Consider the following 72,089-nt stretch of genomic DNA (forward strand, 5'->3'; position numbering starts at 1 on the left):
AACAAATACAAGCTATCTGCCTCAACTGTAGGTTGTTGAGTACATGTGCTCTGCCATCGAGGCAAACTGATGAAGATTTTTCTTTGTTTGGCTATGATTTGCAGATTAAATGGCTATTACCTTTAATTTGTAATATTAGATTAAATTAGATTAGATTACATTACAGTGTGGAAACAGGCCCTTTGGCCCAACAAGTCCACACCGACCTGCCAAAGTGCAACCCACCCATACCCCTACATTTACCCATTACCTAACACTACGGACAATTTAACATGGTCAATTCACCTGACCTGCACATCTTTGGATTGTGGGAGGAAACCGGAGCACCCGAAGGAAACCCACGCAGACACGGGGAGAATGTGCAAACTCCACACAGTCAGTCGCCTGAGGCGGGAATTGAACCCAGGTGTCAGGCGCTGTGCCACCGTGCCGCGCACAAATATTCTGGTAAGAAATCATGCAGATATATTCTGTACTCTGAAGGATCTCTAATACATATTATTACTGAAGAGCAGAGACGACGAAAGAGCTCAATTTCTGGCTAAAAATCATTGGTAACTATTTCCAATCTTTAATATGTGGATTCCCTCTTCCTAAAATCATTCATTGATACAAAGAAACTGTTCAATTTATAGTCTCTCCTTACCCACTCCTCCCTCTGCCTGCGCAAGACAAACCAAGCTCTGGGTCTTTGAGAAAATCAATGCTGTTTCTTGTTGGGCTTCTGGAGGGGGAGGGTCGTTGAAAACTGAATGGGGAGGGTGACAGGGCAGTAACATCACTCACTGGGATGAGGTGTAGCAAATGGATTTAACTTAGATAAAGGTATTCCATTTTGGTGAAAAAATAAGGCTTATACAATGAATGCTGGGGCTTTGGTAGTGTTATAGAAAAGGGGGACCCAGGGGCACAGGCATAATTCTTTGAAGTTTGCAGCAGTGAATGTTTAAGGTTACTTTGCTGCTCAGACCACTGAGTTTAGAAGTTGGGAAGTCATGCCGAGGTTGTGCAGGACATTGCTGAAGCCTCTTCTGTCTTACTGTGTGGAGTCTGGTCGCCTTGTTAAAGGAAGTATATTAGTAAACTGGAGTGGGTTCAGAAGAGATTTCCCAGGGTGTTACCAATAACACCTTCCATCTCTGGAGTCTACCAACTTTTAATTCTCTCCTTTCCAAACCTCCACTCACCCAGCCACATCCCAGATTCAATCCTCCAATCATATGCGCCCTCTGGGGGGGACCTTCCTGTCCATCTTCCTTCCGACCTATCCGTTCCACATGCCTCGCTGACCTATCACTATCACCTGCTACCTCTGCACACTTGTGGCCTACCTTTCCCCCTGTCTCACCCCCACGCCACCCCCTCCAGTTATCGCTCATCCCCCTTTCCCCCCTCAGTCCTGAAGACGCGTCCTGCCTGAAAAGTTGACACTCTTGCTTCTCGGGTGCTGCGTGACCTGCTGTGCCTTTTCCACTGCCACGCATTATCTACACTGAATTCCCCAGTATCTGCAGTCCCCATTGTCTCTTCTGGTACAATTCTCTGTTGAAATACCCATGCCGTTTGTCTATTATAACACCACGTTATCTTAGGCACATTTTCTTCTCAGATCAAGGACTGTAGGTGCACTCTCAATTATTTACTCATATCGTAATGCCTGAGCAGAAGGTACAGAATAAATATTTCCTTTTATAAACAGGGAAGCATGTTGATGTTCCAATAAACTTCTGATATTATTCACAAATCCAAGGCAGATTGAATGGCTACACACAATTGATCTACTAACCCCAACATTCTTTCCCTCAGTCATGCTCACATATCTCATCCAGAATGTGTAAATTTTAATCATTGTTTTGAATTTTAATAAAACTGTGTTGAATTGAAAGGAGTTAAGTGGAGTTATTTGTTCAGCAAATGTGATTAATGTGAGTCTCAGTGTATCCTAAACGTGTGCTTGGAAGGTTTGTAATTTCTATTAATTACGAAATTGGTTCAATGTGTTATCCCATATGATCCGGAGCATCACCTGCAACACTAACAGGGATAAAGAGCTCCAGAGAGAGGGCGAAAAGAGATGTGAATCTGAGTGCATTAGACTGAAATGTTTCAACAATGGATCAGTATTTGAGAGCAATAAACTGGAATGTTCTACACGGATCAGAATCTGAGAACATTAGATTGGAATGTTCAAACAATGGATCAGAATCTGAGAGCAACAGACTGGAATGTTCCAGCAATGGATCAGAAATTGAGAGTATTAAACTGGAATGTTGCAGCAATAGATAGGAGTTTATTCGATAGTCTTTACTGGATTTTTCAGTCTTGGATATCACTAACATGGCGGATCCTCAGTTTGCTGATGGTTATTCAAGGTAGCTACTGTGCCATTCTCACTATTATTGGTACACCTGGTAAGCCATTCTATCTGTCTATTAAACCGGGTTTAATCTGAATTGTTGCACATATTTCTTAAAACTTGGAAAGGTGGAAGTCAACGTTTTCAGTTCCAATCAAATATTCCATTCCTTACATTTATAACGAGCAAATTACTATTTAAAAACTACTCTCTGATATGGAAGGGGGAACGGGTATTTTATAAAACTCTATAACCTCTTTTAGTCCTGAACAGATTTACACGTATCTTCCTCATTCACTAATCCTATCCATTACCACCATAATAGTATCGCAGTCTCCTCCACAACCCCAGTGCAACTTCTGAATAAACCATCAAATGTGCCTGTGTTAAATCTTGATTCACCTATTTCAATCCCTTCTAACCAACCTTCCATAACAAAATACCTGAGATGTTTAATTTGTTCACTCCACAGAATCTGTCAGATCGGCAGACATTGTATGGTGGTGATGTCATTCACTCATAATCTAGAGATACAGAACAATAATTTGTTGATATTTCATGAACAAAATTGGTGGTATTGAAATGAGACCATCATTATTTGTGAGACAAAATCTAATCTGCTTACCTCATATCCTTTAGAGGAAGTAATGGGTCATCCTTCCCTGGCCAGGTCTTCGAATGAATAAAAAGTGCATGAATGTGTTTGAATATTCACTGTCCTGGAGAACAGCTGAACCAGTCACTCAGTTTAAGTTGGTCTAATTTGTTGGCCTGATTAGGGCTGAACACATCCGCGTGAGAAGAACGAAAGGAAAGATCATTCCCTTCCTCTGCCTGTCCCCATATTCTTACAGCTTGTTTCCGGTCAGGCACCTGACCATCCCCTGTTTGTAAAGTCTTCTTTCTTGCTGAGTCTCTTTCGGGAGTGATGTTCATCTCAATAGACATCTCTGGTGTTGGCTTCATCGATGCTGACATGCAGATGCGACAAACTTTTAATTTCCACATCAGTACTAATTCACAGAAAAAGAATGGCGTTTTATGCCACTGGAAAGAAATGGAGTTTGCAAAGTGAGCAAAAAGAATTATTGATATCAACCCTGCGAGTGTTGTTGAGACAGTATTTTGGACAAATTTTCTCTCCCTTTTAAGGAATGGTCTCCTTGCAAGGGCGTTTCACCAGACTAATCTCTCGGATGATGCTACAATGAGGAATGTATGAAGATTAATCTGTACTGCTGTGAGAAAAGAAGAAATGATTGCATTGAACCTTTGGAGGATGGACAATCACTCATTATATTGGAAATAAGCACTGATATGGTGATAAATTCCATGGTGTTTTTTTCATTCGGGTTACATAATTCTGGACAGTTTAAGTGACTCCGAGAAAGTTCCCATCACTCCACCCGCACGCACCATGTCGATTCAGAAGGGTGGGGACCATTCTTTGAAAACACCCACCCCATAGGCAGGAAGATTGAATGGACTGCCCTTCTTCTTCTTCCATAGTTTAGATGGGCTCCACATTTCCAAGTGTAACCAGCATGTGATACTAAATGCACTCCTCTTTAAACTGTGGAAATGTGCAGTAATTGGAAGAGCTATTACATAAATGTTTATGAATCTTTAACAGGCACAAACGTAAATGCTGTCCAGGTCTTGCTGCACATTGACGCAGACTACTTCAGGAGCTGAAGGGGGACAAAATGTCCTGAATATTGTGTGATTTTCAGTGACTATCCACACTTCCAAACTTACGTTGGGTGGGGAGCAGTGGGAAGAGGGTAGACATTGATGAAGTAGCTGAAAGTATTTGTGCCGAGAAGGCTAACCTGAAGATCTCCAGCAGAGATGTTTTGGGACTGAGATGATTGTCGGCCACCAACTGCAAACATCTTCCTTTGTGCTCTGAAAAACCCTAACCAGTGGGGAGGTTACACCTGTTTCCATTAAACTTAAGTAAGATAGCACGTCCGATTCCATCCTCAGTCAAATACTGACTGCAATTTTCCTGGACGTTCTGTTACTGAATGTCGCAGTCAAAGACTGCAAGATATTCTCTGAACCATCTCTGGGTGAGGTATGGAGGCTGTATTCACAGTGAATCTGGGTCTACACCAAGAAAAACAACTAAAGCACAAGTTGCAGAAAGTAGACGCTCTGTAAAAAGACGAGAAGTGTCTTACGAACCCAGCCTGGATTTTCCAACCCACACCAAACCATTTTTGATGGACTGAATGAGATCCTGTGTTACTGTGGATCACGTTGTTGGAACAAGTAGCCTCCATCTGCTCCTGCGCAGGAGGTTGGAGGGGTTGGATAGAACATAGGAACACAGGATTGAGGAGCAGGCATGCCACTTTTCCACTGCTCCATTAGGCACTAATATCATAGCTGATCTGATAGTGGTCTCAGCAGTACCTTCCAGTACGTGCACTATTTTCCAACATTCCCTTGTCCCTCAAATGTTTAATAAGCACAACTTTGAATAAATGCAAACACTCAGGCACAACAAAGGTCAGGGGAAGGGAATTCCCACTTAAACAGCCTTTTCAGAATCTCCTGTTCGTACTAAGACCAATTTTGGAGGGTCATCGATGCCTTTTCCAGAGACACTCCTCCACTGGCTACAAAAAAAATAAATGTAACCAGTTTAGTGATGTGGCCAATGATAGTGGCACTAGACTGTGACATTTTCCAGAAAAAAATGTGAGACACATGAAGTTGAACTCATGAAAAAAGGATATATTGCCCCCAAGTGTTATTTTTCCTTTGAAACTATTCTGCTTACGCAAACTGCTGGCGATGGGATTTCTTGCCGGATCAATTGGATTTAGCTCTATACCTTTTGCTTCGGAAATGGAGATAATCCAATGGATTCTCATCAGGAATCTTTCCCGAGTGGTAAAGATAACTCAGGGATTTTCTGCTCTCAGACTTTATTGTCAGAAGAAACAAAGTAAGAGAGAAAGAGCAATAGGCTGCTTCTTCCCAGGTAGGTAAGATTTTTCTCCTTCCCTATGTTAATCCATACAATAATGAAGTCAATACCAAACTGGACCATATGCGATCTCCTTGAACATTCTGTCGAAAGGAAGATAACAGATAGGTGCATTACGACTGCTGTACGCAGTGCACACAGTGCCTTTCATTAGCAAAAAAATGTCAGTCCTCGGCAATTTGATGATATTTCTATTTGTTTCTGCTTAATTTTTAAAATTGGTTGATGTCTCCATAATATGTGTTAATGTCAATACACGTTATACAAAAATGGATTCTCTAGATTTAGTCTCCTTAACAAGAAAAAAAGTATGTATCCAGCTGATGCACTTTTCTGAAAATCATGTGTGGATCATTAAGATTTCTCGTTTCAAACCGAAAAAGGTATTCCCCCATAACAAAAGGCCTTCATTCTAGGCATGAGTAACGGGAGACATCTTCAAAAATCTTCTAAAAGTCTTTTTTTTTGTTTAGGGAATAAAAGTAGAACACTGTGAATCAGATGTTGTCTGAGCAATGCTCTGCACCGATGTTGTGAAGCATTCCACATTAAACCTGATATCGTTCGCCAGAAACAGCATCATTCCATTTACCTTCCTAATCACTTACTACATCTGCACACTAGCTTTATATGATTCATGCACTAGGAAGACGGAAACCGTCTGTATGACAGAGTTCTGCAAACTCCCTCCATTTAAATTGTTTCCTGCTGCTTTATCTTTCATACCCAAACAGGCAACTCACGTTATACTATTTCTGCTGAAGGTTTGCTGAATAACTTTTTCTATTTATATCAAATTGCAGGCTCACGACATCCATTTGAAAATATATTGAAAGACCCTCTTGGTATATCAGCTAATTAAGCTTCAAGCCATTCAGTCCCCTTCTTCATACCGTTGATACAGTTTAAAAATGTGTTGCTGGAAAAGTGCAGCAGGTCAGGCAGCATCAAAGGAGCAGGAGAATCGACGTTTCGGGCATAAGCCCTTCTTCAGGAATGACACAGTTGTTGAACATTCATGACCCACACTGATCTCTGAGTGACAATACAATTTACAACTTTGCAAGCTGAAAATAAACATTTATCTCTACTCTCTAAATCCTGTTAGTGACTGGTTTCCTGTTCCTGTGTAGCAGCCCAAGCTAGTTGAAAAGCCTCCTCCTGTGCTTTGTAATGTACTCAATGGACTGAATGTCTCTATTTCTATGCAACTCCTACGAGGTACAGAATGGTCTCCTTCCATCTCATGGTAACCTCCCATCTCATGGTAACGATCCTGTCTGGTTGAATGGGGTGGTCCACTACCTCTTTAACAGCCTGCAGGAGTTGATTGAGGGGACAACACATGGGGTTGGGAGAGCAGTATATCTGTAACAGTCTCGAGGGGTGGATTGAGGGAACAATACATGGAGTAGGGGCAGCAGTATATCTCTGTAACAGCACAAATTGTCGATTGAGGGAACAACACATGGGGTAGGAGCAACTGTTGGCCATTTGGCGGCACCATTCAGAATGCTCATGGCTAATCCGATTTTGTCTGACAATCCTTCTCCAGTCTGTTCCTCATAAGCATTGCCTCTCCTTTCCAGCAAAGATCAGTGGAGCACAGCCTTGAAAATCTTCATTTACCGAATCTTCACTGCTCTCTGAGGATGAGGACACCGCAGATACCACAACACTAAAGTGAAAGGGTCACGCATATTACATTGCGGGACCCATTACTTCAAACTGTGTTAACCTAATATCAAATCACCACCACTTTTGAGACAGAAGGATACAATTATTAGGAATAGACATAAAACGTCTTGCCATCCAAACCTGTCCCATATTACCACTAACGTTTTCCAATCGAATATGTATCAAACTCATTCTCCACTGCAGTTTCGGGAGGAGAATACTAGATAGCATAACACCATAGTAGAAGAAATAGACCATTCAGCCCATCGATTCTGAAAGAGCATTTAATAATGTCTTATATGTTTCTCAACATCATTCTCCTGCCTCTCCCTAGACCCCTTGATCCCCTTATAAATAAAAATCTGATCTATTTATGTCTTAATGAAACTAGTGTGTGCCTTCATGTATCTGTGTGTGTGTTTCTGTATACTCATTGTCTGTGTATTTGTATGTCTCTATCTATCTGTCAGCGTATCAGCCTGTGTCTTTCAATCTGTTTGTGGTCTATTTGTGTGTGACTGTATCTGTGTATTTCTTCGTGTGTGTGTGCCAATCCCTTTGTATGTATTTTGTGTGTGTTACTACATTGGGGTGTTAACAAATTTTTCTGTCCAATTCTATGTGTGCACGTCTGTGCAGTCAGGTATCCATTCTTTTAGGAGTCAGAAAAGTAATGTTGGAATTGACAGTGGGTTTAACGTGAGAATTGTATTTCACTGAATATTGCTCCTTACTCAATTGGTGGGACATACATGTTTGAGGATTTCCTCACAAATCGTCAAGAACCTCTCTGGCTAGTACCTGGAACCTTCCCACATGACAATGGAGGGGGAGTGTGGTGGGAGGTTGGTGAGGGAACGGATATCGGGTATTCCAACACCTTCCTTGGCACTTTCTGTCCTATCCCAGGCTGTTTCTCTTGGAATGCAAGAAAGGGAAGGAGGGAGTGAGGATGGCAGTGGGTGGCCCTGTTTTAGTGCTGTTGTAGGTGCAGGGGAGAAATGGTGAGGTGCCTGGTAGGAGCCAGTCCACAGTATTGTATCCATAAAGTGTCATTTCTGTGGGCGTAATGCAGAGGCGACAGAGAAAGTGAGGGATGGAAGGTGCTGAATTTCAATAGTGAGAGTGGCAGTTCCTGAGCCTTATTTGGAGATAGGGGTAGGTGCTACAACAGATGTGCAGTGTAGAGCACATGTGCGGGAGCAGGGAGAAAACAGTGACTGCTATCTTGACAGAGCGGGGAGTGTATTAATGTTTGCCCTTTATTGCTGAACATTTCTCGGATCGTTTCAGGGTCGAGGTGAGCCTCAATGAGCATTTTGTCCAAGTCCATCACTAATACCACCACGGCTCTCAGCTTCCAAAGAATCAGTTTGGGTGGACCTTACAAATTGCATAGTTAACAAAACATTGCTTTGTTCTACATCTAAAACAAAGCTAGAGCACAAAATGTGTGCATCATATGTTCTGGAATGTAGATATGCAAGTATTGTGGGTGCTGCATTACTATTGTATGGTGTCAAATTGCATTGAAAAAGAAATTTCAAAATTGTATATGAGATGGGTTGAACAGTGTGTTGTGAACCAAACTTGAGAGCAGGTTTTTGGGATTTGGTGCTGTGTGGTCGGCAAGACTAAGTAATAACATTGCTCTGAAGCAGCTCTCTAGGAATAGTGACAGTAATATTTTGCATTTTAAACTGCATCTGCACACAACATTGAATGTTCGAAAATTCTGGTCAAACATCATGGAGGCCTGGAGGCTACAGGGTCAAGTTAGCTCCAATGAATTGGGAAATTACAACACAATGTTTAGTGGTAGACCAGCAATGGTTGTTAGAGCCATTGAGTCCAATAGCACGGAGACAGGGTCTTCGGCGCAAAGTGGTCCATTCCAACCAAAATTTCCATTCATACTAACCTCATTTCCCTGCCATTGCTTCCTCCCAAAACATTCCTACCCATTTCTTTGTCCAAATGCCTTTTTAGGATGTGTAATGTACCCACTTCAACTACTTCATCTGTCACTCATTCCATATATGTTCCACCTTCTGTGAAAAGACGTTGCTCCACAAATTCGCTTCTTTTATTACTCCTGTAACCAGAAAATGATGCCCTCTCGTCTGTGATTCCCCAACCCTGGGGGGATAAATACTGAGTGTATTCACTTTGACCATGCCTGTCATGATATTATGTACTTCTATAAGACTCCCCCTCAGTCTCATATACTAAGAAATGAGAAGTTCCAGCTTGCCCAACCTCAACCTATAACTCAGCCCAATGAGTCGTTGGCAACGTCTTTGTAAATTCCTTCTGCACTCTTTCCAGTTTACTAACATCCTTTCTGCAGCAAAGTGAACATAACTGAATGTAACACTACAATTGGGGCCTCACCAGCATACTGCACAACTGCAACATAACTCTGCAACTTCGATATTCAATGGCCTCATGGATGAAGGCCAGTGCGCCAAAAGCCTTCTTCACTGCCCCGTCTAACTGTGACTCCAATTTCAGAGAACCATGCACCTGAACTCCAAGGTTCCACTGTTCCAGAACAATCCTTCAGGCCCAAGTACTCATCGTGAAACTCCGACGTTGATTTGACTTTACAAAATGCAAGACCTCATACTTTGCTATATTAAATTTCATTTGCCATTTCTCGGCCAACTTCCCCAGCTGATCGACGTACCACTGTAATTTCTGAAAACCATCCTCTCTATTCACAGTACCAATAATTTTGGTGTCATCTTCTACTTTACAAATTATGCTGTGTATGTTCTCATTCGGTTTGCCAGCTTCACTTTGATTTCTTGTGATCTAGCCTTTCAGAAAAGACTATCATGTGGAGCCTTAACAAAGGTCTTACTGTTATCCACATAGACTACTTATGCCACCCTGCCTTTGTCAGCGTTGCTGGTCACTTCATCAAAGACCTCAACAAATTTGTGAGCCATGATCTCCCATGCACAAAGCTGTGCTGACTGCTGCTCATCAAACCCTGTTTTTCCAAACGCATGTATATTTATCCTCTCAGAACCTTCTCAAGCAACGTACCTATTACAGATGCTTGGCTTCCTGATCTATAGTTCTCAGATTTTAATTTGTAGCTTTTCTTGAAAACGGGCACACCATTCACTACCCTCCAGTCTTCCAGGACATCAGCAGTTGGCCAGCGATGATGCAAAATTGTCAGCCTGGGTACGCTCAATGTCTTCTCTGTCCTCTTTCAGTGTTCTTAGATACACCTGGTCAGGACAAGGAGATTTATAGAAATGCTGCAAGTCTGAAACATGCATCTGTGTCTTTCAGATACAATCATGGAAGAAAGGGTAAGTGGCTTAATGACGGTTAATATAACAAATTAAAGATTATATTAATCATAGGAAGTAACTTCAGAAGAATTCCAGATATTGCGGTAACCTGAGATTTCTCAGTCATTTATGTTCCAGAAAAGGAGGCTCATGAAACGGATAAGGAAATCAAATAGAGAAAATATACACCAACTAACAGGAAAACAAAGATTACATAAATTGACAATTTATAGACCAAAGAAAGCAAAATAAAAACAGTTCAAATGTAGAAGTGTGTAAGCAGGAGAGGAAAATTCATTGTGGAGAACAGAGAAATGGCCAAGAAAATAATCAGTTATTTCGCATCTGTCTTCATGGAAGAAGATCCAAAAAATCTGAGAATCCAGCTTCTCGTGGACTCCACATGGTCTCTTCATTTCTCGAGAACGAAGGCCAGAGAGCTGCTGTGAAGCTGAGTGATACCATTTCAAAAAAACTTACCTGGGGTGGCGGGGGCTCAATTTGTCAAGAGGTGGCAGAGAGGACGAGAGAGCTGCTGGGAAGGCGATTGAAACCGTTTAACAAAACTTAACACTGGCGTCAGGGCCTAGGTAAGAGTGAGAACCAGAGAGCTGCTGGGAAGGTGAATGAACCCGTTTTATTTGGGTAGCAGCGGAACCCGAGACACCACATGTGTAGTATCTCACACCAACCCTTCTCCTCTAACCAAAAAGATGAACTCTGTTCTGAGTTGATCCAATGAGGTTTTTCTATTTCCTGATTTTTACTGTTTTTTCGAGTTATTTCATAAAAATAACTTTCCTTACTCGTTTATGTAAGCGAAGACTAAAGTTTGATTTTAGGTTAACGATGGCAGGAGTGCTCAGACCCGCGTTATACTTCTCTGACTCAATGTGGGAGTTCAGGGAATCAGCTGATGACACTGGCTCCTTCACATGCAGTTTCAGCTCTTATTGGACTGCATAACGGCTCTGGAGCTGCAGATAGACTCACGATGCTGAGGAGATTTTGGATAGCATGTTTAGTGAATTGTCAAACCGCAGATTAGGAATGCTGATGGAGAAAGGGAATAGGTGACCAAAATGCAGAGAAAGAGCAGTTGTCAATGCAGTTGTCCCCTGCCTCATGGTCCTCCAAAAAGGTATGCGATTTGGATACTGTTTGGAGAAATATCTCACCATGGAAAGGCAGCAGCAGCCAGGTTACTGGCACTATGGCTGTCTCTGCTGTTTAGAAGTGCAGGAAAAAAGTGGCACGGCTATTGCCATCGGGGATTCAATTGTAAGGGGAGTAGCTCGGCCATTCTGTGATCGAAAAACAGACTGCCGAATGGTATGTTGCCTCCCAGTTGCACGGGTCAAGGATGTCTCGGATCGGCTGCAGAACATTCTCAAGGGGGAGGGAGAACAGCCAGTTGTGGTGCTGCTTATAGGCTCAAACGATACAGGTAAAAAACAACGGGATGAGGTTCCATAAGCAGAATTTGTGATATTAGGAGCGAAGTTTAAACTAACGTGGTAGGGAGTTGGGAGCCAAATGAGGTTAGCAGACAGTAAGGAAGCAGTAACTAAAGTCTGTAAGGAACTCGTTAGTGAAGTCAACATGGCTCAGTGGAATAGCAGACAGGGTGCAGATAATGAAAGCAAAGGTGCTGGTGGTCTGAGCTGCATTTGTTTTACTGCAAGAAGTATAGTACAAGTATAGTAGGTAAGGTGAATGAACTTAGGTCTTGGAGTACTACCTGGGGAGCATGATGTCATTGCTACTACTGAGACTTCGTTGAAGGAAGGGCATGATTTACAGCTAAACATCTCAGCATATCGATAGAGTGGAAGATAAAAGGAGAGGAGGAGTAGCTGTGCTGAAGGAGGGCACTATGGAGGACTTGAGCAGTGAGGCAATATGGGCAGAGGTCAGAAATAAGACGGGTGTGGTAACAATGTTAGGGCTCTTCTACGGGCCTTCCAACAGCGAACATGAGATAGAGGTAGAAATATGGAAACAGATCATGGAAAGAAGTGGGGGAATAAGGTGGTGGTGATAGGAGATTTTAATTTTCACATCATTAACTGGGATTCACTCAGGTCGAGATGGAGTATCTAGGAGGGTTTTCTAGAGCAGTATGCGAAAATCCCAACTCGGTAAGGGGCCATACTGGACCTGGTAGTAGGAAGTTACCCCGGCCAGATGGTTGATGCTTCAGTAGCGGATTGCTTTGGGAATAGCGAACACAATTTCAGAAGTGGTAGAATACACATGGACAATCATGAGAGTGGTCCGAAAGGAAGAGGGCTACATCGGGGAAAGACCATCTTTACCAAGATTCGACAGGAGGTTGGGAATGTAGATTGGGAGCAGCTGTTTGAAGGTAAATCCACAATTGATATGCGAGAGGCTTTCAAAGATACACTAATGAGGAAAATATGTTCCTGTGAAAATTAGGGATCGAATTGGCAAGGTAAGAGATCATGAATGACAGAAGAAGGGGGTGGGGTGTAGGTTCGCTTGCTGAGCTGTAGGTTTGATATCCAGACGATTCATTACCTGGCTAGGTAACATCATCAGTGCTAACCTCCAAGTGAAGTGAAGCTGTTGTCTCCTGCTTTCTATTTATATGCTTGTGACAGGTGAATTTGTGAGACTAGCTAAGAGGAAAAATGAAGCATACATAAGGATTACACGCCTGAAGACAGACGAAGTTTAGGAAGAAGATTGGGAATGTAGGTCCAGTGTGAAACGAGGACTAAAGACCCGTAAAAGTGGTCAAGAGATATCTCTCGCAAGCAGAGTTGAAGAAAATTTCAAAGACCTTTTTTCATATGCAAGGAGAAAGAGGCTAACTGGAGAAAGGGTTGGACCACTTAACAAGAAAGGAGGAAAGTTTTGTGTGGAGTCAGAGAAAATGGATGGGGTTCTTAATGAGTAGTTTGCATCGGTATTCACTGAGGAGTGGGACATGGCAGTTGTTGAGGTTAGGGATAGATCTTTGAGTTGGTCAAGTTGGCACAAAGAGGGAGGACTTTCTTTGTTATTCTAAAACGCAATAAGGTAGACAGGTCCCCAGGGCCAGGCGGGATCTACACCAGGTTACTGAGGGAAGCGAGAGAGAGGAAATAGCTGGAGCTTTAATAGATATCTTTGCAGCATCCTTGAAATCGGGTGAGATCCCAAAGGACAGGAAAATTGCTAATGTTGACCCCTTGTAAAAGAAGGGTAGCAGGGATACTACATGCAATTACAGACTGGTGAGCCTGTCGTCAGTGATAGGGAAGCTGCTGGAGTAGATAGTGAGGGATAGGATCTATTCCCATTTGGAAGAAAATGGGTTTATCAGTGATAGTCAGCACGGTTATTTGCAAGTAAGTCATATCTTACAAACCTAATAAAATTATTTGAGGAGGAGACGAAGTTTATTGATGAGGGAAGGGCTGTAGATGGCATATACATGGACATTATTAAAGCGTTAGTTAAGGTTCCACATAGTAGGCTAATGGAGAAGGTGAAGTCGCATGGGGTCCAGTGTAATGGAGCTAGATAGATAGAGAACTAGCTGGGCAACAGGAAACAGAGAGTAAAAGTGGAAGTGAGTTTCTCCGAATGGAGACCAGTGACCAGCAGTGTTCCACAGGGATTCGTGCCAGCATTACTGTTGTTTGTGATATAAATAAGTGACTTGGAGGAAGCTTTCGGTTGTCTGATTAGAAAGTTTGCAACTGACACGAATATTGACAGAGTAGCAGATACTGAAGGGGATTGTCAGAGAATACAGCAGAACCTGGATAGATTTGAGAGACGGGCAGAGATACGGCAGATAGAGTTCAATCCGGGCAAATGCAAGGTTGTGCATTTTGGAAGATCCAATTCAAGTGCGAGAAGTAGATGTAAAAGAAAAGTCCTCGGGAAAATTGACGGACAGAGAGATGTGGATGTTCAGGTCAATTTTTCTCTGAAGGTGCAACAACGTCATTAAGTGGTCAAGAAGGCATACTGCATACTTTCCTTCATCGGATGGGGTTTTTAGAACAAGAGTTAGCAGTTCATGTTACAGTTGTCTACAACATTGTTTCGGGCACATTTGGAAAACTGCGTACAGTTCTGGTCACCATATTACCAAAAGGCTGTGGATGCTTTGGAGAGCATGCAGAGGATGATCACCAGGATGTTGCCTGGTCTGGACGGCGCAAGCTATGAAGAGAGGTTGAATACAATAGAATTATTTTCATGAGAAAGACAGAAGTGGGGGCTGGACAATATTCTGGTCAACAAAATCATGAGAGGCATGCAAAGGCATGCAAGAAGTTTTTCTTTTCCCCAAGACTGCAGAACATAATTACTCGGGGTCACGAGTTCAAAGTGAGAGGGAAAGTATTTTTGTAGAAAATGGTGTGGGCCTGGAACGCATTTCCGACGGAGTTGGTAGAGGCGGGAACAATAGTTTCAGTTAACATGCATTTAGACAGATACATGATAACCCAGGGAGCAAAAGGATACAGATTCTTAGAAAGTATGCGGCAGGTTTAGACAAAGGATCTGGATTGGCACAGGCTTGGAAGGTTGAAGTCCCTCTTCCTATGCTGTAATTTGCTTTATTCTTTCTTCTCTTAGTCCGAGTTTATAGTCAACGCATTGTTGTGGTCGGCATACTTCCTGGTGTTGGCCATCTCGTCTGAGTTTATAGATCAATGATCTGCTGATGTCTGCACTGCTTCCCATACTGAAGAGGCAGGTATCTGAAGGAATACAGCAAGCCAGGCAGCATCAGGAGGTGTAGAATTTGACGTTTCGGATGTAACCTACTTCAGGAATCTTGTAGAAGGGTTACACCTGAATTGTCGACTTCTACAACTCGTGATGCTGCCTGACTTGCTGTGTTTTTCCGGCTTCCTGCCAGTCTACTTTGGATTCCAGCATCTGCAGATTTTTTTCTGTATCTGTCCCAGCTTTCCATACTGGGCAGATGTCTAGTCTAGGTTTAAGGATCAATGCTTAGATATGATTTGTATCGTGTTATACTCCGGACAGATTTCCAGGTTCTATTGACAAGTGCAATGTTTCTGCGTAATGTTCCACTCTAGACAGATTGCTGATAGTGCTGAGCAGTACACTAGCCTGATGCATGCAGTATCCCATGGTGAACAGATTTCACCTCTGTGTTTATGATGGGCTGGTTCTGTGAGGTAGATTGAGAATATGATGTAACTTACCATTTCAGCTGGTCTGGAAATATCTTTAGTTCTCATTCTCACGAATGGACCATCCGTCTCTCACTCCATTAATGTTGCAGTGTGCCCATGCACAAGACATCATTTTGGTGAATAACGACTGTCCTGGCAACAGCCACAGCCATTTCGTTCAGAAGCAGTCATCCATTCCCATCGTCTTCGGGTCTCCACGTTGAAAGGAATTATGACCGCTCAAATAAAGGCCATCCCCTTGGTACACGTCTCGAAACACCCTCCCCTTCACCACTCCCCACCGCTAATCACACATCAAAATATCTCGTGTCTACTGTGGCCAATGGGACCACTGGAAACATCAATGGAAGAGCATCAAGAAGACGGAGCGAGCACTTCCCATGTATGAATGTGTCAGAGTAAAACCTCCAGAACTCAGTTTTCCATTAAGTCTTGTAATCCCACTCCATTTAAGTAATATATTGACGTTTATTCTTCCTGAAAAAGATCAAAGGTTCACTGTTTCCCACGTTATATTCTATCTACTAAACTTTTGGCCCTTGCTTAGTCATTGACAGATTCTCTAACTTCTCCTAATAACTTCAGTTTTTTTCTATCGTAGCGTAATTTTAAACTTAGTACGCGTGTGTTCCATTTCCGGAAACCATTGATATTCGTTGCAAATCGTTGGGGCTCTACCATTGCCCACTGTGCTAATGCAATCATTAATTTGTGTTAAACTGATATAGACTGATTTATCCCTAATTTATCCCTGTTTCTGGCTCAGTAACCAGTCCTCCCCGTATTCCTGCGTGGCTGTTTTTTATAAGATGAATGATCCCTTCTATTTCCTGTGTAACAGGAATGAGAGATTAAAAGATCTGCTCCAATTGCTGAGTAACAGGCTCGAATGGGTGAGTGGCCTCATTCTGGTCCTGTTTAAAACTCTCGTGGGTTGAATATCCTGATCATTTATTTGTAGTTGTTTCTGCTGCTGAACATTTTGGAACCACCAGTGAACAGTCCACTTCTGAAATGTTTGATGCTGTAGCTGCTGATAGCCTGATGTGCCTCATGGATGCCCAGTTTCCATTTGGTCGGTCCTTTAGATGTATGTCCTAATTCGCAGGATTTCGTGCCACATAACACAGTGGGCAGCATCTTCAATTAGAGGCTGAGACATTCCCTCCACCAGGACTGTGTGCTGCCTGCTCAGTGACAGATTCCATCTGTGACAAGTAGTTTGGTGAAAATGTTTCCCTGTTGTTGGTTTCCCCATCACTTCTCACAGTCTGGCTGCTTTGTATTTGTGGCCTCGCCCTGCTAAGTCGGAGCTGAGCCTGTGGAGGCACTCTTGGTGATGGACATTGAAGTCCCACATCCAGGGTACTCTCTGTGTTCTTGTCACCCTCAGTGCTTCCTCCAATTCATATTTAACATCGAGGGGAACTGAGTTATCATCGAGGGCTGGTAGAGAGGGCAGTAGATGTCCATCTTCAGGCGATTTCCTTGACCTTCTCTGGCTGTTACCATGGAATTTGCCGAGTTCTGGACTCAAAGTCGGGGAAAACTAGGGTTACACCCTTCCTGAATCTATCCCACGGTGTCCCCAACACTGGTCTGTCCTGCCGGTGTGACAAGATATACTCAAGGATGTTGATGGGGCTTCACAAAAAAATGCCATCATGACTGATTCTGTAAGTATGAAGGTTTCAGATGGGTTCCTGACCGGCACAATATGAGAAATAAAAGTGACAATGGATTCGGCAATAATGTGTTAAACTGGTGTAGGAAACAATCCGTCTCAATGTGTTTTATATTGTCAACAGGGATTGAGGAATGGATATCATCATTGCAGAGACATGGTGACAGGATTGTTTATATTTGCAACTGAGCATCCAGCAACTTTTATTGTGAGGGATGTTATACATCGGTGTGGACTTGTTGGGCCTGAAGAGCCTGTCTGGATTCTCGATTCATACAGCATCCAAGGAGCAGAAGATTCGAAATTTCGAGCGTAAGTGCTTCGTCACGACAGGTGGGAGGTGGACCGGGGGCCTGAGAGATAAATGGGAGATGTGTGGGGCTGACTGGATGGGAATTTCGAATCGACAGCCTCCAATCTCAGGATACCCACACTTCCCTGTTCTAGCACCAACCCAAAATTCACAAATCGGACTGCAGCAGCCTTCCCCCCACCCCCACCCCCGCCCCTGCTCCAGCGAACCTACCTGTGCATATCTTGGCACAGTTCTGACCCCCGTGGCCCAGGAACAGACAACCTACGTTCGGGACATCACCCAGATCCTCCATCTCCTCCACAAATTTTATTTCCCCGGCCTCCAATGCCTCATCTTCTCCTTGGACATCCAGTCCCTGTACACATCGATCTGCCAAGACGAAGGCCTCCAAGCTCTCTGTTTCTTCCTCTCACGTTGTCCCCACCAGTATGCTTCCACTGACATACTCATCCGATTAGCTGAACGGGTCCTCACCATCAATAACATCTCCTTCCAATCTTCCCAGTTTCTTCAGGTCAAAGGGGTAGCCATGAGCACCCGTGTGAGACCTAGCTATGCCTGCATCTTCATCCCGTACGTCGAACAGTGAAACTTCCATGGCCACACCGACAGCATTCCCCACCTTTTACTGCATTGTATATTGGGTGTGGGGACTTGCACTCCCTTTTTGATTTTCTTACAAACCTTCTTCTCTGTTTCTGGTTGCACTTCAGTCCCACCCACCTGATCTTTGGGCATCCTGTGCGGAGAGGGGAGGCCAGGTCAGAGGACCTCCTCATGGGTCTGCTCCTGGAGGGGGTCGTTAGGGCCGACTGCCTGCCCCTCTTTCGCGGTTATGTTAGAGCCCAGGTGTCTCTGGAGAAGGAGCACATGGTGTCCACCAACACCCTTGAGCTGTTCAGGGAGTGGAGTGTATTACTTCTCCCTCCAACTCTATTTTGATTTAATCCCCGCCCACCCCTTCACTGTTTGATCATGCAGCATTGCCTTTTGATATGAAGTCACTGCTTGTCACTGGCCACTCGGGTGTTTCCTTTCTTCCTGGTAGTGGAAATTGAATAAAGATTTGTACACCTTGTGTCTTTCACTGTGTCTCACACCTGCACACATACAACATGGGTGCTGGGGAAAAGGGGCAGAAAAAAGACTCATAGGGCCATAGTCATAGGGGATTCTGTTCACAGGGGAGTGGATATTGGTTCTGTGACTGAAAATGAGTCTCCCAGATGGTATGTTGCCTTCCAGGTCCTCGGGTAGGGGATGTCACCGATTGGCTGCAGAGCATTCTGAAAGAAGAGGGTGAACAACCAGTTGTCTTGGTGCATGTAAGCACCAACGATACAAGTAAAAATTGAGATGAGGTCCTGAAAGCAGAATTCAGGGAGGTAGGAGAGAAGTTAAAGAGGAGGACCTCAAAGGTGGTGATCTAAGGATTGCTACCAGTGCCATGTGCTAGCCAGGGTAGAAATGAAAGAATAGGCAGAATGTCCATGTGGTTTGAGATATGTTGTGGGAGGGAGGGGTTCAGATTTGTGGGACTAGTTCTAGGGAAGGTGGGACTGTTACAAATTGATGGTCTACACCTGAACCAGATTGGAACTAAGGTCGTTGGGGGAGTTTTTGCTACTGTTGGGGAGGGTTTAAACTAATGTGGCAGGGGGCAGGGAACCAGAAGAGTAGACTAGTAGACAGTGAGGTGGAAACTAGGGACCATAGGGATCATGAAGTTAGCATTACCAAGGGGAAGAGTAGGCAGAGAGAGGATGAACGCAAAGGAATTGGTGGTCTGAAGTGCATATACTTTAATGCAAGGTGTATAGTGGGTAAGATTAGATTAGATTACATACAGTGTGGAAACAGGCCCTTCGGCCCAACAAGTCCACACCGACCCGCCGAAGCGCAACCCACCCATACCCCTGCATTACCCATACCTAACACTACGGGCAATTTAGCATGGCCAATTCACCTGACCTGCACATCTTTGGATTGTGGGTGGAAACCGGAGTACCCGGAGGAAACCCACGCAAACATGGGGAGAACATGCAAACTCCACACAGTCAGTCGCCTGAGACGGGAATTGAACCCAGGTCTACAGGCGCTGTGAGGCAGCAGTGCTAACCACTGCGCCACCGTGCCGCCCTAAGGGCGGGTAAGGCAGACAAACCTAGGGCTTGGGAGTATGACGTTATTGCAATCAAAGAGACTTGGTTGAAGGAAGGGCATGACTGGCAACTAAATGTTCCAGGATACAGATGCTTTAGATGGGACAGGGAGGGAAGCAAAAGGGGGTAAGGAGTTGCATTAGTGGTCAGGGATGATATTACAGCTGTGCTAAAGGAGGACACTATGGAGGGCTTGAGCAGTGAGGCATCATGGGTTGAGTTGAGAAACAAGAAGGGTGCAGTTACGTTGTTGGGGCTGTACTACAGGCCTCCCAACAGTGAGCGTGAGGTAGAAGAACAAATAGGTAAACAGATTATGGAAAGATGTAGAGACAACAGGATAGTGGTGATGGGAGATTTTAATTTTCCCAACATTGTCTGGGATACACTTAGTGTCAGAAGTCTGGATGGGGCAGAATTTGTAAGGAGCGTCCAGGAAAGTTTTCTAGAGCAGTATGTAAATAGTCCGACAAGGGAAGGGGCCATATTGCACCTGGTGTTGGGGAATGAGCCAGGCCAGGTGGTAGATGTTGCAATGGGGGATTTCTTTGGGAATAGGGACCACAATTTTGTAAGTTTTAGAATACTCGTAGACAAAGATCAGCGTGGTCTTAAGGGAAAAGTACTAAACTGGGCCAAAGCCAATTATATTGAAATTCAGCAGGAGCTGGGAAATGTGAATTGGGGACAGCTATTTGAAGTGAAGTCCACATTTGTTATGTTGGGGGGGAGGGGGGGGGAGCTTTCATAGCTAGATTGAAGATAGTGCAGGATAGGCATGTCCCTTTGAAAACAAAGGATAGGAAAGGCAAGATTCCTGAACCATGGATGACAGGAGAAATTGTGCGACTAGCCAAGAGGAAAAGGGAAGCATACATAAGGTCCAGGCGGCTAAGAAGAGAATGGGCCCTGGAGGAATATCGGGAGAGTAGGACCAATCTTAAATGAGGAATCCAGGGGGGCTAAAGGGGGCATGAAGTAACTTCAGCGAGCAGAATTAAGGAGAATCCCAAGGCCTTTTATTCATATATAAGAAACAAGAGGGTAGCCAAAGAAAGGTTTGGTCTATTAAAGGATAAGGAAGGAAGTTTGTGTGTCGAACCTGAGAAAATGGGTGAGATTCTCAATGATTACTTTGCATCAGTGTTCAATGAGGAGAGAGACATGATGAATGTTGAGATTAGAGATAGAAGTTTGTTTACTCTGGATCACGTTGACATAAGGAGGGAAGATGTGTTGGGTAGACTAAAGGATGTTAAGGTGGACAAATCCCCAGGGCCAGACGGGATCTATCCCAGGTTGCTGAGGGAGGCGAGAGAAGAAATAGCTGGGACCCTGCCAAATACCTTTGTAGCATTCTTAAACACAGGTGGAGTGCCGAAGGACTGGAAAGTTGCTAATGTTGTACCCCTGTACAAGAAGGATAGTTGGGATAGTCCAGGTAACTACAGACCAGTGAGCCTGATGTCAGCAGTGGGAATGTTGCTGGAGAAGGTACTAAAGGATAGAACCTATTTATATTTGGGAGAGAATGGGCTTATCAGGGATAGGAAACATGGTTTTTTGCGAGGGAGATCGTGCCTTACCAACTTAATAGACTTTAGTAAGGTGTTTGATAAGGTTCCCCATGGTAACCTAATGGAGAAAGTGAAATCACATGGTGTGCAGGATGTTCTAGCTAGGTGAATAAAGAACTGGTTGAGGCTCAGGAGGCAGAGAGTAGTAGTTGACGGGAGTTTCTTGAGATGGAGAAAGGTGACCAGTGGTGTTCCACAGGGATCAGTGTTGGGGCCACTGTTGCTTGTGATATACATAAATGATCTGGAAGAGGGCCTGTTGGTATGATCAACAAGTTTGTAGATGACACGAAGAGTAGCAGAAAGCATAGGGGACTTTCAAAGAATACAGGAGAGTATAGATAGACTGGAGAGCTGGGCGGAGAACTGGTGGATGGAGTTCAATCCAGGCAAATGTGAAGTGATGCATTTTGGAAGGTCTAATTCTAGGGCGAAGTATACTGTAAAAGGAAGAGCCCTGGGAAAGGTTGATGAGCAGAGCGATCTGGGAGTTCAGGTCCATTGTACCCTGAAAGTGATTGCATAGGTGGATAAGAGTGGTCAAGAAGGCATATGGTATGCTTGCCTTCAACAGGGTATTGAGTATAAGAGCTGGTAGGTCATGTTAAAATTGTACAAGACTTTGATTCACCTGCATTTAGAGTACTGTGTACAGTTCTGCTCACCACATTACCAAAAGGACATGGACGCTTTGGAGAGGGTGCAGAGAAGGGTTACGAGGCTGTTACCTGGCATGGAAGGTGCTAGCTATGAAGAGAGATTGAGGGAGTGAGGGATGGGTGTGTGATGGCAGGGGGGTGTTTGACGGTGAATGGTGTTGGGGATCTGTGTGAGTGATGGAGAGGGGTGTGATGGCAGGGGTAAGTGGTGGCGGTGGTGTTATGGAGGGGATTTGTGTGACGATGGGAGGTGTGCAATAGCGAGGGTTTTAAGGGAGCAGGGGTGTGATGGCAGGGAGTATGAGGTGTGTGAGGTGATGGTTTTGAGAGAGGGGGTGTTAGGGAGGTGGTATATGATGGTGGGGATTATTTGGGAGGGGGTGAAGGTGGTCAGAGTGTGTGATGTTGAGGGGTATGACAGCAGGATGATATTATGGAGGGGTGGTATGTGATGGTGGAGCATGTTAGCGAGGGAGTGTGTATGTTGGGCAGTGTAAGGCGGTGGTGTGTGTGAGGAAGGGGGTGTGTGTGATGATGGGGGTTGTTAAGGACGGTGGGTGTGTGATGGTGGGGGTTGTTAGACAGAGCGGATGTGTGATGGTGGGCTTGTAGGGAGAGCGGGTGTGTGATGGCAGGGGTGTTAGGGAGAGGGGTTGGTTGGTTGCGGGGGAGTTAGGGGTGCGTGCGATGGCAGTGGGTGTTAGGGAGGGTGGGTGTGTGTAATGGTGGGGCTTGTTCGGGAGGGCGTGTGATGGTGGTGCAAGTTTGATGGGGAGTGGGGTTGGTATATGGGGGATGGAGATGTGATCGATGGTGATGTGGGTGGGGTAATGGTGTGGTTGAAGGGGGTGTGATGTGGGGATAGTATTGTGGAATGAGGATGGTGATAAAGGGAAGAGGGAGAAAGATATGTGTTAAGGAGATGAAGAAGATTTGGGAGCAGTATAAGCCAACTTTTCCTCACTCTTACTGCTCCCAAGGCCAACCTTTCCCCTCTCTGACAGGATGTGGAGAGAAAGAGATGGTCGAGTGGGGAACGAGGGGTAAAATGTGGAGAAGGGTGAGGAATAGAAATGGTCGAAATGGTGCTTGAAGGGAGGGGTATGGATTGGTGGAGGAGAGCAGGGGAGTGAAAAGAATGGATGATGAGGGAGAGAAAAGAAATATTAGTGATGAGGAAAAACTGAGATACAGAATATAACAGAATACAAACATAGATGGGACATTGTGCACGAATAAAAAATCATAATAACCAGATAGAAAGTGACCAAGTAGGAGAGTGAATAAAAGAGGGAGAGAAACATAGAGATAAACTGACAGTGGAGAAACAGTGAAAACATGATAAGCAATGTATGAGAAACTGAGAATTAAGTACTGTAGCAGGCATTATTTGAAAGAAAAAGTGATAGTGGGAGGCAGAATGAAAGAGATTTGGAGAAACAGAAGGAGAATCAGCCTGAGAAAGTGATAAATAAACTGAGAGCATCGGGGAACATTAAAAATTAGGAGCAGGTTTAGGCAATTCAGTCCTTGTAACCCACTTGTAAGATGATCATGGCTGATCTTATCCTGATCTCACCTCCACTTTCCTGACTGCCCTCCATAGCCCTTTATCCTGATTTTTATCAGAAACACATCTCTTTCTTGAAACTGTGGGCTAATGGTATGATTCTTGGTAGTGTAGATGAGCAGAGAGATCTCAGTGTCCATATACACAGATCCTTGAAAGTTGCCACCCAGGTTGACAGGGTTGTTTAGAAGGCATACAGTGTTTTAGTTTTTATTAATAGAGGGATCGAGTTCCGGAACCATGAGGTTATGCTACAGCTATGCAAAATTCTAGTGCGGCTGCACTTGGAGTATTGTATATTAAAAGAAGGATGTGGAAGCTTTGGAAAGGGTGCAGAGGAGATTTACTTGGATGTTGCCTGGTATGGAGGGAAGGTCTTACGAGGAAAGGCTGAGATGGAGGGAAGGTCTTACGAGGAAAGGCTGAGGGACTTGACGCTGTTTTTGTTAGAGAGAAGAAGGTTGATACGTGACTTAATAGAGACATATAAGATAATCAGAGGGTTAGAAAGGGTGGACAGGGTGAGCCTTTTTCCAAGAATGGTGACGGCGAGCACGAGGAAGCATAGCTTTAAATTGAGGGGTGATGGATATAGGATAGATGTCAGAGGTAGTTTCTTTACTCAGAGAGTATTATGGGTATGGAATGCTTTGCCTGCAACGGTAGTAGATTTGCCAACTTTACATTTAAATCGTTATTGGACAAGGATATGGACGTACATGGAATAGTGTAGGTTAGATGGGCTTCAGGTTGGTATGACAGGTCGGCGCAACATCGAGGGCCGAAGGGCCTGTACTGCGCTTTAATGTTCTATGTTAATTGATTCTGCCTCTACTGCTGTCTGGGACAGTGAGTTCCACAGATCCACAACTCTCTGATAGATGTAGTTTCTCCTCATCTCAGTTTTGAACCTACTTTCTATCACTCTTTCTCTATGCCCTGTTGGTTGAGACTGTCTCACAAGGGGGTGATCACTGCGATCCTTATCAATCTCCTTTAGCATTTTATATACCTCAGTCAGATTTCCCTTCATTCTTCTGACCTCCAGCAAGTTCAAGTCCATTCCTCATACAGCAACCCTGGATGAGAAACAGTGTAAGAGTAAAAGGTTGGAAGGAACAGTGAAAGCACAGAATAATGAATGAGAGAAAAAGAGGAGAGATAGGAACAGTAAAAAGTTGACAATATGAAAATGAGTGAGAAGTTGTGAGAAACAGACAGCGAATGAGAACTTGAGAGAGGGATAAAATGATTACCAAAGGCTTTCATGTGTCATCAAAAGTATCTGTTATCTCTTTTACATCTGGTTGATTAGATAAGATTTGATTCCCTCCAGTATGGAAACAGGCCATTTGACCCAACAAGTCCACACTGACCCTCCGGAGAGTAACCCACCCAGACCAAATCCCCAACCCTATATTTACCCCTGACTAATGCACCTAAACTAGGCAAAAGTGAGGACTGCAGATGCTGGAAACCAGACTCTAGATTAGAGTGGTGCTGGAAAAACACAGCAGGTCAGGCAGCATCCGAGGACCTAACAATATGGGCAATTTAGCATGGCCCAAATCACCTGGCCTGTACATCTTTTGGATTGTGGGAGGAAACCCACGCAGGCATGAGGAGAATGTACAAACCACACAGACAGTCACCCGAGGCAGGACTCAACCCCAGGTCCCTGGTGCTGTGAGGCAGCAGTGCTAACCGCTGAGCCACCATGCTGGCTATAGTGTGATTGATAGCATCAAGCAATAATGTGGTCAGCTACAGTCCCATTTGAATACAGAAGTGTTCAGCATCTTAGTTAGTATCTTGTCTGGAACTTAAGAATTGTTTTCTCTAAGGTATCAAATTTTGTGTTCTATCTGTTACAACTGTGACAGGAGGAATATTGCTGTTGTATATTGTTGTACTGAAGCTTTTCCCATGCTTATGCTGTCAAAGTAGAGGGTTTCTGCATTTTGTGATAAAACAAAGGATTCCCATCTTCTGTGAGTAAAATGGATGATTCCTGCTTTTTTCACAGCTTCTCTGGATATATCCAGAGAAGTGGATAATCACACGTTCATAAATTTCTGTTTCTGTAAGGCTTTGCTAAATGAATCTTGCTGTTCATGGCTTGATAAGACAGATCTTATTGCTTTAACAAAGTTCCCTAGGTGATTCCTTTTATCTGTGATGCTGACAATAATTTCTGTTGTTCCATTGTTTTCTCCCAGACAAGTCACATTGTATGCGGTTCAATTAAATGCTTCCTGCTTTTAAGTAATGGATATCTCACCTTTTCTATGGCCTCCATTATCACTTAACTTTCTTCTTTTATTAAACTTTGTCTGCTGAGTATTCTAAATTCTTCTTTCCATAGAATCATAGAATCCCTTCAGTGTGGAAGCAGGCTATTTGACACATCAAGCCCACACTGCCCCTCCAAAGAGTATCCCACCTCGACCCAAGCCCCTACCCTATCCCTCTAACCCTGCATTTCCAATGGCTAACCTCACATCCTGAGTCACAACAGGCTATTTTGCATGGTCAATCCACCTAACCTGCACATCTTTGGACTATGGGAGGAAACCGGAAGACCCAGAGGAAACCAATGTAGATACAGAGAGAATGTGTAAGCTCACATTCACAGTCACCCGCGGCTGGGATTGTACCTGGGTCCCCGGCTCTGTGAGGCGCTGTGTCCCTAACCACTGCGCCACCATACTGCCCCTTTTATCCCTTTAATTCTGGTTTCACAATGTTCCCAGGTCTGCAATTTCATTTTAAGTTGCTTCTGTGGTATTTGGCTTCCCTCACTATAGCCTTGTTTCATTATGCCTGCTTGCAACGTTCACAAAGATCAATCTGAACAGTGAGAACTTTGCTTATTTCTTATTTTTCCAGGCTATAAACTGCACCGTGCTTTTAGAGGACATGCCCCAATATACACACAAACACACTAAGGATTTCACCTTCATTCGTGGAGTCTCTGGCGTCTATTTCCACTCTGGCTAAACCTCAACTCAGGACCATTAGATTAGATTACATTACATTAGATTAGATTACATTACAGTGTGGAAACAGGCCCTTCAGCCCAACAAGTCCACACCGCCCCGCCGAAGCGCAACCCACCCATACACCTACATTTACCCCTTACCTAACACTATGGGCAATGTTCTATGTTCTAAGATAGTTACTGATGGCACTGTGTGCTAATGATCTGTAAGAGATTCTGGAGTAGAGTGGTGCTGGAAAAAAACAGCAGTTCGGGCAGCATCCGAGGAGCAGTCCTGTACAGCCGCAACATGACCTCCCAACTCCTGTACTCAATACTCTGACCAATAAAGGAAAGCATATCAAACGCCTTCTTCACCATCCTATCTACCTGCGACTCCACTTTCAAGGAGCAATGAACCTGCACTCCAAGGTCTCTTTGTTCAGCAACACTCTTTAGGACCTTACCATTAAATGTATAAGTTCTGCTAAGATTTGCTTTCCTAAAATGTAGCAGCTCGCATTTATCTGAATTAAACTCCCATCTGCCACTTCTCAGCCCATTGGTCCATCTGATCAAGATCCTGTTGTAATCTGAGGTAATCCCCTTCACTGTCCACTCCACCTCCAATTTTGGCGTCATCTGCAAACTTACTAATGATGTAAATTACATCTGTTAGCTTGGCTGCAACCATCGTCTTGTAGTTATTAGTTCCTTCTAGTGGACCACCTCCTATTCCAGCACTCTGTGTGGTTAGACCAGTGCAGCAGATCACAAAATGTGAGAAACCCATGAAGGGGCCACACTGAAAGATAATCATCAACCCATCTGCTAACTGCATCAGAACTGCCCCTTCAGGAGGCTAATGGCCTGTTCTACAATGAGGTATACTGAGGTAACAGTGATTAGCATGGCCTTAGTGCATCAATGTGGGGCTTCACACAGGGATCGACAACCACCTTTTCCCAGGTATCCCATGGCCCCCCAGGAGACATCCATTGAGTCCATGTGAGGGGTGGGGGATAGGGATGAACAGCTGCAGCACACAGTAACCTGAGAATGACAGCTGCAGGAAAGTGAGCACCAGAAAGTCTATGTGATGTCATACCCTGGGTGAAGAGTTAATAAATGGATGCTCTTCCTGTTCATGAATGCTGTGAACTGAGATGATGCAGCTTTGATGGACACCCATGTGTACTCAATCACACCTTGTCCCTGAGGAAATCCAGCTATTGAGGGAATTCCACTGCCCTTTATACCTGAAGTGGCTGCATCTGTCCCAGATTGCCTCAGGAGGGTTCATCTGTCACTTAAGACAGCCAACTCTTGGAGCATGATTGAAGTTGGAATGATCAGGGCCACAGACATCTTGATAGTCACTGAAATTAGGGTAGTTCTTGTATCTTGTTGGCTAAAGGTCACCATCTAGTTAGTCTTTGCTTTGATAGGCAACGTTGTCAATATCATTGCTTCTCCTACATGATCAGGAAGCAGATATTAGTCTACAGGTGTCACGGATATTGGTACAGTCTACAAACATAACTGATAATGTTATACTGTCTCAATGATAGTCTGCAGCCACCAAGTCTAAATGTGTCACGGATGATGGTGGTACATCTCCACAGCCTCCAGGTGTCATAGATGGTAGTAGAATCTACATGAGTCACAGTTGGTGGTACAGTCTCAGGAACCATGGATGGGGATACAGTCTACGGGTGTCACAGTTGTTAGTACAGTCTAGGGTGTCACAGATGGTGTTATACTCTACCTATGCCATGGATAGTGGTATAGTCTAGATACATCACAGATGGTGGTACAGTCTACAGGAGTCATGGATGGTGATACAATCTATAGGGTCCACAGCTGGTGGTACAGTCTACCTGAGTCACAGATGGTGGTACAGTCATTTTTTGCCTCCTCCTCTCTCTCAACCAGCATTACTACATTCCCTGAGATCAGGTTAAGGGGGTGGACAAAGAAGTGGCAGATTAAATATGATGTGGAAAAGTGTGAGGTCATGCACTTCGTTAGGGAGAATAGAGGCATGGACTGTTTTCTAAATGGGGAGAAAATTCAGAAATCTGAAGAGCAAAGGGGCTTGGGAGTCCTAGTCCAGTTTTCTCTTCAGGTAAACTTGCAGGTTTAGTTAGGAAGGCAAATACAATGTCATTCATCTCAAAAGGATGAGAATATAAAAGCAGGGATGTACTTCTGAGGCTCTATAAGGCTCTGGTCAGACCACATTTAGAGTATTATGGGCAATTTTGGACTTCATACCTCAGGAAGGGTGTACTGGCTTTGGAGTAGGTCCAGAGGAGGTTCATTGATGGAGTTTACAAGGATGAGGGGTGAATCTGATTGAAACTTACAGAATTCTGAACAGCCTGGATAGAGTGGACATTGGGAAGATGTTTTCACAGCTTTAGAGTAAAGGGAAGACCCTTTAGAATGAAAGATAAACTTCTTTAGCCAGGGAGTGAATCTGTGGAATTCATTACCATAGAACGCCAGACATTGAGTATATTTAAGAGAGAGATAGATAAGTTCTTGATGGCCAAGAGGGTCAAAGGTTATGGGGAAAAAGCAGGAAAATGGGGTTGATGAACCTATCAGCCATGATTTAATAGCAGAGCAGACTTGATGGGCCAATTGCCTAATTTCTGCTCCTATGTCTTATGGTCTTATCACAGCTTCAACTATTCAACCTACTCCTCTTCACTGTGCTCATGAACTTTTGAGTGAGGACCTCCCAGGTCTTTAACCAACTTGACCTTGACCATCCATTTTAATTTCCCCTCCCATTCCCCGGCAACATATCCATCCTTGGCCTCCTCCACTATCAGAATGAGGCCAAATGGAAACTGGAGGAACAATTGTGGCTGTAAGAGCTGCTCCTTTTTTGAGGTATTTTAGATGTTGGAGGTGATTTCCTTGAATTTCAGGAGCAGCAATTACTGTGCTATATGCTGTTGCATTGTTTTGGAACTTCAGGGAAAAATAACAGCATTTTAGAAGGAGAAAGACAGACTGTGACTGCATGGTCAATGAGGGACAGAGAGAAAGAAACCTACACTGCTAACTGACACAGTGAACCTGCACAGTTACTGCCTTTGCTGTTTGAGTTCATGTATCTCTAGACATCAGAGTGCGTCTAAGAAAAATTAACAAACAGCGAAATTCACAGCTGACCTTGGAGGAACCTGTGTGGGAGAGCTCACAGCACAGGAACAGATAAGTGCGTAGTTTTTATGTGCAACCTTGCTGCAAGTCTACAGTAGTGAGTAGAGTAGATTCTTTCTTGATTATATGTTTTATTGAGATATGTCCCTTGATTAAATTTTAAATATATAAACCAAAAATACTAAGTTAGCTTGGAGCACTCTTTTTTTAGAGCAAAAGGCTGATGTTATTTTTCAGGTTTGTAGATTGTGAAGGAGCAAAGATGGCCTTTAGCAGAATAATATGCTCTTCCTGTCGGATGTGGGAGTTTAGGGAGAGTTTCCATGTAACTGATGATTATATCTGCAGAAAGTGTCTTTGGTTGCAGATTCTATCAGATTAGAGGATCAGTTGGTGCGACAGTTAGAGGCAATGAGGAATTTACAAGAGCTAGTGGGTGTGATAGATGGCAGTTATTGGAAGGGAGAAAATCCACAGATCCAGTCAGGTAGGTGGGTTAACCCCAGGAAAGATAGGAGGGGTAGGCAGTTAGTGCAGGAGTCTTCTGTGGCTATCCCCATTTCAAACAAGTATGCTGTTTTGGAAAATGTAGGAGGTGATGGATTCTCAGGGGAATGTGGCACGAGCAGTCAGATTTCTGGTATTGAGACAGGCTCTGATGTAATGAGGGGTACGTCAGGTTCCAAGTGATCGATTGTGGTAGGGTACTGTCTAGTCAGAGGGCACAGACAGACATTTCTGTGCCCAGCAGCAAAAAATCAGAATTGTGTGTTGCCTCCCTGGTGCCAGGATCAAGGATGTCTCAGAGAGGATGCAGAATGTTCTCAAGGGGGAGAGGGACCAGCAGGAGGTCATTGTACACATTGGAACTAATGGCATAGGAAAGAAAAAGGTTGAGATTCTGAAGGGAGAATATAGACAGTTAGGCAGGAATTTAAAAAGGAGGCTCTCGAGAGTAGTAATATCTGGATTACTCCAGGTGCTACGAGCTAGTGAGGGCAGGAATAGAAGGATAGAGCAGATGAATGCATGGCTGAGGAGCTGGTGTACGGGAGAAGGATTCACATTTTTGTATCATTGGAATCTCTTCTGGGGTAGAAGTGACCTGTACGAGAAGGACGGATTGCACTTGAATTGGAAGGAGACTAATATACTGGCACGGAGATTTGCTTGAGCTGCTCGGGAGGATTTAAACTAGTAAAATGGGATGGTGGGACCCAGGGAAGTAGTGAGGAAAGAGATCAATCTGAGACAGGTTCAGTTGGAAAAGGAGCATGTCAAAAAGTAAGGGCAGGCAGGAACAAAGGAGGAGAAAGTGAGGATTGCAGCTGCTGGAGATCAGAGTCAAGAGTGTGGTGCTGGAAAAGCACAGCAGGTCAGGCAGCATCCGAAGAACAAGAGAACCAATGTTTCGGGCATAAGCCCTTCATCAGGATTCTCTCTCCCATTAGAAACATGGGACTGGGATATCAAAGCAATTACAGAAACGTGGCTCAGGGATGGACAGGACTGGCAGCTCAATGTTCCAGGATACAAATGCTACAGGAAGGATAGAAAGGGGGTGGGGGAAACAGGAAGGGGAATGGCGTTTTTGATCAGGAATAATATTATAGCTGTACTTAGGGAGAATATTCTTGGGAATACATCCAGGGAAATTATTTGGGTGGAACTGAGAAATAAGAAAGGGATGATCACCTTATTGGGATTGTACTATAGACGCCCCAAAAGTCAGCTGGAAATTAAGAAACAAATTTGTAAGGAGATCTGTAATCTGTAAGAATACTAGGGTGGTATGGTAGGGGATTTTAACTTTCCAAACATAGACTGGGACTGCTATAGTGTTAAGGGTTTAGATGGAGAGGAATGAACAAGAACATTTTCTGATTCAGTATGTGCATGTCCTTACTAGAGAAGGTGCAAAACTTGACCTACTCTTGGGAAATAAGGCAGAGCAGGTGACAGGTGTCAGTGGGGGAGCACTTTGGGGCCAGCGACCATAATTCTATCAGTTTTAAAATATTGATGGGAAAGGATAGACCAGATCTAAAAGTTGAAGTTCTAAATTGGATAGAGTTCTAATTTTGATAATATTAGGCAAGAACTTTCAAAAGCTGATTGGGGCAGATGTTCGCAGGTAAAGGGATGGCTGGAAAATGGTAAGACTTCAAAAATGAGTTAACATGAGTCCAGAGACAGTATATTCCTGTTAGGCTTGTAGGTGTAGAGAATGCTGGATGACTAGAGAAATTGAGGCTTTGGTTAAGAAAAAGAAAGAAGCATGTGTCAGGTATAGATAGGAGAGTTTGAATGAATCTTTAGAAGAGTTCCAGGATAAAAGCAGTAGGAGTATACTTAAGAAGGAAATCAGTAGGCAAAAAGGGGACATAAGATAGCTCTTGCAAATAGAGTTAAGGAGAATCCAAAGAGAGTTTATAAATACATTAAGGACAAAAGGGTAACTAGGGAGAGAATAGGGTCCCTCAAAGATCAGCAAGGCAGCCCTTGTGTGGAGCCACAGGAGATGGGGGAGATACGAAACAAATATTTTGCATCAGTGTTGACTGTGGAGCAGGACATGGAAGATATAGAATGTGGGGAAATAGATGGTGACATCTTGAATAATTTCCATATTACAGAGGAGGAGGTGCTGGATGTATTGAATGCATAAAAGTAGATAAATCCCCAGGTCCTGTTGGGTGTACCCTAGAACTCTGTGGGAAGCCAGGGAAGTGATTGCTGGGCCCCTTGCTGAGATATTTGTATCATTGATAGTCACAGGTGAGGTGCCGGAAGACTGGAGATTGGCTAATGTGGTGCCAGTATTTAAGAAAGGTGGTAAGGACAAGTCAGGGAACTATAGAGCAGTGAGCCTGGCATCAGTGGTGGGCAGGTTGTTGGAGGGAATCCTGAGGGACAGGATGTACATGTATTTGGAAAGGCAAGAACTGATTAGGGATAGTCAACATGGCTTTGTGCATGGGAAGTCATCTCTCACGAACTTTTTGAATTTTTTTGAAGAAGTAACAAAGAGGATTGATGAGGGCAGAGCGGGGAATGTGATCTGTGTGGACTTCAGTAAGGCGTTCGACAAGGTTCCCCATGGGAGACTGGTTAGCAAGGTTAGATCTCATGGAATACAGGGAGAACAAGCCATTTGTATTCAGAACTGGCTCAAAGGTAGAAGACAGAGGGTAGTGGTGGAGGGTTGTTTTTCAGACTGGAGGCTTGTGACCAGTGGTGTGCCACAAGGATCGGTGCTACTTTTCATCATTTATATAAATGATTTGAACATGAACATAGGAGGTATAGTTAGTAAGTTTGCAGATGACACCAAAATTGAAGGTGTAGTGGACAGCGAAGAAGGTTACCTCAGAGTGCAATGGGAACTTGGTCAGATGGGCCAATGGGCTGAGGAGTGGCAGATGGAATTAATTTAGATAAATGCGAGGTACTGTATTTTGAATAAACAAATCTTAGCAGGACTCATACACATAATGGTAAGGTCCTGGGGAGTGTTATTGATCAGAGATGCTGGAGTGCAGATTGATAGTTCCTTGAAATTAGAGTCGCAGGTAGATAGGATAGTGAAGAAGGTCTGCTTTTCTTTATTGGTGAGAGCATTGATTATAGGAGCTGGGAGGTCATGTTGCAGCTATACAGGACTTTGGTTAGGCCACTATTGGAATATTGCATGCAATTCCGGTCTCCTTTCTATGGGAAGGATGCTGTGAAACTTGAAAGGGTTCAGAAAAAACTTACAAGGATGTTGCCAGGGTTGGAGGGTTTGAGCTACAGGGGCAAGGCTGAATAGGCTGGGGCTGTTTTCCCTGGAGCATCAGAGGCTGAGGGGTGACCTTATAGAGGTTTATAAAATCATGAGGGGCATGTTTAAGATAAATCGACAAGATCTTCTCCCGGGGTGGGGGAATCCAGAACTAGAAGGCATAGGTTTAGGTTGAGAGGGGAAACACATAAAAGAGATCTAAGGGACAAAATTTTCACGCAGAGGGTGGTGCGTCTATGGAATGAGCTGCCAGAGGAAGTGGTGGAGGCTAGTACAATACCAACATTTTAAAGACAACTGGATATCAGTAGGAGAGGTTGAAGGGATATTGGCCAAGTGCTGGCAAATGGGATTAGATAAAGTTAGGATATGTGGTCAGCATAGATAAATTGGACCGAAGGGTCTGTTTCCATGCTGTATATCTATATGACTCTATAATACCCTATATTTTGCCTGGGGAGCTTACAGCCCAATGGTCTCAACATCGATTTCACCAGCTTCAAAATCCCTTCTCCACCAGCCTTATCCCATAAAACCATAAGACATAGAAACAGAAACTAGGCCATTCAGCCCATTGAGTCTGCTCCACCATTCAATCATGGATGATAAGTTTTTCAACCCCATTCTCCTGCTTTCTTCCCATAGCCCTTTATCCCCTTGAAAATCAAGAACCTATCTATCTCCATCTTAAATAAACTCAATGACCTTGCCCACAGTCTTCTCTGGCAGTGGATTTCATAGATTTGCTCTGGCTGAAGATGCTTCTCCTTATCTCTATGCTAAAATGTCTTCCCTTTACTCTAAGGCTATGCCCTCAGATCTTAATCTCTCCTACCAATGGAAAATCTTCCCAACATCCACTCTGTCAAAGTCATTCAGTATTCTATAAGTTTCAGTTTGATCCCCCGCGCACACCGCCCTCCCCCCCCCCCCCCCCATCCTTCTAAACTTCATCTAGTATACACCCGAAGTCCTCAAACATTCCTTATATGTTAAGTTTTCCAGTCCTGGGACCATTCGCATTACCCTCCTCTGAACTTGCTCCAGGGCCAGTGCATCCTTCCGGATATATGGACCCCAAAACTGCGCATCCTGCTGAAGAGCTCATGCCCGAAACATTGACTCTCCTGTTCTTTTGATGCTGCTTGACCAGCAGTGCTTTTCCAGCACCACGCTTTACGGCAATCACAATCACCCCCTACCTGCATCCACCTATTACCATCCCACCTACCCTTCCCTCAGCCACACACTCCTCCCTCTATATACGTCTATGCTCCCTCCCTCTCTTCAGTTCTGACGAAGGGTTTTGGCCTGAAACATTAACTTTTCTGCTCCTCAAATTCTGTCTGACGAGCTGTACTTTTCCAACTTCACATCTATTGACTCTAGAATCATACTTTCCTCAAATGCAGAAGTGACTTGACGCATTGCTGTAAGTAAACAAAGTCCAATTATCGTTCTCTATGACGGCACACTCAATGTGACAGCTTAATGTCCTCAGTGGTAGGTTTGTGACTAGCCACAGGCTCCCTTGTGAACAATACGTTGATTGTCTGTATTTCACTCAATGGTCAGTGCAGCTGCCTGCCCCGCTTCAATGAGGCTGTGACACAGTGTGGGGCCTTGCATCTTTGGAAAGATTGAAGATGTGAGGAAGTAGCCTACTCAGATTGATTTTAAGGTGAATTAATATAGCCCAGAGAGGCCAACACAGTGGACAACTGACACAATATCCTCTTGTGCTATCTTGCTGACTCAGCCAACTCTCAACCCAGAGCAAAATCCAGACCAGAGAGAAAGAAGAAAAACAGAGTATAGACTGCCTAACAAAGGGATGGGCAGATGGGATCATAGTGAGAGACAGACTGAAAAATGAAATAGTCTGAGAGTTGAAGAATCAGAAACACAGAGAAGGAGATGGGGAAATGAAGAGTACTCATCACTGTAAATGAATTGTGGCTGACTGAGACAACCAAGACCTAAAAGATGCAGCTACTTTACTGTGGTAGATGATGACAGAACCATTTCAAAACAGGGAAAAACCTACAAGGTCTCAATCACGCCCATCCTACCATGGTGCTTCTGTCCATGACAGTGGAAGTGACCACCACACAGTCCTTGTATAGACAAAGTCCCATCCTCACACATACTTGGAAAGGCAAGGACTGATTAGGGATAATCAACATGGCTTTGTGCATGGGAAATTGTGTCTCATTAACTTGATTGAGTTTTTGAAGAAGTGACAAAGACAATTGATGAATGCAGAGTGGTGGGCGTGATCCATATGGACTCCAGTAAACCATTTGACAAGGTTCCTGATGGCAGACTGCTGAGCAAGGTTAGATTTCGTGGAATACAGAGAGAACTAGCCATTTGGATATGGAACTGGCTCGAAGGTAGAAGACAGACAGTGATGGTGGAGGGTTGCTGTTCAGATTGGAGGCTTGTGACCAGTGGAGTACCACAAGGATCGGTGCTGGATCCAGTGCTTTTCCTCATTTATATAAATGATTTGGATGTGAACATAGGATGCATGGTTAGTAAGTTTGCAGATGACACTAAAATTGGAGGTATAGTGGACAGCAAAGAAGGTTACTTCAGAGTAAAATAGGCCAATGGCTCGAGGAGTTGCAGATGGTGTTTCATCTATATAAATGTGAGGTGCTGCATTTTGAAAACGCAAATCAGATCAGGCCATTAGTAAGGTTCTGGGGAGTGTTGCTGAACAAAGCAACCTTGGAGTGCAGATTCATAGTTCTGTGCAAATGGAGTTGCAGGTAGATAAGGTAGTGAAGAAGGTATTTGGTATGCTTTTTTGTCAGAGCATTGAGTATAGGAGTAGGGAGGTCATTTCTGGCTGTATAGAACATTGCTTAGGCCACTTTTGGAATCCTGCTATAGGAAGGATGTTGTGAAACTTGAAAGGGTTCAGAAAAGATTTACAAGAATGTTGCCAGGGTTGGAGGGTTTGATCTAAGGGGAGAAGCTGAATAGGCTGGGGCTGTTTTCCCTGGAGCTTTGGAGACTGAGGGGTGACCTTAGAGATTTATAAAATCATGAGGGGCATGGGAAGGGTGAATAGCCAATGTCATTTCCCTGGGGGTAGGGGAATCCAGAGCTAGAGGGCAGAGGTTTAAGATGAGAGGGAAAAGATTTAAAATGGACTCAATGGGCAGAGGGTGGTGTGTGTATGGAATTAGCTGCCAGTGAAAATGGTGGAGGCCGGTACTAATACAGCATTTAAATGTTGTAAGACATAACTGAAACCAACAAGTTCATTCTAAAAGATGAGAGGCTTAACAAACAATCCAGGTCTTTTTCAATATATAATTTCAGTTACATCACACTGTAAACTTCTGCTGTAACCTCTGTGTCTTGAGATCTTATACTGCACAACCACCTGATGAAGGAGCAGTGCTCCGAAAGCTAGTGCTGCCAAATAAACCTGTTGGACTATAACCTGGTGTTGTATGATTTTTAACTTTGTCCACCTCAGCCCAACATTGGCATCCCCAAATCATAACATTTAAAAGGCATCTCGATGGGTATGTGAATAGGAAGGGTTTAGATTAGAGTGGTGCTGGAAAAGCACAGCAGTTCAGGCAGCATCCGAGGAGCACTAAAATCGACGTTTCGGGCAAAAGCCCTTCATCAGGAATAGAGGCAGAGAGCCTGAAGGGTGGAGAGATAAATAAGAGGAGGGTGGGGGTGGGGAGAAAGTAGCACAGAGTACAATAGGTGCGTGGGTGAGGGGATGAAGGTGATAGATCGAGGTGAGAGAGGAGGGTGGAGTGGATAGGTGGAAAAGAAGATAGGCAGGTAGGACAGTGCTGAGCTGGAAGTTTGGGGGTGAGGTGGGGGAAGGGGAAATGAGGAAACTGTTGAAGTCCACATTGATGCCCTGGGGTTGAACTGTTCCGAGGCAGAAGATGAGGTGTTCTTCCTCCAGGCGTCTGGTGGTGAGGGAGCAGCAGTGAATGAGGCCCAGGACTTCCATGTCCTCGGCAGAGTGGGAGAGGGAGTTGAAATGTTGGGCCACAGGGCGGTGTGGTTGATTGGTGCAGATGTCCCAGAGATGTTCCCTAAAGCGGTCTGCTAGGAGGCATCCAGTCTCCCCAATGTAGAGGACACCGCATCGGGAGCAACGGACACAATAAATGATATTGGTGGATGTGCAGGTAAAACTTTGATGTATGTGGAGGGCTCCTTTAGGGCCTTAGATGGAGGTGAGGGAGGAGGTGTGGGCGCAGGTTTTGCAATTCCTTTGGTGGCAGGAGAAGGTGCCAGGATGGGAGGGTGGGTTGTAGGGGGCGTGGACCTGACCAGGTAGTCACGGAGGGAACAGTCTTTGCGGAAGGCGGAAAGGGGTGGGGAGGGAAATATATCCCTGGTGGTGGGGTCCGTTTGGAGGTGGCGGAAATGTCGGCGGATGATTTGGTTTATCCGAAGGTTGGTAGGGTGGAAGGTGAGCACCAGGGGCGTTCTGTCCTTGTTACGGTTAGAGGGGTGGGGTCTGAGGGCAGAGATGCGGGATGTGTACGAGATGCGTTGGAGGGCATCTTTAACCACGTGGGAAGGGAAATTGTGGTCTCTAAAGAAGGAGGCCATCTGGTGTGTTCTGTGGTAGAACTGGTCCTCCTGGAAGCAGATACGACGGAGGCAGAGGAATTGGGAATACGGGATGGCATTTTTGCAGAAGGTAGGGTGGGAAGAGGTGTAATCCAGTTAGCTGTGGGAATCGGGTTTGTAAAAAATGTCGGTGTCAAGTTGGTAGTCATTAATGGAGATGGAGAGGTCCAAGAAGGGGAGGGAGGTGTCAGAGATGGTCCAGGTAACTTTAAGGTCAGGGTGGAATGTGTTGGTGAAGTTGATGAATTGCTCAACCTCCTTGCGGGAGCACGAGTGGCGCCAATGCAGTCATCAATGTAGCGGAGGAAGAGGTGGGGAGTGTAATTACAGAAGACGGACTGTTCTACATAGCCAAAGATGTCACTTCTGCCCCCATCATGGCCGCTTCCACAGCCACTTCCACCCCTCACAATTCCTCAAGCACCACACGTGACATCACTTCCATCCCTCACACCATCGCTGATGTTACACGCTCAGTGACTTGCACCCCCCCCACTGCCAAATAGTTGGACCATCCCATATCACCTGTCCTTCGTGGAGAAGTTTATGAAGAAAAACACCTTTTGACCACAAGTCGATCCGGAAGTGGTCAGCACGTAGTGTCCTTGAGACCCTTCAAGAAAAGGAGAAGGTGGATCCTATTGAGTGGTTCCCTGGACAGACTGTCGAAGTCATTTGGCAGAATGCCTCATCGCCAGAACTTTCCAACAAGCACCAAGACATGCTTGGTGAGAAGGGTTCTGCTGGTGAGATCCTTATGTACGCCCGGACTCACTGCCGCACCGCACGTTGCCCTCGAAGTGGCTGCGGAGGGGACGAGCCTGTCACACACCTCCTTCTGGAATGTGCCTACGCAAAGGAAGTCTGGAGGGGAATGCAGGGGTGTTTGTCGAGGTTAATCCCGAGCAGCTCCGTGATGCAGGACTCCATGCTCTACGGTCTGTTCCCCAGGACACACAACGAGGCGAACATCAACTGTGCCTGGAGGATCATCAACTCAGTGGGGTTGATGATCCCACTCTTTGGGTGGTCCGAAACCTGTTGATCTTCTAGCTGAAGGAGTTGACCCCAAGTGAGTGCTACAGACTCGCACATTCCAAGGTCCAGGACTATGTGCTGAGGGACGCACTGAAGCTGGGGGAGCTGCTGCCAAGGCACAGTGGGGAAAGGCCACCATATAAGGTCTGCCTGCCTAAGAAGAACAGGGGGCCCACCCAGTAATTAGGCTCCACTGAGGCCTTAGCAGAATAGCTGGACAGTCAATGTACAGATTTGTACAAACAAATGATTAATTCCAATCTCTATATGTAAAGAAATGGAATGTATACGTATGTATGGCATCACCAATTATATAGATATCAAAATAATTTTATGAATAAAGTATATTTTTGAAATAAAAAAATTAACAAAAGAGAGAGTCTGTTAGAAAATGTGGTTGTGGCTTAGAAACAGCAGACTATCAGCAATGAGGTCAAAGTGTTGCTGTAAAGGTCACAGTGCATTATTTGGTGAGTGTCAGGCTTCACTGAGGGAGACAAGCAGCATTAATGATTTGGAGTGGGCATTGTACATTGAGGAAACCGAGCAAAGGCTACGACAACGGATGAATGGGCACCGCACAACAATCAACAGACAGGACTGTTCCCTCCCAGTTGGGGAACACTTTAGTGGTCCAGGATATTCGACCGCAGACCTTCGGGTGACCATCCTCCAAGGCGGATTTCGGGACAGGCAGCAGCGAAAAGTGGCCGAGTCGAGGCTGATAGCAAAGTTCGTTACCCATAGGGAGGGCCTCAACCGGGACCTGGTGTTCATGTCACATTACAGGTGACCACCATTGCACTATATACACACATACACAGGCATTCCTATACACACAGACACATATATACACAGACGTGCACACAGACACCCACATACACCCTTACAGACACACACACTCCCACACTCACACATGCACCCCTTCACAGACTTAAGACACTCTACACTCACTACACACACACACACACACTTTCTCACACTCACAACCCCCACCCCAGACAGACACACACACACACACAGACAGACAAAGACCCACATGCACACATATACATATATTTTGTGGGGTGAATTTGTACTTGCAGGGTTACATTGTACTTCGCTCAAAAACCACATATATTCATGTCGAACTCTGAGCTCAAAAACTGCATGAATTTATGTAAAACTCCGTTATCTCACTTTTTAGATTAGAATCAATCTAAACATCAGGTCATAGACAGAGAACACAGGGGGCCAACACCTTCAACACATTGTCTAGCTATCACCATTGTTAACAGTTAACCTGAGAATTCAACTTTTTTTAAAAATGGTTTAGTGATTTACACATAAAAGAAGTGAAACTATTGTGGTAGTCAAACAGATGAAAGACTTAACAGACAATCAGTTTTTCAATGTATAATTTCAGTTACACCACACTGTAAATTTTTGCTATAAATTCTGTGTGTTAGGATTGAGCCCTCCACTATCACCTGATGAAGGAGCGACGCTCCGAAAGCTAGTGTGCTTCCAATTAAACCTGTTGGACTATAACCTGGTGTTGTGTGATTTTTAACTTTGTACACCCCAGTCCAACACTGGCATCTCCAAATCGTGACAAGGGGTTAACATCTTCAACATATTGCCTAGCTATCACCCATTGTTACAGCTAACCTGAGAGTGCAACTTTTAAAAAAGGTTTTGTGATTTACAGATGAAAGAAGTGAAACTGTCGTGGTATTCAAACAGATGAAAGACTTAACAGACAAACAATTTTTCAATGTATGATTTCAGTTACATCACACTATAAATTTTTGCTATAAATTCTGTGTGTTAGGATTGAGCCCTCCACTATCACCTGATGAAGGAGCGATGCTCCAAAAGCTAGTGTGCTTCCAATTAAACCTTGTTGGACTATAACCTGGTGTGTGATTTTTAACTAGCAGCATTAAGCTATGGTAAGCTAAGGTCTTCCTTCTCTTTTAATCCAGTAGTTACAACAGGGCGAGTAGTGACAGTCAGTGGAGCGGTATACTCTTCCTGTGAGATATGGGAGGTCAGGGAGAAGTAAAATGTCCCTGACAACTATGTTTGCAGAAAGTGTGTCCACTTGAAGCTCCTTTTAGACTATATGGATTGATTGAAACAGGAGGTGGACTCACTGAAGAGCATATAGGGGACTGAAAGTTTTATAGAAAGGAGTTTAATTGCAGCCAGGTAGATGGGTGACCCATAGGAGGAGGCAGGCAGGTAGTGCAGATGTTCCTGTGGCTATTCTCCTCTCAACCTGGAATACCATTTTGATACAATTGGGGGGATGGCCTCTCAGGAAATAGCAACAGCAGCAGCTAGATCAGTAGCACTATGACTTGCTTTGTTGTACAGCTGGGAGGGTCAAAGTGTAGGTGAGCATTTCTGTTCCTGGCTGCAAGATTCAAGGATGGTGCATTGCCTCCCCGGTGACAGGGTCAAGGATATCTGTGAGCAGGAACAGAAAAGGGAGGGTGATCAGCCAGAGGTCATGGTCCATATTGGTATTAATGACATAGCAGGAAGAGAGATAAGGTCTTGCAAAGGGAATTTAGGGAGTTAGGTAGAAGGTTGAAAAGCAGGACCTCTAGGATTGTAAACTCTGGATTAGTCCCTGTGCCATGCACTAATGAGGCCAGAAATAGGAAGATAAAACAGCTGAATGCATGGCTACAGAACTTATGTAGAAGGGAGGACTTCAAATATCTGGACCTCTTCCATGCAGGAGGGACCTGTACAAGAAGTGGGACTCGGGAGAGTTTAGGCTAGTGTGTTAGTTGGGAACTAGAGCAGTAGGTCACCATATGGGGTGATTGAGGACAAGGTAGAGTTTAAGTCAAGTAAGTTTAATAGGAAGAACAGGCAGGGCCACGTTAACAAACATGGCGAGACTAGTGGTCTGAAGTGCATTTATTTTAATACAAGGAGTAAAGCAGGTAAGGCACATAAGTTTAGAGTCTGGATTAGTACATAGAGGTATGAAGTTGTAGCCATTATAGAACAAGGGGCACAGTTTAAAAGTAAGCAGCTTGCCACTTAGATCCAAAATGAGGAGAAAGTAATTTATACAGAGAAAGGGTTGTGAACTATCAAAATTCTGTATCACAAAGGACTGTAGAAGCTCAGTAATTAAGTATGTTTAAGATATGGATTGACAGATTTCTGATTATCTATTATCTATTAATATGTATATGGCCATGGGGTGGATAAAAAGTACTGAAGTATTCAACCAGCCACAATTATTTTGAATGGTGCAGCAGGCTTGACTCCTGCTCTTGTCTTCCTGTGTTCACAATTCTCTATTGACTTTCAAAGAATTGATGACCTTCATAAACTTAATGCTGGCTTGGTGCCCTAGATAGATGATTGAGAGAATGGGGAAAGTCAATTATCTCACCACCTTCAACCTGACCAAAGTGCACTGACAATTTCTCTTAAACAGAGTAGGTCTGCAAACCCTGAGGGTCTTTCCTGTCATTGCAAAGGGGCAGCAGTGCATATCATATACAAGATACGATGCAGCAGTCTGCCAAAAGTCGTTGGACAACACTGTTCCAAATCCATTGCATCAGTCACCTATAGAAGGATGAGGGTAACTGACACATGTGAAAACTATCTCCTGCAGGATCCCCTCTTTGCTGGGCTAAAGGAGGAATGAAGGACAGTGCTGTACAGGGAACCACTTTAGGTATCACTGTCACTTCAATGTCACTGTGGATATACTGCAGCACAAGCAATGGCTCAAGAAGACCTCCATCTTCTCAAAGATAATTAACAATGGACAATAAGTGCTGCCTCAGCTGTAATGTCTATGTCCTACATAACTAATAAAATAAATATCAATGCGGAGACCATTAGTATTTCACCCACTGTAGTTAGTATAGATGATTGGGAATAAATTTCAGTGATTGGGAGGTAGAACAGTGACTGACTTGTTCAATTTCCCTGTTATTCTGTTCTCTAAATTGTGCCACATTGATACAAGTATATGTAGACATTTTCTAATCAACCTGTTCACCTCTGGAGCAGGTGGGTCTTGAACATGGGTTTCTTGGTAGGGACACTACCAATGAACTGCAAAACCATATCCCAATGCTTTCCAAGTGATTTTTTTAGTCGATTGAAAATGCATCAGAATGTAGATACCTCCAGTAGGGGTAGCACAGGCACTGAGAATGTGAAACTGAGCTTCCTGAAAGACAATATTAGCTATTTAACCTTTGTAATTTAAGTTACGGTGGATTGTAACCCTTTTGTCCTTATTCTTGGTAAATTCATTTTGAGATGCATGAGATTGACTGTGGTATATTTTTTAGTAGCTTTTTCCTTCTCTCTATAAGTAATTGATAGATTGTAACTGATAGACAATATTGTTGAATTGGAGAAGGAAGACATGCCTTTAAATTCAGTCCAGTCTCAGAAGCCATAGCAACAAACAGTTCACCTGGAATACCCCTGGCAGTAAGAGATGACAGACGGCTACACTGTCAGAAATTCTTATTATTTTGATCAAGTGAAGTGAGTCATCTTCAGCTTGTGGAGGAAGAACTTGCATTTATGTAGCATCTTCTCGCACTCTTAGGATATTCCAAAGTGCTTCAATGAATTGCTTCTGAAAAGTCTATCACTGTTGTTTTGAAGTCTAAGCCAAAGATAATGGCCAATTAATCTGACACCAAGAGAAGGAGAATTGCTTCAGACAGAGGACAAAATGCACTGTTCTTCACACAGAACCACTGTCTTTATTGCCTTTATAATTGACTGAACAAGCAGATAAGGACATTGAGTTTAACACCTTGTCTGAAATATGGCCTGTCCAAAATGTCAGCCAGGTGTGTGTCTCAAGTCGCTGGAGTGGAGCTCGAACACACAATCTTCAACCCACATGTACTGCCTGTAAGGGATACTTCAGATACATTTATCCATTATTCCAAATCATTTTATTTATTCAAGGGATGTTGCTAAGACTGAGAGAACCACCATTTGTTGTTCATTCCTTATTTCCCCACAATAAAATAAAGAACTGCAGAGGCTGGAAATCTGAAACAAATACCAGAAATTACTGGAGAAACTCAGCAGATCTGGCAATATCTGTGGAAAGAAAACAGAGGTATCATTTCAATTGGACTGACCCTGATTTGAGTTCTAACCTGAAAGCTTAACTTTGTTTTCTCTCCAGAGAAGCTGCCAGACCTGCTGAGTTTCATTAGCAATTTCTGTTTTTGTTCCTACTTTCCTGACACAGAGTTTGTGAGCTGAATGCCCTGCCTGCAACAATAGTAGACTCACCAACTTTAAGGGCATTTAAATGGTTATTGGATAGTCATATGGATGAGAATGGAATTGTGTAGGCTGGATGGGCTTCAGATTGGCTTCACAGGTTGACGCAACATCGAGGGCCGAAGGGCCTGTACTCCTCTGTAATGTTCTATATTCTAGTTTATAGGGTTGTTAAGAAGGCATATAGTGTGTTAGCGGTCATGAATAGGGGGGTTGAGTTTAAGAGTCACAAGGTTATGCTGGAGCTCTATAGAGCCTGGCTATACCACACTTGGAATATTGTGTTCAGCTTTGGTTGCCTCATTATACAAAAGATGCAGAAGCTTTAGAGAGAGTGCAGAGGAGATTTACTGCGATGCTGCCTGGACTGGAGGGCATGTCTTATAAAGAAAGGTTGAGGGAGCTAAGGCATTTTGGGAGCGAAGAAGGATGAGAGGTGACTTGATTGAGGTATACAAGATGTTGAGAGGCATAGATAGAGCGGATAGCCAGAGACTTTTTCCCATAGCGGAAATGTCTATCATGTGGAGGCATAATTTTAAGGTAATTGGAGGAAGACTTAGGGGCAATGTCAGAAGTAGGTTCTTTATACAGAGAGTGGCGGGTGCACTGCCAGCAGTCGTAGTAGTGTCAGATACATCAGGGACATTTTAGCGACACTTGGATAGGTATGCAGAAGAGAGTACAATGAAAGGTATGTGGGTTGGTCTGATATGTGGGATAAAAGGCCAGGACATCGAAGGCCGAGGGGTCTGTACTGTGCTGTATTGTTCTATGTTCTGTGTTCCTATGCTACAGTAAAAAAAAGCCCAGCCTATCCAGCCTCTCCTTATAACGCAAACCCTCTATTCTCAGCAACATCCCAGTAAACCTCTTCTGATCCTTCTCCAGCTTAATAATATCCCTCCGATAACAGGGTAATCAGAGCTGGACACCAGGAGAGGCTTCACCAATGTCTTGCACAACCTCAACATGACATTCCAACTTGTATTTTGAAAGACCTGAGCAATGAAGGCAAGTATGCTAAACACCTTCTCAACCACATTGTCTATATGTGACGCAAACTTCAAAGAATTAGGGACCTGAACCTCTGGGACCCTCTGATCTATAGCACCACCTAAAACTCTACTTTGTATTGTGTAAGTCCTGCCATTGTTTGTTTTACCAAAATGCAATACCTCACATTTATCCAAATTAAACTTTACCTGCCACTCTTCAGCCAATTGACCCAATTGATCAAGATCACTCTGTCTTCTTAACAACCCTATCAACTTGAGTGGCAACTCACAGGATCTATGTACTTGGACACCGAAATCTCTCTGCTCAGTGACACTACCAAGAATCTTACCATTAGCCTAGCATTCTGCTTTCCTGTTACTCCTTCCAAAGTGAATCACCTTACACCTTTCCCATTAAACTCCATTTGCCACCTGCCAGCTCAGCTTTGCTGCTTATCTGTGGCGCTCCAGATCCTGCAACATCCTGCATTATTCACAACTCCACTGACCTTAGTGTCTTCCGCAAAACTACTAAAGAAACGCAGTGGACCCAAAATAGATCCTTGTGGTACACCATTAGTAACTGGCCTCCAGGATGATTATTTCCCATCAACCACGACCCTCTGTCTTCTTTCAGCTGGTCAAGTTCTGATTCAAACCTCTAACTCACCTTCAGTCCCATGTCTCTGCATTCTGTGCAATAGCTCCTTTGGGGAACATTATCAAACACCTTACTGAAATCCATATATACCACGCCAACTGCTTTACCCTCGCCCACTTGTTTGGACAGCTTTTCAACGAACTCACAATTCTCCCCTCACCTCCATCCAAGGTGCAAATGATCCTTCCACATCTGGCAGAGATTTTCCTGCACATCCAGACATCTCATCTACTGTTGCTCCCAATGTGGTCTCCTATACATTGGGGAGACAGGACACCAACTTGTGGAACGTTTCAGAGAACATTGCTGTGACACGCGCACTAACCACCACACAGCTCTGTGGCAGAACTCTTCCAATTCAACACACAAGTCCTGGGTCTCCCCCACTACTAAACTCAAACAATCCGACGCCTGGACGAAGAAGGTCTCATTTCTAACGAAGGACGCTCCAACTGCACAGGATCAATATCGATTTCACCAGTTTCCTCATTTCCCTTCCCTCTACATTATCTCACATCCAAACCTCCAACTCAGCACCACCCTGTTAAAATGTCCAATCCTGAATATCTTCCTTCCCACCTATCCGCTCCATCCTCGTCTCTGACTTATCACCATCAACCCCGCCTTCATTTACCAATTGCATTACCAACTACCTTCCCCCGAGCCTAAACCACTCCTATTTATCTCTGAGGACCCTAGCCTCCACACTCACCACCCCCGCCCATTCCTGATGCAGAGCTTATGCTCAAAACATCGATTCTCCAGCTCCTCGGATGCTGCCCGCCAGGCAGTGCTTTTCCAGTGCCACACTTTTTGACCCCTCAAGTAGTATTAAACTGGTGTAGGCTGAATGGCCTCCTTCACTCCCTCTGGAACAGGCACATGGGAAGTGAAATGCTTTCCCCTGTTCCTGAGCAGTAGTCTCAATTCTGTGAATGATATCTCAAAGTTATGAAAGATCTTGATATCAGCACACTAAGAAATTGGAGTAGCACTGCACGAAGAAAATCAGCAATAAATATTATTCCTTTGATTTTTGGTCACTAGAAATTCCAGCAGCAGTCACTTTATGCAGATGCTCTGTTATTTTATCTCTGTTACCTTTTGTAAACAGCCCTGGGAAATACACAGCCCTGTAGTCTTCTAGCACTAGTCTCACATTCAAGAAAGAAAGATCAAAAAGATTGAAAGATTATGATCGATCCCTCAGTCACCCCATCCATTCTATCCAGACAGAATAAATATTCCCTTTTACTTTGATGTTGTAAAGTGATGTAAGGAAGTAGTTGACAGAGACTGTTTGTTCAGTGAATGTGACTAATGTCAGTCTTCATGGATTCTTATTATCCCTGTGGAGGCTTTCCATCTTTAATGACAAATTGGCTCTGTTGAATGATTTTTCCCATAGTATGAACTGGAGCTTCGCCTACAGCACTAACAGGGATTAGCAGTTCCAGAGAGAGGGGAGCAGAGATCTGAGAACAATAGAGTGGAATGTTCCAACAATGGATCAGAATCTGAAAACAATAGACTGATATGTTCCAACAATGGATCAGAATTTGAAAACAATAGACTGATACGTTCTAACAATGGATCAGAATCTGAAAACAATATAATTTAATGTTCCAACAATGGATCTGAGAAAATTAGACCGGGATAGAACATAGAACATAGAACAGTACAGCACAGAACAGGCCCTTCAGCTCACAATGTTGTGCCGACCATTGATCCTCATGTAAGGTAAAGCTAATGTACGAACCCTCAAATTTCTGTGACCATATGGGTGTCCAGCAGTCGTGTAAATATCCCCAATGACCTCGCTTCCACAACTGCTGCTGGCAACACATTCCATGCTCTCACAACTCTACGTAAAGATGCCGCCTCTAACATCCCCTCTATACTTTCTGCCAAACAGCTTAAAACTATGACCCCTCGTGTTAACAATTTCTGCCCAGAAAAAGTCTCTGGCTATCAACTCTATCTACGCCTCTCATTATCTTGTACACCTCAATTAGATCCCCTCTCTTCCTTCTTTTTTCCAATGAAAAAAGTCCGAGCTCAGTCAACTTCTCTTTGTAAGATAAGCCCTCCATTGCGGGCAGCATCCTAGAAAACCTCCTCTGAACCCTCTCCAAAGCATCCACATCTTTCCTATAATAGGGCCACCAGAACTGGACACAGTATTCCAAATAGGAGAAAATGAGGACTGCAGATGCTGGAGATCAGAGCCGAAAAATGTGTTGCTGGAAAATCACAGCAGGTCAGGTAGCATCCAAGGAGCAGGAGAATCGACGTTTCGGGCATAAACCCTTCTTCATCCAAGTCATTAATTGCACAGAGTAGAGGCCCAAGAACAGAGCCCTGTGGAACACCACTCACCACTCACTTCCAGGCAGAATACTTTCCTTCCACTACCATTCGCTGTCTTCTGTCGACCAGCCAATTCAGACAGCTAAATTTCCCTGTATCCCATTTCTCCTGACCTTCTGAACGAGCCTACCATGGGGAACGTTATCAACTGCCTTGCTGAAGCCCAAATACACCACATCCACCGCTCGACCCTCATCAACTTGTCTAGTAACATCCTCAAATAACTCCATAAGATTTGTGAGGCATGACCTGCCCCTAACAAAGCCGTGCTGACTGCATTTAATCAAGCCATGCTCTTCAAGATGGTCATAAATCCTATCCCTCAGAATGTTAACACCTTGAAGACGACAGACGTGAGACTGACTGGTGTGTAATTGCCGGGGATTTCCCTATTTCCTTTCTTGAAGAGAGCAATTATATTTTTCCTCTTCCAGTTCAGGTGCAACCCGTCCTTCATGTAAGGTTCCACCTTCCCCAGAAGGCATCCCAATTATCTACATATCTGAAGCCCTCCCTCTTACACCAGCTGCGCAGCCACGTGTTCAGCTGCGCCTGATCGCTGTTCCTCGCCTCGCTATCTCGTGGCACCGGTAGTAAACCCGAGAACAGTACTCTGTTCGTCCTGCTCTGCAGCTTCCACCATAACTCCCTGAAATCACTTTTTATATCCTCAATCCTTTTCCAGGCTATATCATTGATGCCAGTATTAACACGATTTCTGGCTGTTCGCCCTCCCCTTTCAGAATCTTATACACCCGATCGAAGACTTCGCGGACCCTGGCACCAGGGACGCAACATACCTTCCGGGAATCCCGATCCTGACCACAAAATCTCCTGTCAATTCTCCTAACAATCGAATCTCCTACCATTACCGCTTTTCTATTCTGCCCCCTTCCCTTCTGGGCTACAGTGCCAGAGAACTGAACACTATGGCTTTCCTCTGGTAGGTCATCCCCGCCCCAGCATATACTTATTGCAGAGGGGAATGTCCACAGGGGATCTCTGCACTGTCTGTCTGTCCACTTTCCTCCCCCTGACTGACAATAGACAATAGACAATAGGTGCAGGTGTAGGCCATTCTGCCTTTCGAGCCTGGACCACCATTCAATATGATCATGGCTGATCCTTAATCAGTATCCTGTTCCTGCCTTATCTCCATAACCCTTGATTCCACAATCCTCAAGAGATCTATCCACCTCTTTCTTAAATGAATCCAGAGACTGGGCCTCCACTGCCCTCTGTGGCAGAGCATTCCACACAGCCACCACGCTGTGGGTGAAGACGTTTCTCCTCATCTCTCTCCTAAATGGTCTACACCGTATTTTTAAGCTGTGACCTCTGGTTCGGCACTCACACATCAGCGGAATAATGTTTCCTGCCTCCAGAGTGTCCAATCCTTTAATAATCTTATATGTCTCAATTAGATCCCCTCTCAGTCTTCTAAACGCAAGGGTATACAAGCCCAGTCGCTCCAGTCTTTCAGTGTAAGGTAATCCTGCCATTCCAGGAATTGATCTCGTGAACCTACGCTGCACTCCCTCAATAGCCAGAATGTCTTTCCTCAAATTTGGAGACCAGAACTGCACACAGTACTCCAGGTGTGGTCTCACCTTGGCCCTGTACAGCTGCAGAAGAACGTGTTTGCTTCTATACTCAATCCCTCTTGTTATGAAGGCCAGCATGCTATTAGCCTTCTTCACTACCTGCTGTACCTGCATGCTTACCTTCATTGACTGGTGTATAAGAGCACCCAGATCACTCTGTACTGCCCCTTTACCTAAATTGATTCCATTTAGGTAGTAATCTGCCTTCCTGTTCTTGCCACCAAAGTAGATAACCATACATTTATCCACATTAAACTGCATCTGCCATGCATCTGACCACTCACCTGACTTGTCCAGGTACCCTGTAATCTCCTAACATCCTCATCACATTTCACCCTGCCACCCAGCTTAGTATCATCAGCAAATTTGCTAATGTTATTACTAATACCATCTTCTATATCATTAACATATATTGTAAAAAGCTGCGGTCCCAGTACTGATCCCTGCGGTACCCCACTGGTCACTGCTTGCCATTCCGATGGCAACCTATCTATCCTTATCCTGAGCTTCAAGAGTGACCAACTATTGGTAACTTCTCTCAATTAACCCCTCAGCCTCCCGAATGATCCGCAGTTCATCCAGCTCCAGCTCCAAGTTCCTACCACGGTTTTCAAGGAGCTGGAGTTGGGTGCACTTCCCACAGATGTCTCTCACCTGCCACATTCTGCAGGAGGATCAAGCAACTGCCCTAGCATCCATACCCCACTTATCTGAACGCTCACACAGTAGTAAACAAGAAAGCTTAATTCAATTGCTGTAAAATCAAGCAATAAACTTATATTCAATAAAGGAAGTTTAGAAATGAACCGTACCTTATTAACTTGGTTAGAGGAGGAGGGCAGGTGGGAGACACTACGGTAGTTGTGCCTCAGGTTTAGCCGCCTTGCTAATATATATGGTCACTTACTTTCCTTCCTGGCAGCCCCTCTGGTCCGCGTCACTGCCGCCGCTGCTCCCGCTCCTACTGTGGACTACTGGTAATAAATTTTACAAATCTCCCTTACCTTAGCTGTAGCCTTCCTGGTTCGCTTTACCTCCGCTGCTGCTCCCACTCAAAAAGGTCGCTGGCGTCGAAGAGTAAATACTTATACTCACTCCTTTCCTTCACGGCGGCCCCTCTGTTCCGCATCACTTCCGCCTCTGCTCTCGCGCCTACACTTGTTGCTGAGCAGGTACTGCTTGATAGCACTGTTGATGACCCCTTCCATCATTTTACTGTTAGTGGACAGTAGACTGATGGCCGTGTTGAATTTGTCCTGCCTGTTATGACAAATTTGTCCTGACTGAAGAATTTTGTGAAAGCTTCAGCCTTATCTTTTGCACTGATGTTCTGGGCTCTTTCATCGTTGAAAATGGGGATATTTATGGAGACGCCGACTCTGGTGAGTTGTTTAATTGTCCACCACCATCCACGATCTGATCGGAAGGACTGCAGAGCTTAGATCTGATGGATTGGTTGTGGGATCGCTTAGCTCTGTCTGTACCTTGTTCTTTTTGCTGCTGTCTGTCTGCTTGGAAACTTAAGCAGATTAATATTTTGTCTATATATATATACCTGGTTCAGCTCCTAGCCTGCCCTCCTGCATTCTCCATTGAAGCAGAGTTGATCCTCTGGCTTGATAGTAATGGTTGAGTGGTGGATATGCTGGACCATGACGTTACAGATTGTGTTGGAGTACAATTCTGCTATTGATTGTCCACATTGTCACATGGATTCTCAGTCTTGAGTTGCGAGATCTGTTCGAAGTCTGCACCATTTAGCATGTTGATAGTGCCACACAACATAATAGAGTTTATTCTCAAGGAGAAGTTGACACTTTCTCTCCACAACGACAGTTTGGTGGTCACTTTTACAGTTACTGTCATGGACAGATACATCTGCAGTTGATAGATTAGTAAGGATGATGTTAGGTAAGTTTTTATCCCTGTCATTCATTCCCTCACCACCGGCTGCAGACCAAATCTAGTAGCTATGCCCTTCAGGGCCCAACCAGCGTGATCAGTAGTTCTGCTGCCAAACTACTCTCGGTGGTCTACTTTGAAATCCCACATCCAGAATACTTTTGGTGTCCTTTCCACAGTTAGTGTTTTAACAAGAAGGAGTACTGGTTCAGATGAGGAACGATGTTACGTGGTAATCAGTAAGAGGCTTCTTTGGCCACATTTAACCTGAGGTCATTTCCCATCCGGATCACACTGAGCTGCCCCCTCTGCTGGATCAGTCCTTTGCTTTAAAATCACGCAATAAACTTATATTCAATAAAGGAAGTTTAGAAATGAACCGTACCTTATTAACTTGGTTAGAGGAGGAGACACTGCAGTAGTAGTGCCTCGGGTTTAGCCGCCTTGCTAATAAGGGTCGCTTACTTACCTTCCCGGCAGCCCCTCTGGTCCATGTCACTTCTACCGCTGCTCCCGCTCCAACTGTGGAGAAAAAACACCACTGGCCACTACCGGTAATTAATTTTACAAATCTCCCTTACATGAGCTGTAGCCTTCCTGGTTCGCCTTACCTCCGCTGCTGCTCCCACTGAAAACGGTCGCTGGCGTTGAAGGGTATGGATCAGAAACTCAGAACATTAAACTGGAGTTTTACAGCAAAAGCCAAGAGTTATTCATTTATGTTTGATATCTTCCTCCATATTATGAACAGATTTCATTATCGTCGTGAAACTTGTACGCAGTTTTGGTTTTTATTGTTTTGATTATCATTGGTGCCCCGGGTAAGTCTCACTGTTCATAGAACATGGAATATAGAAATGTACACCACAGAACAGGCCCTTTGGCCCACGATGTCGTACCTAGGATTAGTCCTAATGTAAAATAAAATAACTTAACCTACACACTCCTCAATTCACTGCTATCCATGTGACTGTCCAGCAGTCGCATAAATGTCCCTAATGACTGTGCTTCCACCACCACCACTGGCAACGCATGCCATGCATTCATAATTCTTTTGCAGAAAGATCCCTTCATCTGATGTCCCCTCGATACCTTATTCCTAATATCTTAAAACTATGACCCCTCGTTCCAAGCTCTCCTGCCACGGCTATTGACTCTGTCCATTCCTGTCATTATTTTGAACACCACGATCAGATCACCTCTCTTCCTCCTTTTCTCCAGAGAGAGAATTCTGAACTTTTAAAACATCCCTTCAAAAGGCAAGCCCTCCAGTACAGGCAGCATCCTGTTAAACCATCTTTGCACCCTGTCCAAAGCCTCTGTATCTTTCCTAGAATAGAGCGACCATAACTGGACACAATATTCTAAGTGTGGTTTCATCAGGGACATGTACAACTGTAACAAAACCTCGCGGCTCTTAAACTCGATCCCCGTGTTAATGAAAGCCAAAACACCATATACTTTCTTTACAACCCTATCCACTTGCCAACTTTAGTGATCTATGTACTTGAACACTAAGATCCCTTTGTTCCTGCACACTGCCAAGAACCCTGTTCTTCATCCTATATTCAGCATTCGAGGTCGACTTTCCAAAATGCATCACTTCGCATTTATCCAGGTTGCATTCCATTTGCCATTTCTCAGTCCAGCTCTGCATCTTGTCAATGTCGCGCTGCTGCCTGCAACATCCCTCAATACTATCAAAGGCACCGCCAACCTTTGTGTCATCCGCAAATTTACTAACCAACCCCTCAACCTCCTTATCCATGTTATTTTTATAAAGTCCAAAGAGCAGAGGCCCAAGAACTCTGAGTCCAGAGCCCTGCAGGACCCAATCAGCACTGACCTTCTGGCAGAATACTTTCCAGCCAGAACCATGCTCTTCCTTCTGTCAGCCAACCAATTCTGAATCCAGATAGCCAAATCGCCCTGTATCCCATTGTTCCTGACTTTATGAATGAGCCTACCATGCAGAACCTTGTCAAATGCCTTACTGAAGTCATGTACACTACATCTACTGTTCGAATTTCGTCGACATGGCTTGTCACCTCCTGAAAGAAAGTTCTGTTAATATTTCTATAACCTATGTATGACTGTATTATAGTTCTTCTCATTTACTCTGCCCTTCTTGGCGCTGTTACGGTCCCTTCTGAGAGTCAGAGTCCAGATATTCACTCTTCAAGCCACAACTAACCGCATCAGGCAATTGTTCATTCACTCTCTTCCTCTTTGCTTCTGGCAATACCCCTGTTGAACTGATAGTTTCAGCTCTGATCTCTGACAGAAGGCAATGTTGCTTCACTGCCCTAGTTGTTTAAATATTGCGAACATGGAGGTCATTGTCTTCTGTCCTGGTTACAAACTCCACTTTCTTCCTCTGACACCATCCCATGCTTGCCCAATATCTAAGGCTGGAACAGACAAGTTACAACTGTGGTGATCGCTTTGACCATGAGCTGATTCCTGACACCATACACTTACCATTCCTATTTTCAAAGAATGCCACCTGGAGAAAATACTTCACTGGTTCATCCCATCTGCAATTTGAACCTTGAGCTATGAAATGCATTCATAATGTTGGCAATAAGCTGCTGCTGACTCTCCCAGCTTCAAATCTGCAGAAGCAAATCTGATTTGAGACTTCACCCACATATCTGAATTCACGCTAAATTCCCATCTCTGTGTCATCCCTGTGCAGACTGAACTATATTGCTATTGGATCCGTCAAGGCCTTTATTTTAATATTCTCATGCACATCCTCACATTTGTCCATGAAACATCTCTCTGTCTCTTTCTGACCATTATAACAATTATTGCCAGTTGTTCATATGTAAACTAATTTCCTCCATGTGTGTTCTCTCTCAGACAATTATTTTCAAATCACCGCTCCAGACCACACATGCATGCACGCATAAAACCACTTGCCTTGAGCTGATGCATGGTGGTACAGAGATGTACATTTTTTGGAGCCCATTTACTGTCATTCATAATATGGGCTGCAAATCGGCCCATGCTTGGTAGAAATCCAGCTCAAGTATAGCAGCAAGAAAATGGCAAAGGTTTGCAATACTCCTCATGCCGAACAGATAGTCCAACTTACTGAGCAGTACACTGGTATCATCTGCACAACTTCCCATGCTGGGCTGTTACCTTGGCCCAACTTTATGATGTCTGGAATGGTTCCGTGGGGAGATTCAGAATTGGATGTAACAAACGATCAATCTGTATCTGCTCCAGCAGCTATATCACTCCACATCTGTCAGGCTTACTCTGTAACTGTTCCAGCAGTGATATCACTCCCAATCTGTCAGGGTTACTCTGTAACTGCTCCAGCAGCGATATCACTCCCCATCTGTCAGTCCCACTCTATATCTACTCCAGCTGTGATATCACTGCCCATCTGTCAGGCTTACTCTGTAACTGCTCCATCAGCGATATCACTGCCCGTCTGTCAGGCTCACTCTGTAACTGCTCCAGCAGCGATATCACACCCTATCCATCAGGTTTACTCTGTAACTGCTCCAGCAGCTATATCACTCCCCATCTGTCAGTCCTACACTGAAAATGCTCCAGCAGCTGTATCACTGCCCATCTGTCAGGCATACTGTGTAACTGCTCCATCAGCTATATCACTCCCCATCTGTCAGGCCTAATGTATAACTGCTCCAGCAAACACATCACTCCCCATCTGTCACACCTACTCTGTTACTGATCCATATTTTATATCACTCCCAATATGTCTGGCCCAGTCCATAATTGCTCCAGTAGCTATATCACTCCCCATCTGTCTGAGCTTCTCCAGTCCTCACAGACTGTGGAGGCCATTGTCTCAATAATCTGCTCCAGACCCTGAAAGTCTCCGTGTACTCAGTGTACATCTCCAGCCACAGCAACACTGTACATCTCTGTCTGCCAGTCCACTCTCTCCAGCACCTCAAACGCTGTCTGTTTGTCTGACTCGGCAACTGTCCCTCTGCGTTCCCTATTACGGTCCCTAAAATTATTCTTGTATCTGTAACTCTTTGTGATATACCTAAGTGATTTGGAGGAAGGTGTAGATTTCTCATTCGCGGTTTGTCGATGCGACAAAGGTGGGTGGAGTAGCAGATAGTGAAGGGGACTGTCAGAGAATGCAGCAGAATATAGATAGCTTGGAGAGTTGGGCATAGAAATGGCAGATCTAGTTCAATCTGGACAAATGTGAGGTGATGTATTTTGGAAGATGCAATCGCAAAGCGATCAATACAGTAAATGAAAAAGTCCTGGCGAAAGAAAATGTACGAAAAGAGCTAGGTGTGCAGGTCCATTGCTTCCTCAGTAGAGTGGTCAAGAAGTCATGCTTTCCTTCATCGGATGACGTATTGAGCACAAGGATTGGCAGCTCATGTTACAGTTGCACAGGACTTTGCTTCGGCAACATTTCGAATGCTGCCTACATTTCTGGTCACCACATTAACAAAAGGCTGTGGACGCTTTGCAAAAGGTGCAGTGGAGGTTCACCTGAATGTTGCCTATTATGGAGGGTGCTAGCTATGAAGAGAGATTGAGTAGATTAGGATTAGTTACATTGGAAAGGAAGAGGTTGAGGGGGACCTGTTTGAGGTAGACACAATCATGAGTGTTATTGACACGGTGGACAGCAAGAAACATTTTCCCAGAGTCGAGGACTCAATTATTAGGGGTCATGAGTTCAAATTGAGAGGGGAAATGTTTACGGCAGATATACTTGGAAAGTTCTTTAAGCAGAGGGTGGTAGGTGCTTAGAATGCATTGCCAGCAGAGGTGGTAGGGAAGGCAGCAGTAGCGTCAGTGAAGATGTATCTAGACAGCTATATGAATGGGAAGGGAGCAAAGGGATATAGATCGTTAGAAAATAGGTGGCAGGTTTAAATACAGGATCTGGATCGGTGCAAACTTGGAGGGCTGAAGGACCTGCTCCTGTGCTGTAATTTCTTCGTTCTTTGATCTTTTTTCTGCAACTCTCACTCTGCGTTCCGTATTACTGTTTCTGTGAACTCCTACAGCTCCAACATCACTCTTTATCTGTGTTGTTTTCTCCAGTCCTCAAAGTGTGCTGAAATTATAATTCTCCCTATTTGTGTTATCCTCTGACGTCTCTGCAACCTTTCTGATCTGTAAAACCCACTCCACTGCCTGTAACTTTTCTCATCCAGTTCCTACAACACCCACTATCTGTAACACCCTCCCGTCCTTATCGCCCACCCTGTCAATGCACGCTTCTCCAGTATCTCCATGCATCGACTGATCTGTATCACCATCTCCAGTTCTTATCCACCAATCTGCGTAAACATCACCTTCCCCTACAACCCTCCCTACAACAGCAACCTCCTCCAATTTGTGCAATGCTCCCTATCTAACTGTCTCCAGGCCTTAATGCTGTTCCTGTGTCTGTAAGCTTTGCCAGATTCTCCAGCCTTCCCATTGATATAACATCCAGATCCTCAGCATCCGATATCATTAAATGCCTTCATTCACTGGAGCCTTCCAGATCTCTGTTAGTGCCTCAATTCTACACAACTCTCTTTGACTATGTAAATAGCACCATTCCATAAAATTCTCCCCATCTGTGTAAACTACCCCCATCCTACACTGAGAAACCTCATTGTCCTTTTAATCACCTGTAGTCCTTTCAGATCTCCCTGTGTCTTTCCTGACTCCAGTGCCTACAGCTCATCTCATGTTGTAACTCCTCTTGCTCAAATGTTGCTCCCCATCTCTGTGATATTCTTCAGTCCCTGCAATTCTCTTTCTTTTTCTCCAGACCTTCCAATCCCCCTAATCTATGTGAGGTTATTGATGTGTTGCTGGAAAAGCGTAGCAGGTCAGGCAGCATCCAAGGAGCAGGAGAATAGACGTTTCAGGCATAAGCCCTTCTTCAGGAGTGAGGAGGGTCTGCCAAGCAGGCTAAGATAAAAGGTAGGGAGGAGTGACTTGGGGGAGGGGCGTTGGGAATGCGATAGGTAGAAGGAGGTTAAGGTGAGGGTGATAGACCGGAGAGGGGGTGGGGGCGGAGTGGTCGGGAAGAAGACTGCAAGACGGCGGTGCTGAGTCCGAGGATTGGGACTGAGATAAGGTGGGGGTAGGGGAAATGAGGAAGCTGGAGAAATCTGCATTCATCCCTTGTGGTTGGAGAGTTCCTAGGCGGAAGATTAGGCGCTCTTCCTCCAGGCATCGTGTTGCCATGGTCTGGCGATGAAGGAGGCTAAGGGCCTTTATGTCCTTGGCGGAGTGGGAGGGGGAGTTAAAGTGGTCAGCCATGGGGCGGTTGGGTTGGTTGGTGCGGGAGTCCCAAAGGTGTTCTCTGAAATGTTCCGCAAGTAGGTGGCCTGTCTCCCCAAAATAGAGGAGGCCACATCGGGTGCAGCGGATGCAGTAAATGATGTGTGTGGAGGTGCAGGTGAATTTAGAACATAGAACATAGAACAGTACAGCACAGAACAGGCCCTTCAGCCCACGATGTTGTTCCGACTACTGATCCTCATGTATGCACCCTCAAATTTCTGTGGCCATATGCATGTCCAGTAGTCTCTTAAATGTCCCTAATGACCTTGCTTCGACAACTGCTGCTGGCAACGCATTCCATGCTCTCACAACTCTCTGTGTAAAGAACCCGCCTCTGACATCCCCTTTATACTTTCCTCCAACCAGCTTAAAACTATGACCCCTCGTGTTAGTCATTTCTGCCCTGGGAAATAGTCACAGGATAGCGATTCTATGCCTCTCATTATCTTGTATACCTCAATTAGGTCCTCTCTTCTCCTCCTTTTCTCCAATGAAAAAAGTTTGAGCTCAGTCAACCTAAGATAAGCCCTCCAGTCCAGGCAGCATCCTGGTAAACTTCCTCTGAACCCTCTCCAAGGCATCCACATCTTTCCTATATTAGGCCGACCAGAACTGGACGCAGTATTGCAAGTGCGGTCTAACCAAAGTTTTATAGAGCCGCAACAAGATCTCACGACTGTTAAACTCAATCCCCCTGTTAATGAAAGCCAAAACACCACATGCTTTCTTAACAAACATGTCCATTTGGGTGGCAATTTTAAGGGATCTATGTACCTGCACACCAAGATCCCTCTGTTCCTCCACACCAGAATCCTATCCTTAATCCTGTACTCAGCTTTCAAATTCGACCTTCCAAAATGCATCAACTCGCATTTATCTATGTTGAACTCCATCTGCCACCTCTCAGCCCATCTCTGTAACCTGTCAATGTCCCACTGCAGCCTACAACAGCCCTCTATACTGTCAACGACACCTCCAACCTTTGTGTTGTCTGCAAACTTGCTGGCCCATCCTTCAATCCCCTCATCCACGTCATTAATAAAAAGTACAAACAGGAGAGGCCCAAGGACAGAGCCCTGTGGAACACCACTCACCACAGACTTCCAGGCAGAATATTTTCCTTCTACTACCACTCGCTGTCTCCTATTGGCCAGCTAATTCTGTATCCAGACAGCTATGTTCCCCTGAATCGCATTCCTCCTGACCTTCTGAATGAGCCTACCATGGGGAACCTTATCAAATGCCTTGCTGAAGTCCATATACACCACATCTACAGCTCGAACCTCATCGACGTTTCTAGTCACATCCTCAAATAACTCGATAAGGTTTGTGAGGCATGACCTGCCCCTCACAAAGCCGTGTTGACTGCATTTAATCAAGTCATGCACTTCCAGATGGTCATAAATCCTATCCCTCAGAATTCTTTCAAACACCTTATAGACAACAGACGAGAGACTTAGTGGTCTGTAATTGCCGGGGATTTCCCTATTTCCTTTCTTGAAGAGAGGAATTACATTTGCCTCTCTCCAGGCCTCAGGTACGACTCCAGTGGAGAGCGAGGATGCAAAGATCTTCGCAAGTGGCGAAGCAATTGCATTTCTCGTTTTCCAAAGCAGGCGAGGACAAATCTCGTCCGGGCCTGGCGACTTGTCAATCTTAATGCTTGACAAAATTTTCAGCGCATCAGCTTCCTCTATCTCTATCCATTCCAGCATGCACACCTGCTCTTCAAAGGTTTCATTCACTACAAAGTTCGTTTCTTTCGTAAATACAGAAGCAAAAAACTAATTTAGGGCTTCCGCTACCTCCTCAGACTCCACACACAAATTCCCTTTGCTATCACTGATCGGCCCTACTCTTACTTTGACCATTCTCTTATTCCTCACATAAGTGTAAAATGCCTTTGTGTTCTCCCTAATCCGTTCTGCCAAGCCTTTCTCGTGCCCCCTCCTGGCTCTCCTCAGACCATTTCTGAGCTCCTTCCTCGCCTGCCTGTAATCCTCTAGAGCTGAGCTTGACCCTAGCCTCCTCCATCTTATGTAAGCTACCTTTTTTCCTTTTGACGAGAAGCTCCACCGCTCTCATCATCCAAGGTTCCTTTATCTTACCACTTCTTACCTGTCTCAGAGGGACATATTTATTCATCACTTGCAACAACTGTTCCTTAAACAGTTTCCACATGTCTATAGTGCCTTTACCATGGAACAATTGCTCCCAATCCATGCTTCCTAACTCATGTCTAATCGCATCATAGCTTCCTCTTCCCCAATTAAGTATCCTCCCATTTTGCCTAATCCTCTCCTTCTCCATAGCTATGTAGAATGTGAGGTAGTTGTGGTCACTATCACCAAAATGCTCTCCCACCACAAGATCTGATACCTGCCTCGGCTCGTTTCTGAGCATCAAGTCCAGAATGGTCTTTCCCCTTGTCGGCCTGTCAACGTACTGACGGATATGGAAAGATCCCTTGGGGCCTTGGAGGGAAGTGAGGGAGGAGGTGTGGGCGCAAGTGTTGCATTTCTTGTGGTTGCAGGGGAAGGTGCCGGGATTGGAGGTTTGGTGGGTGTGTGGACCTGACGAGGGAGTCACGGAGGGAGTGGTCTTTCCAGAACGCTGATAGGTAAGGGGAGGAAAATATATCCTTGGTGGTGGGGTCTGTTTGGAGGTGGCAGAAATGATGAAGGATGATACGATGTATCTGGAGGTTAGTGGGGTGGTAGGTGAGGACCAGTGGGGTTCTGTCAACCTGCACTCCCGGCACCTTCCCCTGCAACCGCAAGAAATGCAAAACCTGTGCCCACACACCCCCCTCACTTCCCTCCAAGGCCCCAAGGGATCCTTCCATATCCGTCATAAATTCACCTGCACCTCCACACACATCATTTACTGCATCCGCTGCACCCGATGTGGCCTCCTCTACATTGGGGAGACAGGCCGCCTCCTTGCAGAATGTTTCAGAGAACACCTCTGGGACACCCGCACCAACCAACCCAACCGCCCCGTGGCTGAACACTTTAACTCCCCCTCCCACTCCGCCAAGGACATGCAGGTCCTTGGCCTCCATCGCCAGACCATGGCAACACGACGTCTGGAGGAAGAGCGCCTCATCTTCCGCCTAAGAACCCTCCAACCACAAGGGATGAATGCAGATTTCTCCAGCTTCCTCATTTCCCTTCCCCCCACCTTATCTCAGTCACAAACCGTGAACTCAGCACCGCCTTCTTGACCTGCAATCCTCTTTCCGACCACTCCACCCCCACCCCCCTCCGGCCTATCACCCTCACCTTAACCTCCTTCCACATATCGCATTCTCAACGCCCCTCCCCCAAGTCCCTCCTCCCTACCTTTTATCTTAGCTTGCCTGGCAGACCCTCCTCATTCCTGAAGAACGTCTTATGCCCGAAACATCTATTCTCCTGCTCCTTGGATGCTGCCTGACCTGCTGCGCTTTTCCAGCAACACATTTTTCAGCTCTGATCTCCAGCATCTGCAGTCCTCACTTTCTCCTAGTGATGTTGTTGATTCCTTTCAGCATGTTTAATTCCTGCAGCAGTCTCCAACCCTTCAATGCATCATGTCCCTCTAACCTCCTCAAATACTACAGCTTTGCAATATCTTCCAGCATCTACAACGCTCTTGATTTCTGTAACCTCATCCAGAACAGTACACCACATCTCTGCATAAATGAGGGGAATGCTGCAAACCTGGCTCCACAGCCCTCACTAACTCTCTGAAATCCTGCTATCCGAACACCGTCAGCATCTCCGGCTCCTCCAATCCCTACAATTCTCCCTGCCTCTGTGAACTGATCCTGCCCCTTCGAACCTTCCTAACTCATTAAATTCCTGCACAGCCAACAAACATCCCTATCAGTATAAGGCCTAGCCCCTACCTCTGTAGCTCCTACAGCTCTAACTACTACCCTCCCTATCATTGTAACTCCTTCTGGACTGATAGCCCTGTACCTCTCTGTGACATTTTTCATCCCAACAACCTTTCTGGTCATGAACCACGAAAAGTGACCTCAACCCACCCGAATTCTGTAACATCCTCCAGTCTCTACAACGCTGCTTTTCTTTGTAACCTTCCCTCGTGCCTGTATTCCCCTTTATCTCCGGTTAGAGATCCTTCTTCAGTGTAATAACGTCTCAGTACAAATCCTGTAAGAACTCCAAAGAATCCTCGATGCATCATTAAATTTGTCTAATTTTCTACATTCTCATGAGTTCAATTTCAACCTTCTCCACCTTTTCTCAACTGTATCCCTCCATTTTGAGGAACAGTGTGGTGAAACTTCTCTGGGCTGCCTCCAATGCAAGAACATTTTCTCTCTAGGTAGGGGACTAGACTTGCTCAGAGTATTCTCAGTGTGGGCTGACTGGAGCCCTTAATACTTGTTACAAGCCTTCCCTATTTGTATTCTCCATTCCCTTTGGAATCAATGCCAGCATTCCATTTGCCTTCTCTATGACCTGTTGATCCTGTATACCACCTTTCTGAGATTTATACACAAGGATCCCCAAGTTACTCTGTGGTGTAGCTTTCTGCAGTCGAGCTGAAACCAAAAGTGACCGTAATAATCAGGAAAGTGTTGGTAAACGATGGTAAACTATATACCAGAAATGATAACTGGAAAATTGGAAACCTCATGAAGAAGCACAGACCGTAACGCCATCTAGATGGCACTAAGGCACCATACTGCCTCAGTGATTAGCACTGCTGCCTCACAGCGCCAGCGATCCGGCTTCTATTCCAGCCTTGGACTGTTGGCAATGTGGAGATTTTACATTCTCCCTGCGTCTGTGTGGGTTTCCTCCAGGTGTTACTGTTTCGTCCCACAGTCCAAAGGATTGCAGGTTAGGTGAGTTGGCCATGGGAAATTGTCCACCCTGTAAGTTTTCTGTAATTCTATGATCAGATATAGGAGTAGGCCACTTGGACCATCGAGTCTATTCCACTATTCAATTATGGCTGAATTGTTTTTCAACCCCGTTCTCTTACCTACCACTTGTAACCCTTGATTCCCTTACTCATCACGAACCTATCTATCAGGTGAAAGTGAGGACTGCAGGTACTGGAGATTAGAGTCGACAGAGTGGTGCTGGAAAAGCACAACAGGTCAGGAAGTATCCGAGCACGAGAATCGACGTTTTGTGCAAAAGTCTGTCATCAGCCCTTTTCTGACGAAGGGCTTTTGACCGAAAATTCTATTCTTCTGCTCCACAGATGCTGCCTGACCTGCTGTATTTTTCCAGCACCACATCCTGATAAGAGCCTATCTATCTCTGAGTTAAATACACTGAATTATTTATATCCACATCCTCCTGAGGCAATAAGTTCCACAGATTCGTCACCTTCTGGTTGAATAAATTGTTCCACATCTCCACTCTAAAGGGGCGTTCCTTCACTCTGAAACTCTCTCATTGGGCCTAAATCTCTCTTAATCATGGAGACATCTTCCCCATGTCCGCTTCTATCCAGGTCCCTCAGTATTTTATACGTTTGAATCCGATTCTGCCACCCGCACTGAAACCTCATCGAGTGCAGACCCAGTATCTTCACTGCTCCTCATATGACAAGTATTTCATTCCTGGGATCTTTCTGAGTAACCTGTTTCCATTATCCCCTCACATCCCTCATCCAGACTGTTAATGTATAGCATGTACAGTGTGGTCCAAACACTGACCGCTGTGGAGCTCCACTTGTCATTGGCTGACTCCTTTATACCCGCTCTCTGTTTTCTGACAGTGCTATGCATATTGTTCTGAGAGCGAGATGTCATTTCACAAACACTGGTTGATTTGTTTTCATGTCTGTTATAGACAACAGGGTAGATAAAACGGAGGAATGGTTTATTGGATTTTCAAGGTCCCACTGAAGAGGTCTATAAGCAAGATTGAGACTTGTGGATGAAATATACTGGCATGGATTGGGAATTCTTCAACAGACAGAAAACTAAGCGGGATTAAATGGATTAGTGCTTGACCCCCAACTAATCTCAAATGGATTTGATGGATGGACAAAATCTAATGTTCCATATTTGTTGGTGATACAAAATTAGCTGGGAATGTGGGTTGTATGGAGGAAGCAAAGGGGACGTGAACAGTCTGTGAATTGCCCACTTTTAATTCAATGATGTGATGTGGCCATCAGTGGCAAGGCCATAATTTCTTTCCCATCTGTAATTAACTGGAGAAGTTGATGGTGAGCTGCTTTCCTGACCCACTGCAATGCTTTGGGTATAGGGACAGACACAGTGCTGGGAGGATGGAGTGTGGTTTGGAGGGTACCTTGGAAATGCCGGATTTCCTGTGCACCTGGAACTCCTGTAATTCTAAGTTATAGTTGTTCCGAGTTTGTGAAGTGTTGTTGAAAGTGCCTTCCTGAGTGACCTCAGTGCAGCTCATTGATTTATTTTTAAAAATCCTTCCTTCATTCATTCCTTCATGGACATGAGCATTGTTGGCTTTTGAGTTGTCCCTGAGAAAGTGGTGGTGCGCTGCTTTCTTGAGTGACTACACCAGCCGTTTGAACTGTTGCTATCTGTGTACCCTCAAGCAGGCGCTGCAACACTCCTTATATCTGTAACATATTCCACACATGCCAATGTAACAGCATACAGACCATGCAGCTCTCTCTTTATAGGTGACATACTCCTCTAACTACAACTCTTACAGTTCCTCACAATATCTCAGCTCATCCATTCCCTTCTGCACTGTTGATCTTCCAAATTGATATTATTCCTGTTTAAACTTCTGATCTTCTTACAAAGTCCGTGCAGGCAGGACCCGGCAGCAGAAAAGTGTTTCTATGATTCCCAGGTATGATGGATGGACAAAATCAAATATTCCACATTTGTTGGTGATACAAAATTAGCTGAGCATGTGGATTGTATGGAGGAAGCAAAGGGAACGTGAACAGTCTGTAAATTGTCCCCTTTTAATTCAATAATGGGATGTGGCCATCAGTGGCAAGTCTTTTTTAAATTTGTAGCCTCTCAGTATCTGTATACCTCCATGTCACTGTAACAAATTACAGCACAGCTTCCCCTCCTTAAATCTCTATGAATTACAACTGCTGGATGTGTTAAATTCGCACTTTTCTCCCTCCTTATCCATCTCACTTCATCCAGCCCCTAGATCCCCACCATTTTGGAATGCTTCCATTCTCTGCACCTCCTCATGTCCTGAGGGTCCTTGAATACGACCAGTGCTCCAACGATCTATACCATCCCAGGCATTGCAAGTCTTCTAAGTCTGTAACATCCAACAGTCTCCAGTATCTTCGTGGCTGTCAATTTGCATTTGTTGAAGTCATTCTATCTCTGCAAGCAGCTAAAAAGAAGCCCTTTAGCCTCTACAAAGCTCCATCACCAATAAACCACCTTCTCTCTCTTTCCATTGTGTTCTTCAGTACCTGCAACTCTCGCTGTATCTTCCAGTAACCTGCTTTAGGCACCGCAGATATGCCTACCTCTCCAGATAACCTTATCCATCCCCTACAGATCGTTCAATCACTGTAACACCCTCTGCAAATTCTAATCATCCTTTTTTCCACTGCATTTCCCGGCACAACGGTGCACCTGTGAGGGAGCAGTGCGGAATGGGATGTTATATATCACAGCTGAACTTTGAGGCCTACTGGGAGATGGAGTTGGAGAAGCAGCAGAGCAGGAGGCTGGAAATTAGCACCGAGTAACAGAGGGCGTGACCATGTGAGGAAGCAACTTGGAGCAGGAGCTTGTGGCTAACTCACACCTGGGAGTTACAGAGGCAGCAAATTGGGAGGATATAAATCATCACTGAGGATCGAAGCCTAGTCGTACCAGGGAGTTACAGAGACGGTGACCCTGTGAGGGAGCAGAGTGGAGTGTGAATTGGAGGATTGGAGAAACACTTTTCTGCGGATGTGCCCTGCCTGCACGGAGTTTGGAAGAAGTGCAAGAGCCGTCACAGAAAAAGCTGTAATTTCATTGGCTAATAATACAGTTCTTAGTAAATTTATTTTTTCAACTTCTGAAAGAAGGATTGAACTGAGAAATACGAGGAATAAGTCAAAATCTCATTCAATGTGCTAAAGTAATCTCAGTAAGCCACAGTTGGATAATGGACTTAACTGCCATGTTATTTCCCAGATGTTAACGTTATACTCAGTTAATACTTAACTAAGACTAGCTATGTTGCAGTTTAAGACATGGCAGCATGTATTTGTCAAGTGGAAAATGTGTTCTGTTGCATTGGGAAGTCGTAGCCCTTGCTGGCGTTCCAGATGAACACCGGATCATAAAGCCCAGATAGTGACTGGAGACTCTGTGATGCATCGGTGATACTGAGAGTTATGTGGATAGCACACACACAGATGGTGTCACCCTGCAGACTGACGCCCTGGAAGAAAGAAGGGAATGGGTACCCAGTCAATCGAAGAAAAACAGTCAGGGAATCTGAGAACAGCCTGGTGTCTCCCTCACAATTCAGTTTCCCAATTTTAAAGCTGATGAAGATGCTGGCTGATCAGGGGAGGACAGTCAGAGCCATGTTTGCGGCACCACAAGCAGCCTGTCTGTACAGGAGCGGAGGGAGAAGGAAGGAGGAGCACTGGTCACGGGGGACCCTGGAAATTGAAGAAGGTGTCAGTGTTTCTGTGACTGTCAATGTGATTCCAGGATGGTGGGCTCAAGAATGTCACTGTGCCTGCATTACATTCGTCTGGGGACAGTGAACAGTCAAATGCCATGTCATTCCTATCAACATGGATGTGTGTAGGAACTGTGAAGTGGTCTGGGAATCAGAATTCAGGGCGCGAGGTGGATAGTTAGCAAGCGTTACTTCTAATGTAGCAATCCCTGGAATACTCCCAGCGCTGTGTTCAAGTGAGAACCGAAGTCGGAGTTTCAGGTAGGTTACTGGAACGATGACCTGGGATTCCTGGGACATTGGGGCTGGTTCTGGGGAAATCAGCATCTGTACAACCTAGTTAGGGTTGTACCCAAGTGACAGAGCTGGGACTGAATTCCTTGTGGGGTGGGTAGGAGAGATTGAAAATAACTTGGCGTGTGTATAGGATCCTAAAAGGAATAATAAACGAGACTATAAGGATTTACAAAATACTTGGAGATGTAGCTGGCACTAATTTACAGCAACAAGTCAAACAGTGAAAGATGGAGTAAGAAAGAGGGTCAACATTTCAGGTACTCTGCATAGACGTGAATACTCGGAGTCTGTGGAGTTACTGATGCAGATTGGTGTGTGGAAATCTGATGTACTGAACACTGAGAGCTGGCTGAAGGAACGGCCGGACTGGGTGTTAAATATTGCTGAGTATAAAGCATTTCAAAACGATCGAAGGGAAGGGAAAGGATGAAGGTAGAAATATTGAATTTGATTAGCGTCAGTTAAGGAGTCCAAGAGAAACAGGATCCATCCAAGGACAGAATGAACTTGGCTGGAGATACAAAACAAAAAGTTACAATTAAACTGTGAGGTACAGTTTGTAGGCCAGCAATCATTGGAAAGGATGGAGAGAATAAATGTGCAAGGCCATGGGAGTTCGATGACAATACTACAGAGTAGTTACGTCGAAGAAGTTAAATTATCCAGAAATAGACTGGAATAGAGTGGTGCATGGTTATGGGAGCGAGTGTTCCTGGATTACATGGAAGAGAGCTCACTGCAGGAGTATATGATATTGGACCTGGTCCTTGCAAAGAAGTGGGGCAAGTGGATCCAGTGTCAGGAGGGGAAATTTATGGTGCACTGTGATCATTTTATTATAAAGTTCAGGATGATGGTAGAGAAAGATATGCAATAATTGAGAGTGAAAGAAATTGGTTGACCGAGAGCAGCCTTCAATGGGGCAAGAATGAAGCTGGGAAGGCTTGACTGGAACACCAAGTTGGTCAGAAAAAGACAAAGTGAACAATGGGCTTCCTTCAAGGAGGAGATGGTTTGGGTTCAGTCGAGGAAAGGTAGGATAAACAAATCCAACGTTCCCTGAATGACGGGGAAGAACAATAGAATCAGTGTAGATAGAGAATCGGATTGGGAATCAGGAGGAATACTGAAGGTTCAGAGGGGAGATGGTAGAGCAAGGGGCAAATATGGGAAAACCGAGATCCAACACAAAGCTGTCCCAGAATCTGCTGTGGGCACCTCATTGTGAGTTCGTCAAAGGATGGAGTAAGGCTGCCTCAAAACTCGAAAGCGGATTTATACCTGGAAAAGATGTTTACAAGTAGTTATGATGCTCTTAGATGCGTTGTAGATGCATGTTTGACTGAACTATTCAGGAGTTGATTAGATGATTTTGATTTGAAAAATGCGTACGGATGTGAGGGATGGAGGAGATCATTACTCAGCAAAGAGTTCAGTTGAAGAGCTGGTGTAACCATGATCCCCTTCTGTGTCTTAAGGCGTCTGTGTCTTTCAGTGCAATGTCTTGAGAGTCCTCCAAATCCAGAAATACTTGTCATTGTAACTTTGTCGATCCTGTATGACACATTCTCTAATCTCTGCAACCTCCACCACCCAATGTAGCCCTCCTTATCTCTGTAACTCACACAGGCCATATAGCCTTTCGTTCTCTGGAGTCTCCTCCAGTCCCACTAACCTTTCCTCTCTTTAAATATTTCTCACGACATTGCACCTCTCCCCCCCCCCCCCGCAACTACTCTGATCCATAGAAACCTAGACTTTGCAATCTCCTCCAATCCATACAACAATCAACGTTACTAACTGCCCTGACACATCGCAGTATCTCCATAACTCCAGCCACTACAATATTCATTATATCTTCTTCCAGCACTGACAACCCTGCCCATCTCTTTTCTTTACTCCAGTCCCTACAATTTTCCCTGGCGTGTAACCTACTCTAATATCTAATCACCTATGTAACACCCTGTAGTCCCAACCGTGCTCCTGATTCTGTAACCAGCTTCTGCCCTGACACAGCTCACTGTCTCTGCTACCTGAAGATTCTCAATCCATCCCAATCTGTGGAAACACCTCCAGCCCTTCCTCTCTCTGTAATATCTACCAGATGTTAAAACTGCAATAACTCCACAGAGGTCGGTATCCCGTCACAAAATCATCTTTTATTTCTACATGTACGATACATGGCACTGACCCACACTAGCTCAGAAACGGCTCCTATACTGAACAGAGCCCCTGACACTCTTATTTATTTCTGTCATCCAGGATTCCCTGATTGGGCCTGTTAACCTGGTCCAATCAAGGAACACGTATTAATGAGGTTTACCTGACTGACCTCGTTCCAATCACTATAAAATATTCACGTATCTCTAATGTTCATTCACACCTACAATCTCCTAGTCTCTGAGTCCTCCTCCAGTTTCTCCAATGCTGTCTCTGCAAAATTCTCCAAGGATAGTCCTGTACTTGCAGTAGACTCTCATGTTATCAATCTCATGCACGATCAGTACAAGCTTTTTTTCTGGTTTCTGGTTTCTGCTAACTCTAGATCTCAACGTCCTTCACCCAGAACGTCTCTTACTAATCTCTAACCATAGAACATAGAACATAGAACAATACAGCACAGAACAGGCCCTTCGGCCCACGATGTTGTGCCGAACTTCTAACCTAGATTAAGTACCCATCCATGTACCTATCCAAATGCCGCTTAAAGGTCGCCAATGATTCCGACTCTACCACACCCACGGGCAGCGCATTCCATGCCCCCACCACTCTCTGGGTAAAGAACCCACCCCTGACATCTCCCCTATACCTTCCACCCTTCACCTTAAATTTATGTCCCCTTGTAACACTCTGTTGTACCCGGGGAAAAACCACTTCCAAACATTCAATTTGCCGTTTGTGTGTGACCTTCTCCACAAGGAGGAAGAGGTTTTCGTAGGGCATAGAGACCTTTACAAAAATAGGAATGGTTGTAGAAACTAGTGGGTTTACAGAAGTGGGAAGGGTCATGGAACATGAAGGACTGGCAGTTTGTCGGCACATTGGGCAGAATGTTTATATCTGGTGCAGACAGACGCAGAGACCTAAATCATGTGATACATTGACCAGGTAATATTTTCATCAGGTTTCAGGGAGAGTTTCTCTCTACAAGGCTCTTGTTGCCAAAATGTTGATATGGCTGGTCCAACTCCACTTTCACTTCAACCAAAACCTAAAACTATTCTTGTCTTTGTAATCTCCTTCAGTCGCAAGAACAATCTATATCTCTGTAAATATCCCCCAGCCTGCTCACACACATTCCTATCTCTGTAACCTCCTCTGGACCTTATAGCCATCCTTGACTCTGGCACTTGCTGCCATCCCAGAATTCCTTCCTAACGTTTCAACAAGACCCATAAAATGGGAGCTTTAAGAAGTGTGAACAAGGTTAGGAGTAGCTGTCATTATGGAGATGGGGCTACAGTGTGACCACAACTAGAACTGGTTTTCCCCAGTTCTACAGAAAGGATAAATAGGTCAACACAGTGAAGTAGCATTGTGTATAAGTGATAGAAACAGTATTATTGTGATGCTAATCAATATGCACACTGCTCCTACCTGCATATGTTGGATCCACGTTTCTTGTCATTTCTATAAATGATTTAGGTGAGTATTGCAGAAGGCATGATTAGCAAATTTGCAGATTACATCAAGATTAGTTGTATATTGGACAGGGTTTGTATAATGCTTAACACTCGAACATTACAAAGAGACCTTGATCTCTAAGAGCAGTGAATCAGAGAGATGTACATCAGAGAAACAGACCCTTTGACATATCCAAGCCGACCAGATATTCTGAATTAATCCAGTCCCATTTGCCAGCATTTGTCCCATATCCCTCTAAACCCTTCGTATTAATATGCTCATGTCTTTGTGCTTGTGCCAGCCTCCATCACTTCCTCTGGCAGTTCATTCCATACTGGTACCAACCACTGCCTGAAAAAGTTGTCATTTACGTCCCTCTTAATCTTTCTCTTCCCACCTTAAACCTATGCCCTGTAGTTTTGGACTCCCCTACCCTAGGAAATAGACCTTGACTATTCACTCTTCCCATAATTTTATAAACGTCTAGCAAGTGCAGATGTGACTCCAATCAACAGTAATGGTTGTGCTTTCAGTCATCCCAGGCCAAAATTCTGAAATTCAATACTGTCATCTCTTCCTTCTCCATTAAATCACAATTCCAAAATAATTTTAATCAACATGTTCCAGACTCGGGTGACTGTCTGTGTGGAGTTTGCACAGTCTCCCTTTATCACAGTGGGCTTCCTCCAGGTGCTCTGGTTTCCTCCCACAATCCAAAAATAAGCAGGTCAGGTGGATTGACCATGCTAAATTTTCATTAGAATTAAGTGCATTAATCAGATGTCTGGGTGGGTTGCTCTTCAGAGGTTCGGTGTCGATTTGTTGTGCTCAAGGACCTATTTCCACACTGTAGGGAATCTAATCAAAGTTCTGACATATGGTGAAACATCTCTGTAGGATTTGAACCTAGACCTTCAGGCTCAGAGGTAGGGTCACTACCACCACTCAGCAATAGCCCTTAACGCTGCATGAATCTCCTGTGTGTTTGTTCATCAGCCTGTTTTGACATGCTGTGACACACCTCCACAACAGGCACGACTTGAATCCAGATCATCTGCTCCAGAGATTATGATACTACCACAAGTTCATGGACAGGAATCAAAGTCAGGGCTCTGGCTCAGAGACAAGGGTGCTACACATACATAAGACTTAAACCATGCCCAGAATCTGGGTCATATTTTAAGTGTCAGGTTTCAGCTCGGCATGGATTTATTAAATTCTGATTAACATGACAGAAAGACACAGGCAACAGTTCTCATTGTTTAACAAATAAAATGTATTAGCCTCAGCTG

The sequence above is a fragment of the Chiloscyllium plagiosum genome, unplaced genomic scaffold (assembly GCF_037043375.1).
Source record: "Chiloscyllium plagiosum isolate Xiang-an unplaced genomic scaffold, Cpla_swu_hap1 HiC_scaffold_23, whole genome shotgun sequence".
Lineage (NCBI taxonomy): Eukaryota > Metazoa > Chordata > Chondrichthyes > Orectolobiformes > Hemiscylliidae > Chiloscyllium > Chiloscyllium plagiosum.